Genomic DNA, 72,089 nt, shown 5'->3' with positions numbered 1-72,089 from the left:
ACAGAAATTAAGATTACTGACTGTGGGGTGTGTACTTATGAGTTTTAAGTAACATTGGTCAAGGAGAAAGAAAGACAAAACAACATTGGTCGAGGTGAAAGAAAGACAAAAAACATTGGTCGAGGAGAAAGAAAGAACAACATTGGTCGAGGAAAAAGAAAGACAAAAAACATTGGTCGAGGAGAAAGAAAGACAAAACAACATTGGTCGAGGAGAAAGAAAGTCACCTACATGAATGAAAACATAGTTACAAAGGAAGATCATGTGAGCAATTTCAGGAGGCAAAAAAGATTTACTCCGGATGGTAAATCAATGTATAAACGACGCACATGAAGCAAAAATTTACATTTCAGGATAGGCAAGGCAAAACAAGATGTGTGTTTCCAACAGTTAAATTTCCATCTTGCTCTATTAAATCAGTGAAATTCTATAAAAAAAAAAAAGGAAAAGAAACCCAACACTGTATCTGCAATGTGTTTTGGAAAAAAACACCCAAAAAACTCATTGTAGAGAGCATAAATGGAAGCTGAAATATTTCAGAAAAAAGTCAGTGTCTAAATAAGTATCTGCTGTCTATACATGAATTTGTACATAATGTGTATATCATATATTTTTTGTAAATATCATTTGATAATAAAAAAAAACCATTTATACAAAACTATTAAATGTAGCGTCTTTTATTAATGTCTAAGCTTTTAGAAGCATTTTTGAAGATTTTATAGATGACTTTGTGGGATTGTTACCTTAAGAGACTTCATCAGTGTATTGAGCAGTTATTCATTTGAGATATAACACAGCATTTAATTAGCCAAAAATAAATAATGTGTGGGTTTAATCGTAATATACTGGCACAAATCTCAAATACAGTAGGGTTACCCCCTAATTAAGCTGTAAATATTGACAGCACTAATTAAAACACGTTTCATTTCGAATCTATATATTTTATTTTGCTGATAAAATTACAGTGCAGTCAGTCACACCATATACAAAAACATGAACTTACAGTAACGATTGTAATTTACCACAATCGAAGTTTAAGTAAGTTATTTAAACTTCGATTGTTCAAAGTAAATTACAATTAAGACTATATGATGTTGACTTTGTTTTACTAAAAGTAACTGATGTTTCAGTATACATGTAAATAAGATCCAAAGGTACCATTTCCCTACACATTGATAACTGCACGCAGTAATAAGGAAATTTTGTTCAGATTATATAAACTCATTATCGTTTTATTTTACAGCACAATACTATCAACAAATCAGTTTTCCATTCGTATCCGAGCATAAATACTATTTAATTATTTCCTGATTGAAATTTGAATGTTCAACAAATGCTACCGAAAAGTGTAATGGTGTATATGCCTAATGCACTGATGAATAAAGCATAAAAAAATCATTTGAGACATTTGCAAATATTTTAAAACAATAATCCACGTAAAGCACCACTTGTATCAGCCTGACTATGGTTAAAGGTAATTTTGATATTGGCCTTGATATGTCTGTTTTATATGAAAAAGTTCCAATTACATACAGTTATAACTACATGTATACTGCTAGCTTGAAAATATATGGGTGTCTGTGTGTAATACATGTGTAAAAACGTCAAGTACCACTCTAGCGTTAACTCCACGTCAAGGCTAATGCCCTTTTATTTTCTGTCTATAGATAACCATACTAAACCTTTTTAAATAAAATCTCAGTCAAGGTTACTATGTAACGTCAGCGCTGTACTGTACATGGCCAGTCAGACACACTAGCCTTGGCCTTGGCTACCACTACCCCAACATGTACATTTAAAATATGCCTTTATCTAAATGTAATATGATTCAGGTCCACATGTACCGGCTATAGGGACCTAGCTAGAGGATGGAATGATCGTGGGGGTTAGAGATCCTAACAACCTATTGTGGGAGCTCGGGAATTTATACATTGTTTGAATACTCTAATGTAACTCTGTTACATTTGCTCACGACTTTAATTGTTAATCATGGCATAAATATTTATTGTAACTGAAATGTCATATAGAAACAATGTCTACGGATGTTAGTGCCGCACACTCAGGACGGTCTGGTTTACAGTGCTATCTTACTGAAATGTCATATAGAAACAATGTCAACGGATCATAGTGCCGCACACTCAGGACGGTCTACTTTACAGTGCTATCTTACTGAAATGTCATAAGTAGGACGTGGTAGCATGCCACTCGGCTCGGGCCGGTCAAATTGCCTTTATTCTGACGAGGGGTAAGCGTGAGATACCTATGATCAAAAGACACAGAAAAACGCCAACCCACCCTCTTTATAATTAACATCGCAGAATCCATTTAATATATACATGTATGCCAATACCAAAGTTATCTACACAATCAAGACCAGATAAACGTCAACACTCGGTATGCTGCCTCTAATCGAAGTGACTAACATTTTGATCATACGGACTATTTGCCCAAATATCATTATTTTTATTTCTCTCCAAATATGTATATTATATAAATATTTTATAACATTTGGGTAAAAATACTGTTTCAAAAATGCGCTTGCTTTTCTTTATGCTAGTTAATCTTCTAAAACAAGGCAATGTTGCTTTTAACTTGTAGGGAAATGGCTTACCGATAAGGCATCTTGTATGCATCATGCTATTCTGTTTCTCCGTAAATAGACATCCGCTGATCTTTCTACATTCCTAAATGTAATAAAAGCACACAAGGATACTTATCTGATCTTGACCTACACATCTATCTCCATCAGCCAATGAGACCTTGCACTGATTGTACTATGTATTGCTCTCTATGAATTAATATAATTGAACCAACACATGATCGTGACCTTGATCTTTTGGCTGTCTAGACCGTTCTCGGCCACATGTATGATTTGCGTCAAAGTACATGCATAACTTTTTTATGTGTTTTTTTGCTGAGATCTGAGTAGGCTGCAAACAATGCTGAATACGGAAAACATTTTGTCCCACAAATTCTTCCACTTATTACACAATGTTGGTTAAATCGTTATTTTTCTTGCAGGCAATAATGAATGAGACAGAAGTGAAGGTCATTGTTATAAGATATAAGTAATGACGTCACAATTTCATTCCGTGATCTATAATTAATACAACACTCCCATAAAGCACATATACTATATCCTCGGTTACAACTTAGTTATTCCACGAGGTCATCGTTACCAGATAAAGCCAGCTCGACGTCTGCACTACACGCGTTAGGCCTAATTCTCTGTGACACGTATATTTCACCCCATTGCCTAACCAAAGGCACAGTAAAAAACCTAGATGCAATTTGTAATATAACCATATCTGCTAAATTCTCAACGTAGCGCATACCGACTATGCCAGGGACATACATTGGCTGCCCCTGGTCATCTTTAACGTTTTATTCCAGCTTTAAGTCAATTCATTATTCTTTTATAATGACAATTAGGATTTCCATCTTTTGGGCCCCTAGCATCACCGAAGGGACCTGGAAGGAGGAAACAGATGTATTCCGTCTTTGCGTATTGCAGAGTTAACTTCTCTTGGGAGCGGGTATTGATTGTTACGTCATTGGTTTGTGCGAGAAAATTATGTCGTTTTCTCAAAAATTGATGACGTTACTCTCACAAACAAGTGACGTAACAATCAATACCTGCTCCCAAGAGAAGATACCTCTGCAATACGCAAAGACGGAATAAGGCAGTGTAATTCATTTTTGGCATATTGTATCTTTTATCAAATTCTAAAGGTGAAATCACCTGTGCGTGTGTTAAGTTCATCGTTCAACATGAAAGGTGGTGGACTCTGATTAGTTCCCGAGGTTTGCTAAAACCTTGAGGGCCACAGTTACATTTTGAGTAATGGCGTGGTTCATGAATAAACACACTCTACGGAGGCAGGAACTATACAAATACGTTTTTATTTATAAAAAGTCAGAGTAGCATCTGTTTGAAAGTGTCAATTGACATATATCAAAACCAGTTTTATTGAACATTACTTTTGACACTAAAAGTTATCTTATAAAACTATGAGTACAGCCTTTGATCAAGATATATGCTTCCACTGCTTTCCTTATATAATGTATTGCATGAGTATTCTACCATGAACACAGTCTGCTGCCTTGGGATTCTTTTTAAAGCGTACAATATGAAACATGAGTAATTTCTACTTGACTTTAAAGTATCAGTTCACATATATGTGAAAATGTCAAGGGTCGTTAATCTATACACCATCCGGCTATCCAGATATGAAGCGAGTGCTTTTGGAGACAGGTTTCACCTTTTCTTTTTAAAGGAAAAGTAGAACCACACTAATCCGGCCGATTCAGTATCCAGTCCGTTTTAGATAGTCATAAATATGACTAGACAAACTCGGATACACTGTTTATCAGTTTTGACGAGTTACTCGTGTCTGTTAGGTTAGGCCTATTATACAATTAAATCATACAAAAGACATGACGTATAAAATAATGGTCCAGCACTGGGTGTTTGCATAGCAGTGTATTTAACTTCTTACTTTACGATTAACATGTGAAATTAAAAAGCAATTTATGATCTGTATTCATGAAACTGTTCTCGTGCTCAAACTCAGATTCTGTGCTTGTTCCGGTGATTAACGAATAACACTTCATATTTGGTCTATGATTTGTATGAATTTTTAAGAGACGTCGAGCCCGATATCACGGCAAATATCTACATATATTTTATTACTCCGTCACATCATTTGAACCATTTACAAGGAAATTGGTGGTACACAGAATCCATGCTTGAGCATGAAAACGGTTTCATGAATACTTGCCCATGCAGGACAATATGTGGTGCCACCCATGCCACCCATTAACATGGGCGGTGGTCATCATATATCAAGGTTTTTTTCTTAATCGCAATATTCCAACTAGAAGCTATTATTGACACGCATTTCATGTCGTTAGCAAAAATGAGTGAAATGATTTTCAGGAAACGTCCTTAACGTAACACTATTCAAGGAAACACTTGAACGCCATGAGAAATTAGATAAAACTGAGGCTGATGACGATAAAGCGGCGGATGGAGACGTCTCAATGCCACGCTGTTATCTATCATAAGTACATGTAATACATACCCTGGTACAGCGATATTACCAGATATGACTCGATTATTAAAAGCCTGTATTATTAGCTTAATAACAAAATGATACTATTGTTAGAAATTGGTTTACAGTTCTCATAGGTAAGGAGGTTGAATTACATTATCATAAATTCTACTTAGTTATAAGTTATAATACTTTAAAAAGAATACTACACGTACACGATGATGACCCTTTAAGCCAATCAGACTTTAGCTGATATTGTCTTTACATTTAAGTAAAAACACTTCTAGTCTTGGTACAGACACACTGCTTTTGGGTATTCGAATTATACATATTAGAATAGGTCAACAAAAATATAGCATGTAACACCAAGACAAAAATCTCATTCAAGATTGAAATATTTGCGTTTCCCCCTTATTAACTGACTGTGAATGATATTTTATTAATAATACCAACGTAACATACAGATAGATAGGTAAACGCTTCTGTTTTCCCCTCTAGTCCAGTTGTCCGACAATGTAGCCAACACTTACCCGTTTGTTCCACTGTCAAGTTACTGCCATTCAGATTGCCAAATTATATCCACCACTATCTCTGTTGTCTCTATGTCGCCTCCACAAATTGTTTTTTTATTTTGCGCTGAAATCCAAATACAAATCTGTTTCAAAAAGAACGTTTGTTCTATGATATATGATGCATTGTCTTTGTTATAGATATGATAGTGTACACCGGGATTTTTTTACTGCAGCTTAATTTTCGCCTTTTTCGCCCTCTGAATGGGGTTGAAATTATCATTATAGCCAACCTTTGTCAACAATATAATTTATATAGTATTTAAATATGAAAGGCGAAAATAACATAGGCGAACTTATATGTCACAGGCGAAGAGTGAGCGAAAATTCCGTATACAAAATGTCATAAAATAATATTTTGATGGTATCCAAAAGTACTGACCTTCGAAAGATTTGATTACTATTTTGAAATTACATCATATTTTCCAAAATGTATCAGTGTTATTATTAAACAACTTGATAATCAAACAGTTTTCCTGGCAACTGCTCAATAACCTGTTGGTGAGTATTTTGTTTTCTTATTAGCATTGTTACTGTCATTCCTGTTTTATTTCCTATGAAAAAAGGTAAGTTGTTAAAAAAACTACCTACAAATTTCATTATTCACATTTTAATTCCTTAAACATTATTCATAAATCATTGATTCTGGTCGTTCCTTTCAAAATCCTTTAATCAAACGTAACTCTTACGACTAATTAATATGGATTTGATTATCTTAAATCATAGTTATGAAGCTATTAAACTCTGACGTTTTGTAACAATGCTTTTTACATTTTTTCAGGGTAACATATTTCTATTATTTTTCCATGGAAAAACGAATCTTAAAAACCAACATTATAGTAATTTTCTTTAAATTATAATTCAAGATAGCAGGGATTTCTATGTTTCATGTGGATACGGATATAAAACTGTAATAAAGGTTGCATATACTATTCACATTACTATTCACAACTTATATTCATTTCATATGGTCATGCTTAATCGTAAGTTACTATACTTAGCTATGGAAAACCGAAAATAGTAGGCGTGGTATGCGACCGGTTACAACTAGTCATGGCACCGATCGCTCGAACATTCAATTATGCCAATCCCGATACCATAAGGTCCTATCATATCGTATACTGATTATGAGTGCAATAAAATCTGTACCATACAATTACACACCAGACGCGATATAACAGGTCAACCTATATCTAGATAGCAAATATTGAACGTATGTGTGTAGCGATGATAACACAATGGGAGCTCTCCCGACGCTAGCCCCTCACAGATGCAGATAGATGAATCGTTATCAGTCAGTATTTGCAGCAAATTGCGCTGACAGTTATCTGGAGCAGTGTAATCGTAATTTTGACCGACTAGGTGATGACCAGTGTACCCGCCGCGTGACTATGACTGCTCGATGACCGCGGGTACATTTCACAACCTCATTTTGTCTTTGTCGACGTCGTCTATTTAAACTCCGCTGAACAGACGGATTGCGCAGTGAGGGTCAATCTCTTGTGAGCAAAAGTATTAAGAGCTTAGTTAAGTCGACTTCTTTACTAAAGTACAAGGCAACATGAATAGTTACAAGTCTCTCGGAGTATTTCTATTAGTAGCCGTCCTGTCAGGACATGCCCTGGGGGCGGTTATTACTTCAAGTGGTAAGTTGATATATTTTACTATTAATTCTTCCAATTAGCAGTTAATGATGAAGTATTACATGTTAGTAAATTTGAAAATAACTGATACATAAATGTTCCCACTATTTAGCAAAGTTCAATAAATATCTTTTGATATTATTATTATATAACGTTACGATTTTCCTACCGGAGTAAGAACATATTAATCTAAAGCTTTTTGTTAAACATGAAATGTGTGTATCTTTATTAGGTATAGCGTGATATACGTTAATATATAACTGTGAAAATGTTGTGCTATCTCTAATAAAACAGGTAAATCAATCATGCAGGTGCGTATAATTTGTCTTTCCTTTTGGCAGTTGGTGTAGAAGAATATGCCGCTGATGCAACAACCGCGAGCTCAACTGTAATGTCCACAGCTGGTATGTATGGTGCTTGATATACTGCATGTTATCTGCTAAATATGTTACTACAAAGATTAATGTCTCGGAGTAATGTATATATATGTATATATGAAATATTATTTTACACCAGATGCATAAGGTCTAGAAATATACAGTACTGTACATCTATTTTTTATGGTCAAATTGTCTATAAGGTTCTAACGCCAAATATGATACCCTTTTCTGATTATCAATAATTGACAGTAAGCAAAATCTTTATAATTTATAATAAATTGCAATATCAAACAAATATGTCCATATGTATTCCACCAATGGATCGGATTTATATAGGCTATAAGTCTGTTGTACAATCCTTTTGATAGTGTACCATTCTTCTTTGTCAATCAAATTGGTTGAAATTGAAATTAATATCTCGGAAGCATGTGTTTCTATTTTAAAAAATGTATATAATAAACAAAATACACGTCCAATAAGTTAATGATACTATGTTAATCTAATTTGCCCGGTGCTTAGTTTTACGTATGACATTGCAAACGAGAAAACAAATGGATTATATGCTGCTTTAACGCCTTACAAAGTTGATGTACTATCCAAGGACCTATTTGAAGTATCATGTTTTTCTGCACAGATGCGGTGATCTTTGACCAATAGAGTAATGAAAAGATATTCATTCTACGTTAAAACATTTTACGATACGATGGTAATCATGGGCTGATTTCCAGCTATAATATTTCATTGTTTACAAAGATTAAAGAATACTTCACCGTAACTTAGATAATTGTTTGCCTAATACTTTTTTCGATTTGAAGGACGTAAAAAGTGTAGAAAATGTCACTTTGATTCAAATACTACTTCCATAACATCAACAGTTTTATATAATTCCGTGCTTAAAATATAATGCTATAGTGTTTTATTTTACTACCATTATTCGTTTAACACTTCCATATTTGGGTATGCTACCACACATTACTGCTTTTAAGTTTTATTTGATAGTTAATGTTATGAAAAATTATACTAACATAATTACACGTATAATAATATTACATATACCAATCATGCCAGCCACCTTCCTGACAATTTGGTGTAGACATATAATTTATTTATATATGTAATACTTAAAGCACTTCTGAACATTAGATTACTTCTCATTGAAACTATTTTATAGATATGAGAAGCCGTGTGAGTGTAATTCAGATGCCTCTTAGTCTTCAAAATATCCTCATCTAACAGCATATCCTCGAGTTTTTGTTTTGCTTTGATGAGCTTTATATATTCAGTGTAAGGCGGTTTACGTTACTCTGTATTAGATGTGCCTATGTAAGATAGAAAAGAAAACAACTGCACCAACTTACTTGGTACTTATTCAGATCGACAAAAAGGCTTATGTATAATATTGTAACCTGTGATATTTTTGACCGGCAAACTTTTATCCTCTGACCCTTTAAAATGAAGTTAACCTCTGCTTGTTTTAAAGCTATATAGCTGAATTGTACCAATGATTGGTCCGTGTTAAAATAAGTGGAAAACGTGAAATACAGCGATAACCAAAATATCGTGTTCATTATGGAAAAATATCAACGTATTGTAGTAGTACATTAGTCCTTTCAAGAGGTCCACCGATGCAACACTTCTCTCGCATTAGTCTGTCAATCAAAATAGAATCCAAAAAGCATATTGTATTTGTTCTTCACATTTAGGAACAACAGCGACTGTAATGCCCACTACAGCAACAGCAGGTATGACAACGGCAACAAAAGATATGACGACAGCAACAAAAGATATGACGACAGCAACAAGAGATATGACGACAGCAACGAAAGATATGACGACAGCAACAAGAGATATGACGACAGCAACGAAAGATATGACGACCGCAACCGAAAGTATGACGACAGCAAACGGAAGCATGACAACATCAATGGCCAATGACACCACATCAAGTCACAATGGTACATCTGAAATGACCCCAGTAACAATGATACCAGACTTCAATGGAACAACAGTCACTATCACCCCCAGCGACATTAACGGGACTACGATGCCAAGCCATATGACGTCCCCAGCCCATCATACCTCAAAGGCACCAACACCGGCACCAACACCGGCTGCTTCGAAGGGTGGCTTTAGCGGCGCGTCTTTTGGTGGTGGAATCGCACTCGGAGCCGGCTTATTTCTTCTGTCTGGCCTTGCATATTGTTGCATAAAGAAAAGAGCAGATGGGAGAAGACCGTACTCCGCAGTACAATGACAATCATAGGAACAGTGCTAAAACAAAAAACATAATCAGTGAACATAACGTAGTCTTCAGCCATCACATTTCCCACAAGAAAATTTTCCCTCAGAATATGATAGATTTTCCAAATCATTCGGGTGTTTTATATCATAGGTGTATGTGGTGACCTTATTCAGCTCAAGGACTAGCAGTACTCACACTGGAGAATTTATCATCGATCCACAAAGACTTTACTTTCTTAATAATCCTGTCGAGTGTTATAGATCAGAAGCGTAGAACGGCTTTAGCTGTGGGATAAATTTAGTAATGTTAGGGTATACATATGTAAAACACACACATTTACTCAAATCGTGTTTGAACAATGCTCGGATTTCTTTTGTACACAATTATTTACATCTATATTTTATTTTATTTATTTTGACATACTCATAATGCATCATACATACTTTTCCTGGTTATTTATTACTTGTCGTCGAATAGGTCAATATTACTCATGTTTTGATAGAGAAGAAGGAAGCAGAAAAAGTTGAGGGAAAGCAAAATCACATATTGAGAGAGACAGAGACAGAGAGAGACAGAGAGAAAGATACAGAGAGTAAGCGAGTGTGATGTAAGTAAGTTGTCAAAAAGAATATTTCAAAGCGAGTCGTTGCAACAAAGACAATTTTCTTAAATGAATAAATGTACATTTTATTACATTATATTTCATGTTGTTGTTGTTAAAATATTTTCCTGCTAACAGAAACAATAGATGACCAATAAATTGCATTGTCAGTTAATCTAATCATTAGTAGCCTGTACACAACATATTAAGCAGAGGATAAAATCGGATGATATTTATTAACCATCTGTTTGATACACTTTACATTCTAATGGTAAAGATAAGAGTCATCAAGGAGGTTTCTTCCAAATCCCTGAGACAACTGCCTGTATCCTCGCTGTGATTTGTTTTCATTACAGTGACAAATTCGTATCGGTACCCTATTTTTGGATATCGAAGCTAGGTTTCGTTGTGTTCACTTCGTATTCCTCAAAAACGAATAAGTATGCCGACATATATCCGTGAGTAAAATCCAAACATGCAAGTATTTAAGGTACTTGCTATAATTGTACATGGTGTCAATATATTCAACTGTGAGTCGACAGATTGCAATTGATAGTTTAGAAAATAACAGGCAATGCCATATAAAACAATATTTTCATATGCCTGATTCGTGATAATTAAAGACTTTGTATTTCAATTATGTTAACATTATATTTTTATACTACCCGATATAGAATCTAAACACCTTGACATAAACGTAACTCTATCTAGGATCCACTGACACTACCAGGGTCTAATATCACATGTTGGACGCTGTTATCACTATTTAATAGACCTGCATGTGCATCAATCAATACGTGAAGAATTACGAATAATAACATATTACTGTATGACCAGGAAGAAAGGAGAGCATTAAGAGATATTTTTGAATGTATCTCCAGATACTCGTCCACATCCAATAAGTAACCAAAATCCTATCTACAAAGCTTATGTATACAATCTATGTTGTTATTAATAATAATAATATACAACATTTATATAGCGCCCTATATAATTTGTAAAATTACTCTAAAGCGCTTTACAACATATGGATAATAATAATGGTTATAATTGTGAAAACAAAAAACAAAGGCTTACAATCACTTTTATACATTTAAGCAAGCAATGTGCACATAATTGAACAAATAAAAGGGTGGTATTTACATGACGTCTTTGCAAAGATTCTAAAATGCAGACGTGAAGAGGTGAGTTTTGATGTCCCTCTTGAACTTGGCCAGGGTATTTGACTTTCTAATAGCAAGTTAAGCTATTGCACAACGTAGCCGAAACCCTCCCAAAGCAAATGTTTCCGTAGGTCACAGTACGAGATTTTGGGACACACAACAAAGATTCTGACTCCGACCGCAGTGATGGTGACGGCTGATACAGGGTAACAAGCTCCATTGTTCATTATCTTTAATTGACAGGTCTTTCATTGTTTCTTCATAGATTGTTTATGTTGTGCGACTATGTAGGTAATTTCCCAAGGACAACTATTTGTGGATGAATTTCCAGATTTTACATGAATGAGGTTCGATCGTTCTGATAATGTTAAACATTACAAAAGTATACTTTTGACACATAATATTTCTCTGCTTAAATAACGATTTATGGGAATGTTTCAGCTTGCTATAACGTCGTAGATTGTTACCCATACTATTTAAACAGGATGCAAATTGTAGAAAATCCAAACAATGTTAATCCCCCCATTCGTTCCACAATTTGATAATATACACACTTCTTTGGCCGATGAAGTGCAAAGGTAATCTATCGACTGTATCACGAATAACATTCCAGGTGCTAAAATTAATACGATTGATGTTATGCAATTGTAACTGATTCATTATATACTCAGACAGCTCTTAATGTGTGTAAGTTCTCTATAATGTTTAAAGAGTTTCTTAATACGTCGATATTTACGAGGTAAAAGGAAGAAAAAAGTAGCCATATGTATCGGTCTCAAGACAGAAATATAACATTTTATCAGTCCAAGTATCGCAACATTGTCCCAGTAAATAAAATAACCCTATACACTTTCTCCAATGGTATCTTAGTACTTGCAATGAAAGATACATACCACAAGCTTCTATTCTTCAGCCTCATATTCTGACATTTCTCTATAGGATAGAAATAATAGTCATCTCATTTCCAGATTCTCTTACATACATGATGACTTTCATATCAAAACTGTTAACTATCCTTTCCTCAGTCGTGATATTACAGCCACTCCTCGGCATATTCTTATTACCTGAATATTATGGTTATATCGGTTCTGATTACCAATGAACACTGACGTCATCATCATTACCTTAGAACAAATTGTCATCATTATGTTTATTTAAAAATCACACTTCAGGATTTCCTCATATTTAAAATTATTGTAACAGACAGATCCCAGACTTGTGTGCTATTTTCTGGTTTTTACATATTCACAAAATCAATACGATCCCTTAAAAATTTTAAACAATTAAAAGGTAAACAATGAGGTATATAAACTAATCTACAGTCATACATGATCGGGGTTCAGTTATCTTAATGTATCGCATACTACTCGTAACTACTGATAAACGATAAAGAGGGATTGTCAAGCGAGATATTTGGTCATAGCTTGGTACAGATATTTGACACGATAAAATCTTTATCTAAGCTGAACCCTACCTTTACTGCGTCGTTTATATTTATGCTACAATTCATTGCGTTGAATATTCTGACTTAATTTAAGTAAAGTATGTGGCTGGCGAAAAATGTAATTTTGTACTAAATTGTATCTTATCTGAACCGAATATGGCAGAAACGATTATGTTGGCCGGTGTATAAAAAAATCGGTTTCAATGACGTTGGGTTTCATCATTTCATCTATCTTAGATAATGGCCTTGGTCATGTAGCAATGACGTAAGAACAGAAATAAGTATAATTTTATTGTTTTATTATTCACACTAAAATAACAATAAAAGTTAATTAATAACGTTTAAACGTGTCAGTCTTTTCAGCACATTTTATATGTACTTTACTATACTGCAATATAGAAACTTCATTATAACACATGTATACAACACTTAAATTATATGTGAAGATTTAAATATGGATTACAATTCAAACATCTTATTATGGCTTGCAGCAGTTGCATTAAAAAAGATACTTCAGAAGTGTGCACAAAACCGTGTATTGGACTCATAGTTACACAAACAAACAAAAAAAATCAACAAAAATACAGAAACAAAAACACCTTCTGTTTCACTTTTTAACCAGCTTATGGCATTGAAATAAAACTTCAGTGATTATGAAGATTTGCCATTATCAAGAAGAGGAAAAAAAGAAATGTTTTAAAATACATTTCAACCCTTATGTTTACTTTCAAAACAGCTTATCATTAGGCGTAGTTTATTTTTATTTTTGAAACATTTAGATGGAACTATGAAAAGGATTTTTTTTGTAATTCATACCTTTCCCGGAAGTCGACAAAGGCAAATTAGTCATCATTGTTCAAATTTAACGATGACTGGTTCCCGATTAATCTAACAGTTCATATGAAATACCAGGACAGTTCGATTGGAGGATTTTAAAATGTAAAACCTCTTTTTGATATGCTTTCAAAACATTTTGAGTTGGAATGTTTATCGAAATAAAGGCTTTACAACTTCCGCGTGATTACTGTAATACAAAACAATGAAGCAGCGAACTTCTTTCAGGTAATAGTCACTGACCTTTATTTAATGAGTAAGCATTCATATTGCCTTTGTCATCGTGGTTCACTGTTGTGACGCAAAATAATGTTTTTTTTTAATTAGATGTAGTTCATTTCATATTGACAGCAAAATTAAAATCTATTTTCATTTCTATGTGATTCATGTAGCTAACGTACCATTGTGACGTCAGAATGAAACTGAAATCACCAATATAGGTCCCTACCAATGTGTGTCTGTCATTGTTACATAGTTCATTTGTATATTGGTGGCAGTGTCATGCTTACACAAATATGCACCATGTTATAACATTCGATTAAAATATCTCATGAAGTATGATATATTTTGCAATCGCAAAAGGAAATATCTTTTTTATGTCGTATAATAAGCGGACAATTGTTTTTTTTTCAAATTTCAGTCATTTGTAAAATAGGTATTGAACGTTTGTTTGTTTCCGGAATAAATGAAAATCGGTTATATCTTTAATGAAGCCAGCTTAGGTAAGTTTAACATTATGAATGTGTTCGTGGTGGCTGCATATCAGCATGAAAAAGAATCCGTCTATTTCGTTTATGTTAGCATAACAAAGTTATGGGAATTGGTGATCTATGATATTTAAGATTTGGAAGTGTTTGTATCGCCAGTAAAATGGATATTTCCGAAGCTTCCTAACGTTACCTTATTGATTGGCCCTGTATACAATGGCCTCACGATTTCAGATGCTAAAGGAGAAACACTGATGGCATTGGTATAAGTTTGCTTATAACACTGTGATAGTAATATATTTTGGTTTATCTACATTTCCCTTGTTTTACTTCATCTCAAATACCCTCAACATAGATATGCCCTTTTTGTTTCTTTTTAAACAATCCTTTTAAATGTTTTCTCTATATACTGTATTGCCAATGCCATTTATATCTCCAAACTATAGCATTGCAAATGGTTTTAAATAACGAGGTTTAATTTGTATTTCTATTATATTTGTATCGCAATATATATTACTTTTTTACTCTCAATTTTCGAATCCACCATTAGAGTTTTTTGTAACTGTTTGACTAACAGTATGTTTTACATGTAAACACGCATGTATTGTATTATCCAAAATATACAGAAGTCGTTGTCATCAGTATGTTCCAAGATAGTACTTGTGGTCGATATTGTTTTTGTGATACAGAAGGTTGTAGTCTGTGGTACAACCAGATCCTTTTCACGGTAAACGACATGATATCTATCATCAGCTAGTGCCGTATCCAGCCAGTGCATCCAGGAGGCAAATTAATCCAGTATCACTGTAAAATGAAAATATTCGTATGATAATTCGAAAATGTTATCATTGAAATAAAACTTCATTTTTCGATATGCAGTCATGAATAGCTACAAAAAATTCTGTATAGTTTCAAATAAGTATATAGGGTCCCGAGAAATGTACAATAGTATTTCTTCTGTAACAGTAATCTCCCTTTATCTGTTAAAGTATGTATTAATCATGACAACATTATTGCATCGTGTATTCATAATTTCTTTGAATTCCACCTTCTATGCACATACATTTTTATAGTACAGGAATAGGGTTATTGGGGGGAAAACGCGATTGACGATATGCAATCTCATTATCATCAACCATCATTTACCAAATACTAGGACATCGGTTTTTTGATACTATACTATCAATAAAATATCGTAATAGCTTTTATATTACATTGAATGATAATACCGCCGTGATACCTGCTACATGTGTTAAACAGCGCGTATGTATTTCTCGGTAACTAAAAGAATAACTTACTTAGGTTTGCACTATCAATTAGTTATGTTAGTACATTTTACCGATAAAAACAGCAAAAACATGTTTTAATTAGGGAAAGAAAATGACGAATATTAACGAAAATAACGTTACTGGTATATGTACTAAACCACACATGTATCTATTAATCTAAATGACAATTGAATATCGACCCGTCCGTAAAAAGAGGAAGTTTGTGGGCTACTGATCACACAAGAATACTGATATCATAAATATTTGCGAGGTGTGTACTAGATGTATGCACCTAGTCAGAATGTGTTTGTTTTCGTTGAAAATTCATTTATGTTATTAACACAGCCAGGTTACAGAAGTAAATTTCTAGCTTGTCGAGTATTAACTAACTGCTGTCACGTCTGTTGTCGATTCATATACCGTTGCATACCGATGTTTGCTATCAGTATCAGAAGGCAGTCTTATACTGCGCTTGACACTACTGGGTATAAAAATTGGTGATCTGAAAGTGCATGTGCGTTATAGCTTGATTATGATATTTCGTATAATTTGTACCTAGCAACAGTGTATTAAAATAGCTACAAACTCTGGTTTTTCCCATGTACAAAATGTTTACATGTAAAGTCTAATAATATATAATTTCAAAGCAGACTTAGGCAAGCCTAATAATTTTATGTGAACTACAAGTTTAATAAAATAATATCACCGTACCTTCAAATGGGTTGATAATAGATGCAATGTCTTCTTCAGACCTGCCAACCATCTTTAGACACTCCCTTGCTATATGATATAAAGAAGTGTCCGATGTCTGTCGGATGATTTTGGATTTTTTTGTCATGAATGAGACCAAATCATCAGCTACCTGAGATGCCCTAGTGAGATTCCCAGATGCAACACAGCAATGCAAATGTATGACATGAGCATAGAACAAAGGATTGATGAACAAAACCGAATCAGTATTCTGCATCACGCTCCCAACAGCTTTTGGGTAAAACTTTTTCAAAATGGGAAGACATGCTATATCAAACGCTATGAAACGCTTTAACGTTTCATGAAAAGTACTTGATTTTGTGCGATACATGTCGGCATAGTCTTCGTCTTTCGGAGTCTTGTCTCTGTTATGGAACGTGTAATGAACCACTTTGTTGGTGTAGCCTCTGATGACATCTTCAACAATAGCTTGTGCTTCGCTATATGATTTTTGATATAAATGAAGCGTAGCTAGCATCATTCGACCACAACAGAAGGTCGTATCGGCTTGCTTTTGAAGTAAAGGTTGAAGATTATCTCTCGCCTTATCCGTGTCTTCTCCTGACAAGAAGAAGCTTTGAAGCTCATGAATTGTTCCTATTTCACTTTGTAAGTTCAAACAAGTATTCTGTGAAAAACGTAGGCCTATAGCTCGTTCCAAATGGTCATTTATGTTTTTTAATTTTGAACAAAATGTGTCTGGTTCCATAGTATCAAGGGTGGTCATAGTGATATGGCGAACAACACACAGGGAATTGATTTCTACGTGGTGCAAATATATGTCATTTTCATCCACTTCATCTACTCTTAACTTGATAATTTCTGTCCATTTGTCGGGTCCGAGTTGTTTGTACATCCTCAATTCTGAAAGAAGATTTTCCAAATCCAATGTGGATCTTGTGTCCATCATGTTATTCAACGGAATGAAATAATTTCTTACTTTCTTTTCCTCAATACAAGTAATTAGTCTGTTCAACAACTCTTCCAGACACTCCGATAGATTTTCCGGTCTCCACATTTCAGATGCTGTTTCCTCTATCATCCAAAACATAGTTGTTTTGATGAAGTATGATGGAAAAACATCTGGAAACTTTGGGCTGATTTTTGCGTGAAAAAAAATCTTCATAAAGTCAATACACGCGTATTGAGTACCATTGAAAGACCACACAAGCTCTCGCTCAGCCTTGTTAAAGGATATTCTCCATTCTAAGCCCTTTTCGGAGGAGGAGGCGTGTCCTATGGGAACCAAACTACAGCCCATTGACTCAATCGTCGCTAAAGTGTTCTGATCAGGCCATTTACACTTGCGGTGTTCTGTTAACCATTTTGTGGCTGTTTCCGGCCATTTGCATTTCAAGGAAAAGAGTGTGTCTATATCGTAGATCTGCATTATTCCACCGTACTTGAATGTTGTACACGGTCCATGAGGTTGATATTCTTTATACATACCATGAGATGGGAATATGACACCTTTTGCTATTTCCTTCTTCCAATATTGTGATACCTGTTCACTGGAGACGAATTTTGCATCATCGGGACAAAGGGACATAACATCTATCTGGGGTTGAGACAGGTTTTGATTGATATCAAACACCTTCACTTTTGTATAGCCAGCGTGTGTATTTGATGTTTCCATAACAACAATAGCGTCGTAGTCACGTTTGGTGCTAGGTAGTAGACTCCCGGCTTGTTCAGTGTTAGCTGTTGCCACGATAGTTTTCGATTCGTATATGATATCGGTATCAGAATCTAGTCCTTGAATGCACTCAACTCTGCTGCCGGATATAAACATTGGTATTTGGCCTATATTTTTTATCACATAATTTACCAATTTTTGGCGTAAGATCATTTTTGTCACTTTTTCCATAAATATTTTCACAGCTTTTGTGCATAGATCTTCCATTTCTGCACATAATCATAAGAAATAACAGTCCGAAAGTTCGATTGGAATATTGATTTTAACAGTGAATACTGTTATCTCTCAACAACTACGAATTTATGAGTGTTATCCACGCATACAATAACGTTTTGTTCACAGAAAAAAATGCTTGTTACGATGTATCGATTTTTTGACTACGTCTAAGCTCAAGTATGTCAACAGACAGTCTACCGTTAGAATTTATGCGCTTTTTAGTGGTGCACCAGACTAGCAGGCTTAGTAATCAACATAATGTATGTGTATTTAATATCATTATCAACGTATTCTTATGTTACCTCGCATTGCATGTATATGCATGTTATTATTAAATCGAATCATGATCGGGACAACAAATAACAACATGCACGTGTTTGCATACAGATAATGATAATATGTATATTTCTTGTTTATAAGCAGTAAAACTGACGGTACTTAAATAAAAGGAACAAAATTCTACTTGTCATACGAATAGATACACAAGTCCACCAAACTGGCACACAGGGCCAAGTTAGTCATAGGTAGCAGAGTACAGTAGAAATGGCCTGATCCTTAAAATAAAGGGCATGTCTCAGATAAACATGGATAGTGGATTCATCCTGCACAACACAACTACATATATATATATATGTATATAAACTACATTTTGAATACATTTGTTTTAGAAGAATGACATTTTTTCAAAAAGCGTTTCCCCAGATTTGGGACTTGTGTTTATTTAATGAAAATGTGATATATCCCCTTTCTTTCTATAGTAAGTTAGAGAGATCGATGTGGACGCTAGGATAATCGTGCACTACCGAAACACCTCTAAAGGACACTTGGCTTACATAAAATTCAGAAAATAAAACGTAACGTCACCTCTTAGTTTTATCTAATGATATTTAATTAGTCGAAACATGTTTTTCGGTGAATTATTGCTTATTTTTAATATATTTGAGGTGTCAGTATCAGTGCCAATTTATGTATTATTCGGTGTTATTTACTAGGTTCGTACCAATTGTGCAGAGAATACATGTTAAAGCGATGGCCGATAGCAAGTGCGTGGTTGGGTGGCGCAGTAGATAGCGCACTCGCCTTACACGAATACGGCCGGTGTTCGTCTCCCCGATTGAACGTGAGCAGGTATGGGCTCATCTGCCAGACTACGTAGGTTTTCCCCGGGTACTCCTGTTTCTGGTCACATTAAGACCGAGAATTATAAGATTTGGAAAGAAATCGAAATGAAGTTATGTACCTTACTGTACAGTTCTCAAAAACGTGTATTAGTCGCGAACTTTTGTATTTCAGTAGTTTTGGTTTTACGTATATCATAATTCTGTTTAAGGACATATTTATTATTCTTTCAAAGATAGCTCTATAACTAAATTATACAAGACATCTTTAACTCGTTTAGATATCTCTATTTGAGCCCTAATATGTTTGGGACCCCTCTTTGTGTAAACGTGTAGGTGTAAGTTACCATGACAAGCTGCTATCCGCCGGGAACATTGCAGATAGTTAAACACCGTCGCACGAATCCCTACCTACAGAGATACCAGACAGGGCTCACACGAAATAACGACTAGTTTTATTCTAATTCAGTTGTATTTGCTAAAATTATATATAAGCGTCATACTTAAATGTAATGTATCCATTACAACAATAGCGTCGTAGTCACGTTTGGTGCAGTTTTTGCATAGTGGAATTTCCTGATGTTCACCGTCAGGTAGTAGACTCCTGGCTTGTTCAGTGTTAGCTGTTGCCACGATAGTTGTCGATTCATATATGATATCGGTATCAGAATTTAGACCTTGAATGCACTCGACTCTACTGCCGGATATGAACATAGGTATTTTTGCTATGTTTTTCATCACATAATTTACCAATTTCTGGCGTAAGATCATTTTTGTCACTTTTTCCATAAATATTTTCACAGCTTTTGAGCATAGATCTTTCATTTCTGCACATAATCGTAAGAAATAACGGTCCGAGAATGCGATTGGAATATTGATTTTAACAGTGAATACTGTTATCTCTCAAGAACTACGAAATGATAAGTGGTTTCCCATTGAAGTGTAATGTAAAAATATATTTTCCTTTATCTAATAGTCTGACGAAACGTTTGTTAAACGGAGTACACAACAGAGCGATTTATATCATGTGCGCAGTGACCTATTCTTTGAAATAAAAAAAAATCAAACGGGTTATCCTCAAATGCAAAGAACCGTTTTGCTAAAACTACAGCTTTAATTATCAATAAAGGAGTGTTTATCCACGCAAACGATAACGTTTTGTTCACAGATTGTTGGACTACGTCTAAGCCCAAATATATCAACTGATTTCGCAATAGGCAGCAGTCTACCTATCGTTAGAATGTACGTGCTATGTAAAGTGCACCAGACTATCAGGCTTGGTAATCAACATAGTATTCGTGTATTTAATATCATTATCAACGTATTCTTATGTTACCCCGCATTGCACGTACATGTATGCTATTATTAAATCGAATCATGTTCTGGACAACAAATAATAGCATGCACGTGTTTGCATAGAAAGAATGATAGTATGTATATTTCTTGATTATAAGCAGTAAAACTGACAGTACTTAAATAAAAGGACCAAAATGCTACTTGTCATACGAATAGATACACAAGTCCACCAAACTGGCACACAGGGCCAAGTTAGTCATAGGTAGCAGAGTACAGTAGAAATGGCCTGATCCTTAAAATAAAGGGCATGTCTCTGATAAACATGGATAGTGGATTCATCCTGCACAACACACATACATATATATATATATATTCATACACTACATTTTGAATACATTTGTTTTAGAAGAATGATTTTTTTTCAAAAAGTGTTACCCTAGATTTGGGACTTGTGAAAACCATGGTTACCACATCAAAAAACACCACAAAATGCAAAACAACTCAAATTTAACCCAAAATTTGACCCACGCAAGTAGTAATTTGTTTCTTAAAACCTGTCTTGAATTAAATATCATCCACTCGGTAACAAAAATACGCACGTTTTCGCATAATTCGTTCAACTGGATTTTTCACAATATTTACACATGTGCTGAGTACAAAAATAGACTACATGAACAGCTGGCCAAAAATGTAGTCTCAAACCAGATTAGAATAAAAAAAATCTAAATATGAAGCCCACATAGTCCACTTCATCCTATATATGCCAATTTAGTGCTGATTTTTTATTTCATTTCGATACATGTAATATTACAGGAGTTTTTCATTGTACAAAAATATCACCATGACCACCGTACGCTACTGTACACTGCTACCATAAGAGAAATTATGATAATTTTATTATTAAAGAATTTTCAGTTGTTTGAATCGAAATTCTTACTCTGGTGTGGCCAATATCTAAATACCGTCATTTCAACACCAGGATTTTATTTTGCAAGGTTCTTGCTCAATCAACTTAATTTGTTGAAAATTCATATCCTTTGTTACTTCACTTTTTGTATTTTGTGAAAATTCAACCAATTATAAGCAACAATCGATTGATATAATTTGGACATACTACATGTTTTCAATCTGTTTGTCTTGATCTATTTTATGTATTAAAAACAAAAGAGTAACTACCATTTTTTAAGGGAACCTAGTTGGGTATATTTCTTTCAAATAAAAATTAATTTGTCAAACTCTAAAGAATGAAGGACACAGAAAAAAGTATTCTACGCCAAAGTTTATTTAATGAAAACGGGATATCCCCCCTTTCTATTCCGTCTTTTCGTATTGCAGAGTTATCTGCTCTTGTGAGCAGGTATTGATTGTTACGCTATTAGTTTGTGTGAAACAAAATACGTCGTTTTCTCAAAAATCTATGACGATACTCTCACAAACAAATGACGTAACAATCAATACCTGCTCACAAGAGCAGATAACTCTGCAATACGAAAAGACGGAATAGTAAGTTAGAGAGATTGATGTGGACGTTAGGATAATCGTGCACTACCGAAACACCTCTAAAGGATACTTGGCTTACATGCAATGCAGAAAATAAAACGTAACGTCACCTCAAAGTTTTATGATATTTAATTAGTCGAAACATGTTTTTCGGTGCATTATTGCTTATTTTTGATATATTTGAGGTGTCAGTTCCTTGCAGAACAATAAGGACCAATTTATGTATTAGTAGGTGTTATTTACTAGGTTCGTAGCAATTGTGTTGCACCAACTGCTGAGACATACATGTTAAAGCGATGGCCGATAGCAAGTGGGTGGTTGGGTGGCGTAGTAGATAGCGCACTCGCCTTTCACAAATACGGTCGGTGTTTTTGTCCCCGATCGAACATGAAAAGGTATTGGCTCACCTGCCAGACCACGTAGGTTTTCTCCGGGTACTCCGGTTTCTGGTGACATTAAGACCCGAAAATTATAAGAATTGGAAAGAAATTGAAATGAAATTATGTACCTTACTGTACAGTTCTCAAAAACGTGTATTAGTCACGAATTTATGTATTTTAGAGGTTTTGGTTTTACGTACACGTCATTATTCAGATTAAAGACATCTTTAATTCTTTAAGATATCTCTAACTGAGTTCCAATACTTAAGCGACCCCTCTTTGGGTATTAAAAGCTAAAAAAAATGCAAGTTGGTTTGCCATGACAAGCTGCTATCGACCAGATACATTAATTGCAGATATTATTAAACATCGTCATACGAATCCCTTTCTTCAGGGATATCACAAAGGGATGTCGTTAAATAACGACTTGTTTTATTTTAATTCATTGTAATTCGGGAAAACCTTTTTTTTTCAATTTATACATTGCTTAGAAACAACGTTGAGCATCATAAGCAAATATCATTTATACACATATCAAAGACGTACACGTTAGCATAACCTACTTAGTAGGTGTTTACAGCATTGAAACCACGGCGATTTACAAACTAAAAATGCATATGTCAGTGTCTCGACTCTGTTGACATTTTCATTGCAAACTTTATTCAAGTAGCCCACTATTATGCTGTTACAATGCTCTCCCAAGTAAACCTATTTCACTACTCTCTTTTATACCATTGCATTACACGCGAGAGCCAGTTTTAGGATAGTTTCATTTTGGTCATCTTTGGCAGACGCCATGAGTTGACTTGCGATCTCAGCGGCAGCTTCTGTTGACCCTTCATCCTTGAAACTATGAAATTTTACTAAATTACTATAAAACATTGGACTGATAAACAAAACAGATCTAGTGTTCTCTATAACCGTTTGGATTGTTTTTGGATATACCGCCTTTAACACAGGCAAGAAAACTACGTCGAACATTATGTACTTTTGAAGAGTTTCTTCGAAACTTGGTCTTGGAAATTTGATATCATAATCTTCATCCTTCGGTTTTTTGTCACGGTTGTGGAATGTATAGTGAACAATTGTATTGTTGTAATTCGACAAAAGCTCATCCACTACCTGCCTTGCCTCAACATATCTTCCCTGATATAAATACCATGTTGCCAATTCTAATCGCCCAGATCTGAAACAACACTTCTTCTCTCCCTCTAACCAATTGGTGAGTTGGGCATAGGTTCCCGATTTGTTATATGGAGGTTGTTTGTCAGTTTGTTCCATATCGGTATCATCAAATGATTTGTCAGTCTGAAGGTATTCATGCAATCTTTGAATGGTTTCAATTTCCACTTGAAAAATTTCCCATATATCATTTGACAGCTTCTGTCCAATAGCTTGTTTGATGCTGTGGTTGATATGGGCAAGATACATGCCAAATTTCTCGTTGTTTGACGTTGAAAGCAGGTTAATTATGTAATGTCGAACGGTGGACAAGGCGTTGATTTTCACGTGATAAAAGTATATATCATTTTCATCCCTTTCATCTATTCTTGCTTTCATGATGGGTTTCCATTTTCCATGCCCCAACTTTTGAAATTGAATCAACTCTGTCAGCAATGCATCAAGTCCATCGGATGATTTTGTGTCAATAATGTTGTTTGACGGAATGAAAAAATGTCTGATTTCTTTTCTTCCAACACAAATGATGATGCGGCCAAGTAATTCCTCTAAACATCTGCAGAGGTTTTCTGGTTTCCAAAGATCTGGTTCCGAATCCTCTACCATCCAGAACATAACGGTTTTGATAAAATATGAAGAGAACAGATCGGGGAAGTTTGGACTGATCTTCACGTGAAAAAATATCTTCATGAAGTCAACACATGCAAATTGAGTACCATTGAAAGACCACACAAGTTCTCGCTCTGGCTTGTTAAATGAAATCCGCCATTCTATGTCTCTTTGGAGTGATAAAGTATGTCCTATAGGAACAAGATGACATCCTATGGTTTTGATCTTTTGTTTAAGTTCTTGGTTTGGCCAGTTACTGTTCCTCTGTCTTGTGAACCATTCTCTTGCCTGTTCAGGCCAATCACATTGTAAAGTAAAAACGGAATCAATATCCGTGTCTAGCCGATTCTCCATCCCACTATACTTGAATGTGATACAAGGGCCGTGTTGATGAAGGCTTGTCTGCATGCCATGTGAAGGAAACAGGTCCCGTCTTGCGAGTCTATCTTTCCAGAATTTTGACACCAGACCAATAGAAAGGAACCCGTCTATACATAGAGATGATACATTTATCTCCGCGAACGCTTTTTCACGTTGGATGTCGAATAGTTTTAACTTTGTGTACCCTTCATGTGTCCCAGTCGAGTCTTGTATCACCACAGCATCATAGCCATACGGTAAAGCATCTAGTCCCTGTTCGAGTTTGTGTACAACTTTCACTGTCTGACATTCGTACATTATATCTGTGTCCGAGTTTAGACCGTGAATACACTCGGCCTGGCTTCCCAAGTAGGTCATAGGTACACATCCAAAAGATTGCATAGTATAGTCCCTCAGTTTCACTCTAGGGATCATTTTCGTTACTTTTTCCATGAAAATCTCAACTGATTTAATGCAAAGCATTTCCATTTCCTTGTTGAGATCCTCCGCCATTTTGGATATGACTCACACCGGTGTTTAACGTACAAATGTTTACAAATGTATACACACATACCAGACATATGGTTGTCAGCGTATACAATGTATGTGGTCACTGAGTCGTATATACTCCTTATGAATAAACATATCTATCAAGAGCCGAACCTGGGGCCTGTCATTTATGCGTAGCAACCGGTTTGTCTGTTTTTAAATTTCACAATTTTCGAGTATATGCAGGCCTTGCAAGGTTTTGTCACGGGTCGCCTGAAAGCAGCATCAGATAACTATAGTTCCGACCTTATATATATCTCATAAACGAACCGGTCCAACCGTTTGGATAGCGACAAACAAAAACGGCCCAGGTCTTCACCCTATAAACTGCTTCATTAATACACAGCAAACAAAGTGAATAAAGTGTTAAAAATGTAAGTATTTCTCCTTGTTAACCTATATTGAAAGTTTAATAAATCATCGTAATTTAATCTTATTTACTAGCATTTAGTTTTGTCTGAACCATAAGAGGATAATATCTATATTTCGAATAACGATCACAACTTGGAGCTTGAAGCCGGTAGGAATAAAAAGATGACCACTAGCGACAGAAAAGCAAATATATGCAAATATATTGTAATGTTCTGGACGATGATAAATGTTTCTTTTTCCATTGTTTATCTAATTTAAATATGAGAAACAATTTACTATTAAATTGCTTTACAATATAGAAATCGTCTCCGTTATCTGAGGAAAACACCTAAACAATGTATTAAATTCTTGCAATTTCTGTCCTATGACGGATCGATAATAGGCTCTTTTTAAACAGTCATTTGAGCTGAGGAAGATGGGCTTACTTGCTTCATAATGATGCACCAGATATTGAAACTGTATAGTCACTCATATTGTAGATATATTCCGAATATTATCGCTTTGTGCTGCTTTGTATCCATATGTATTGCCTTCAATTTACTTTGAAGGTACTGAAGTGTAAATAAAGCCTCATAGTACATGTCGCATTTATATACAGGAAACAGTTATTTAGTGTGCACATGTGGTGATTATAGACAGGTGGTAGTTATATTTGTAAAACTGTCTATTTGAGCGCTGTACTGAATTTATTGAGAAATATTCTATATGTATGATATTTGTTTTTTCCAATTATTTTCCGTATTTCTGTTCTGTGCTGTAGATAATACATGCAAGCGTCTGTATAGTTACCCAAGAAGAAACAGGTTATGACAGCGAAAACTATTGTACTGGGGGTCAAAGGTTAAAGCATTGGTTTACGTAGTTAAAGATGTTTCAAATACAGATTTGTTCATGGATCTATAAATGTCCATATACATCCATGTATCATATGAAAATTCAATACCAGTATCATCAATATGAGAAAAAAATATCAAAGTTTTGGTCAAGACGTTACTCTTGGTAACTCCATATGTAATTCCGTCTTTGCGTATTGCAGAGTTATCTTCTCTTGGGAGCAGGTATTGATTGTTACGTCATTGGTTTGTGTGAGAAAATGACGTCGTTTTCTCAAATATTGATGACGTTACTCTCACAAACAAGTGACGTAACAATCAATACCTGCTCCCAAGAGAAGATAACTCTGCAATACGCAAAGACGGAATTGTAACAGGGATTAGATGTCAATTTTAAGGATCTACCAACAACGTTACGCATGATGTCATTTACTTTAATATTAGAAATATTAGAGATATGATTTTTTTTTTGAAAATAGCGTTTCTTCATAAATATGGTCTATACTATTTTCAATAGTCCAGAAATTGATAATCTAGAACAACTAACCAGTAATGCATAATAGCACACTACAGTACACGGTGGCAGAGAAAACATAACACATCTGTATTTACACAGTATCGACATTTTTCAATTCAATAATAAAACCTCCCCTGTCATGGGGTTATGACATAACAAAACAAAAAACATATGTCAGTATAGAGTTGAATGAAAAATTATTTCATTCCACAATTATTTGTTTTTCATTTCGGGATTTGCAAGGTGTTTGTCATCTTTTTTACAGCTCAAATTATGCTGTTGCCTGCTTCAGCATCTGGTTGAGAAATGCACAGGTCAGGAACCATGTATTCACCCATCTGTTAAGGATATCATATTGTGTTAGGAAGTGATACGTGAAATAGTATAATACTGTCTCAACATCTGATTGAGGAATGCCAAATATTGGAGTACCTATTAGATGTATATATTATCACTATTTAGACTAAATGATCGTCAGAGATATATTCCTTTACCCAAGGATGCTGATATCTGACATGTGACGATGTACATGTATTAATTGTAGATAAGATATACGTACGTCGGGGTCGGGTGTATACGTACCTACACGTCCAGATAGTGTAGGGGCGTGATTAACACATGATTACAGAATTAGAATTTGTCACTGTTTCATGACGCTGACGCCGAGCTACTAACACTGGAATAATATATAACTGTCTAAAAAGAGGAACTGAAGTATACAACTTCGGGAACGTAAGGATTTGCATCAAGACGACAAATTGAAAATGGATTACCGACTTTCGTTTGCAGTAGTGTTTCTAAGTGTCATTGTATCTCCTGTTCTGTCTGCATCTACTACATCAAATTACAGTAAGTCTATTCTGTCATTCTGTCAAATATGCATTAGTACATAATTGTATATTGATATACTAGTATAATGGCAGACAAATTGATTTCGCTTATCAATTGGTATGGGGGTGGAGGAGGCATGGACATTGGTCAAGGTATAGTCAGTCTATTGGTACTACATACACACCTAAATAACGATTCGGGACAGTCACAGTTGCTATGATATATGAAATTATCATTATATTTCCTCTGTAACGTATAAACGACCCGACAATTCCGGTAACCGCACAGGTGTAGCGAGATTGGACCGAATGAACACCGGTGAACAACTGGCAGCTAAGTTAGAGCGTCCGTTAGAAGAAAGTGTATAGGAACTCTCGGGTTCAAATCAAGGTTTGGTCATGTAGCGTTCTCTCCGTCCTGTTTCCTTGTTGCTTGTGACTAACCCTTGTTCCAACTAGTGTGTGCACTTGGCAAGTGGATACCCCAACCTTGGTTGCAAATAGTTTTCTCTTTCGGGGGCGAATACGAGGTGTGTGGCGGGGGTGGGCAGGGTGACTATACTGGAGAAAAGCAAGTTAATTTAGTTGGAGCACCCGTCTTAATTTTGGATATTCCTGGTTCGAATCCTAGTCTGACATAGGGGTGCGACAATTTAAATACAACGTGTCTCACAACAATTAGTTGGTCTGTGTGATGACGTAGAGTACCGAAAGTACTTTTGATGCCCAGAACGAGACAAATTTGGCATTGAGAATCGTATCCCGGATCCTGATTACACGACGTAAAATATGCACGAGTAAATAGGTTCGTCTGAGGGACGATTGAACCTTGGTCCTTTTAAGTATGAACTGACAGATATTGACAGATAACAGGGATAGCGCACCTCCAACTGACCCGATTTCAGAAGTGTCCATGCACAGTGCGGTAGATTTTAAGATTCCTGTTTGTTTGTTTGATAAATACTTCAGTTGATCATTTGTCTTCACTCTATATAATTACAATCTCGACACATTGAACCTACATAGGCGATATTTTAAACTGCAAATTGGTCAGATTTGACAATTGCATGTTCTCTACTCAAATCTGACTCACTACTCATTCATACGTAAAGAAGGGAAGAGAGATTACTTTTTGAAATGTTAGAATATGTTGTTTCGTACATTTTTATTTTAATAAATTGCATTGCATAATGAAAAGTATGTCCTCGAAAATAGGAGCTCACTCCGAAAATGTAAAGGAACTTTTGAAGGCAAGCTTGACGCTGTATTTTGGGTTTGTACCGTTTAAACGTATCGCACGTCTTTTCCATGGTTCGTGAATGTTGGCCAATCATAGAAGTAAACCTCCCTGACCAAAATATCTGAGCAGTTTTAATATAGATATATTTCATAGAAATACAGTGTACAAATGGCCAAGGATGACAATTTTTGACTGGTGCCCGATCCGGGCCTTTAACTATAATGACCTACGGCGCCCAATCGACAACAACCTAGAATATCCACAGCTCCTACTTACATCAATGACTATATATAAATACACTATCTATTTATTTCATATTCGCAGCAATTGTCACGGATATCACCATTCCGATAAGTAACGAAACCTCTACACTTCCGCCCAGTGAAAACGGCACAACTGTGACACTTCCGCCCAGTGAAAACGGCACAACTGTGACACTTCCGCCCAGTGAAAACGGCACAACTGTGACACTACCAGCAGACAACTCTACGATAACGATCGGACCTGCTGCCAACTATACAGGAACCACTGAAACACCCAGGGAAAAGACGTCATTGATTCCAATAACTATACCCACGACACTACGGCCTGCCAAGACTTCGTCAGGTTTTGACGGTGGATCATTCGCCGGTGGCATAGCCCTCGGTGTTGTTCTCGTATCGATAATGTTTGGAGTTTGCTACTTATGTCGTCGGCGCAAAGGGTACAGCAATTTGAACTCTATGACGTAGATATTAAGATTACGTAAAATTGCATTGGTCTTTGTTTCCTCTCTCTCTCTCTCACACACACACACACCAATTCTCCCTCAATACACATGTGCTTGAGTTAATGGCCTCCTCTTTTCTAAATTATCAATATTTGAGCAATGCTACATGAAATGTCTAAGTCTGGTGTCGGGGCCAAAGGAAACTCGGGTTTTGCTACTATAGACATGTACATTGTAATAAAATATATGATATATTATCAAGGGGACATTCAGTGGAACTCCGTGAATTCGGAATATGGTTATCAGGAAGCTGGATAATCTAGATAATTTGATTTCCAGTCACTTAAGTTCTGGTATTAACTTGTTGCTGAGATTAATTCTGGGACAGTTTACATTAAGAAATAGTTTAAAATACTAACGTAAAGTAAAACACCCGCTGTAGCCGAAAAATGTCAATACGTAATGTTATAAAGGATTTCAAAGATTCCCTTACCTCAGTACCTATTCATGTTTCAGAATACTTTAATACCTTATGTACCATTGATGAGTTTTAAACGGACGAAGTACCCGTATGATGCAAAAAAGGTTTAGTGTGTTTGACTTTCTGAGCACCGGATAGAAAAAGAACTGTTTCCTTAATTTTCACTTGTAGTGATCATGATTTATTTTCTATCATTGGAGTTGATTCCTTTTTATTTTTTACTCTGGGACATATTTTGTTCTGGATTGTTTTTTTAAACCGGAGTGTTAGGATTAACTTGCTTTCCGTGTTTACCTTTCAAGAACATCATTAAAACGCATAATTGATCGATTCTGTAGGTTATCATTGAATTACCACCAAATATTTTGTTTCGTAAAATTAATATCCTCAATAATACTATTTTTCACAAACGAACAGAGAGATGCTGTTTTAGTCCATTAATCAATAAACCAGTTCGATTTATGGTCTTATTTTAAACTTCCAACGGTAGGGTTGTAAAGATTTTTATATATATCCTTTTTTTCCTTTTATATTTTTTTCTACATTTTTTCCCTTACTTCTTCTTATTATCTTTTTAAGGCAGATCAAGGAGAAGATGATAATAAAAAAGTAAAAACGAATATTTATTTCAATCTTACCAGTTGATTAATTGTGATGCTTGCGATAAAATCGAGTATTATATTATGTGAAATGTACAAATTGTGTAAACTATAAGATTTGATGAGGATTTAGATGTAGAAATATAATTTTAAAGAATTGCATAATTTCCATACATGCTATCGGGATCGGTTCGCTGACTTAAGCTAATCAAGCTTCTGTTTATTAACACGAGAAGTCAAAAACTGTAACCGGTCCTTCCAGTGTTTTACTGTTTGCGTACATGATAAACATTTCAATTACAGATACAATGTTTAATATCACAAACATGTTTATAATGTATAACAGACCAAACTATCAAAGAAGTTGTTATAAACAACATAAACATAAATCACGCCTGATCACGAATAAAAAAGTAATAAGTTTAAAATTTAGAAAATAAAAGATAATTGAATTGTTGATACGTATGGTTCCTTATAGCTGTGATAAATCTTACAGCAGTTTCTAATAATACAGATTTACCCGAAAGTTATTAATTAACCGAAGTCAGATTAATATTCGTAAAATAAATTAAAGTGAATAAAAACGTATATAAAATCAAATATCTTTCACGAGTGCCTTACTGTAGAACTCTTCTGGAAAAGGAGACGCATTTAACACTAAGGTGACTTATATCCTTAAATCAATATCAGCTCAGTTTTGCTTACACATATCCCTTGTTTTACTCCGCAGGTCGGGCAACCTGCAAACACCGTCGGTGGAATATTGAGAGGGTTCGAGGTAATTTATTCGAACTTTTCAAAAAGCCTCCTTCTGATGTGCATTTAAGAAGACGTAGATGGCGCAAAGACGTGACTCTATATGAAGTCACAGATCTCATTCATAAGTGCATGTGCGTGTCTTGAAAATCCACAGCATACTAGATATCAATGGTGGCGAAAACAAATTTATTCGTGATCACTTGAGTAAATTATACTTAAAAATATAGATATAAATAGAATAATAAGAGTAGAGCATTATATATTCCGTCTTTGCGTATTGCAGAGTTATCTTCTCTTGTTGGCAGATATTGATTGTTACGTCATTGGTTTGTGTGAAAAAAAAAACGTCGTTTTCTCAAAAATTGATGACGTTACTCTCACAAACCAATGACGTAACAATCAATACCTAATCACAAGAGAAGATAACTCTGCAATACGCAAAGACGGAATAAGTATTCATTTCATTCATATTTTGTCCAGTTCACTGTATGTTTGGTCTGTTTCACATTATAATGTATTTTTTAAAAATCACTTTTACGTTTGTTGATTTTTGTTCATTTACAACAATATATGATGACGTCATATAAATAAATGACAACATGATTTAGTCAAAGTCATTAAACCTACATGTATATGTTATATTATGAGATATTTTCCTAATGTGTCAATTAAATTGTCCAATACTGCGACTGTTGTTATGGAAGTGAGATTAAGTAACGGTTAAACGTTGTGATATATTCTGTCACTATTGTAATACTCTTTTGATTAATGCAGTCTTATCAGTCTATACAAACTACTCCGTCTTAGCGTATTGCAGAGTTATCTTCTCTTGTGAGCTGGTATTGATTGTTACGTCATTGGTTTGTGTGAGAAAATTACGTCGTTTTCTCAAATGTTTTGATTATTAGCAAGGAAACGTTAATTTAGCATATTTACACATTGCTTATTTGGAAGAAGAATATAGATATGTCGTAAAATGTTTGTAAAAGACCGACATTATTTTTGGTTTCGTGAAACAACTGCTATATGCAAAGTATGTGAACAACTTTTAAGGTTTTTACTTATCACACGTTAATTCATCTCTTTTTATAGGAAAAATACAAATGTCAATAACAAAAAAGTGTAATTTTTAAGACATTTCTAATGTATATGTCACAGGGACCTGATAATTTGTTACAGATATATTTGGTCCTAAATTAAACTAAGGTGTTCAGAGTATTTTTTTACATGTTTAGGGGTTTAGATCGACTTTTGGTAAAAATGACACCCCCTATGATCATATATACCACGGTATACAAAATGTACAAATTCTCAGGTTCCTGTGATATATGTAATATAATTTATGTATATTTATAGATACAGTATCAGAATTTCAATAGCACACATACATATATTTGTATTTCTAGTAAATATTTTGATATGTGTATTTATAACTATAGATATGCAATATGTTTGAATCAATACTCTGCATTTTAAAGAGATGGGGAGCATATTTATCTCAATTTTAATGAGTAAAACCGATAGAAATACATCGTTATAAGAGTTTTATACATGTATGGTTCTGCAGTTCAAGTACACTGTATGTATTGCATAAGCTTTATTCTGTATTTTGATATATGTGACATTTTATCAGAAAACATTTCGTTTTGCAAGATATAAGTACTCTAATGGATAAATATGATATGTAGACTAGTAATTTTTTCATAAAAATGATAATGAAAATAACAAAAATAAATAAAATTGTCGAAAAAGGGCTATTGTTTTAGACTTTATTTATTTATTTTGGAAGCAGTAGGCGGGAGGAATAATAAATATGTTATCAAGTATTTGGTTAACCTAATACAGACAGTGAGTATAAGCACGGAATTAGATTACCTCGTTCCCCGCAAAAAAAGTGAAACTGGTCTAAACAAATTTGATTTGGTAAAATCAGCCAACTGGAGTACAACTGTATAATACATTCAGGATAAATATTGTTTTTTGAAATATCAATAAGCATTATAAAACGTCCATAGCTTTAATAAATCATTTCTGAGGAGGAACTCATATCTCACGGTTGACACACATTTACCGTCCATTCCATTTATCTGATGTGTGCAACTGGAGTTATCATCTCTTAACCTTATAAAAAATACTCTTTACATGTTCAATACAAAGAACAGTCTGAAATTTGCTTATATAATCAGCCTTAGTTGATTACCTTTGCCTCCTAAATAAAGAGGCCTATTGCTGTCTAAGTATGCCTAAAGTGTCCTTCTCAGTGCACCCTGTAAGCGAACGCACCTTATAAATACTTTCCAGATGTTATTGATAAATATAGATTGTGATAGATTTCTTTAGGATGGATGGTAATTAAACAAATTAATCATTTTCGATATCACAAAAATTGTAAAACCCGATACAAATATACTTTCATAAGGGTCCATGCTCTATAATCGAAGGGAGATAACCATTATTATATTTTAATCCTTTTTTAATAACAAGCAACTTCCTGTTAGTGCTATAGGCCTGCATACGTACTTCCTGTTTTGTAAGGAACAAATTAACTTGTGGTTATAAACGAAACTAGCTCGATTTGACAATGAATCAAATTGTTTTGGTACCCGCGGCCATTTTATCCATCATCCTGCTGCTGTCAGGTAAGTTTACATTGTGTAACAAGTAAGTGTCAGTTATATTTATCACTAAAATCTCTGGTACAAGAACTTGAAGAAGGACGTAATTTACATGCGTAACGTGTGATCATGTGGTTATGACATGATCGGGTGATTCGATTACAACGTGGAAGTTGTTTGTAGATTGTTGATCATATGTAAGTTTTAATGACAAGAGCTACATAGCATTAAACATTATAGAGATTGTTTAGCAGTGCAAGAAACCGTACTTCAACAGAAGGACTCCACTAGCTATAGCTTATAGTGACAAACCGAAACTACATCTAAGGGAAAAACTACACGACGCACATACATGTCCTTGACATTATCAATATAAGTACAATTATCCAAACATAAAATTACTTTAGTGAACTTAAGGAAAATATTTTGACACTTGTCATGCAGTATTGTATGTACAGCTTATTAGACCTTAAGAAACCTTCCTGCCAATTTAAATATTAGCATCATAATACAGGATTCATTTTCGTTCAGGAAATTTTCAGGAGTAAACTACAAATTTTGGTAATTAGCTAGGCTGCAATATGAAAAGTTTCAATTGGGAATGGGGTCCATTATCGTGTCAAAAAGTCACCAGAAAAAACCCACCGTAAATACAAAATATCAAACGAGTGACAAACTCCTAAGAAAACTTGGACAGTTATCAATTGATGCTAGACTTTAAGAGACAGATCGAGGCTAGCTGCCACTCGCATGTACAGTATAGAAATACATGTAGCATTTAAGGTCTCTGCTCTTTTTTTCTGTCTCGCATTTCAAATCCTTGCATTGCATAATGTTTAGTGCAAAATTTGTAGTTTACTCCTGAAAATTTCCTGAACGAAAATGAATCCTGTATTATGATGCTAATATTTAAATTGGCAGGAAGGTTTCTTAAGGTCTAATAAGCTGTAGATACATAATGTAATTATATATTTTAATGCAGTGCAGTTGAAGTGATAAGAAAGAAAAGATTTTTTGACCTCTGACTTCTATAAGAAATATTTTTGTTTAAACAAGAGGAATTTGTCAAAGTTAAAGGTTTTAGTGTATATGGTTTTTAGAGGAATTAAGTATGAACAGGTGGACGTTAGGTGGCTTCTCAAGATTTTAGAATTCAGTGTATTTTTTTAAATTGCTGAGGTTCTGGGCTATATATGTGAATTCATAACTGAAATATCCCAGAATGCTAAAAAAAGGAAAAATGATGTTTGATTATACTATAGGAATGAAAATCTTTTAGTTCAAACTATGTCTTTAAACCACTGCTTATTATATGTAACAAATTAAGCCTTTCAATTAGTAAATGCTACATTAGAAACTGATAAAAATAATCACAGACGTTTCTTTGTCCTTATTGTATTCAGATCCTGGATTTTATTGTCAGTTAAGCTTTTGTGACTCATTAAACAGCAGGGTATAATACTGAACATTTTCACTTCAATTTAACTTCGACTTTTTAACCCTCCATAATGAGGGAAGCTTTATCATTAGAATAAATAGAAGTAACCATCATACTGAGCGAAAGGGTGAAAGTTTGACTGGGCGATTATTTCCCTGTATACTGTAGTGCTAATCCACAGACAGTAGCTGTTCATGTACACAGTATGTCTATAACATTATGTGTCTGTAAGTAGAAAACAGAAAAGTCTCATTTAGCCAGGATCAGGTAATTATATTCCTATTCCGTCTTTGGGTATTGCAGGGTTATCTTCTCTTGGGAGCAGGTATTGATTGTTACGTCATTGGTTTGTGTGAGAAAATTGCGTCATTTTCTCAAAAATTGATGACGATACTCTCACAAACAAGTTACATAACAGTCAATTCCTGCTCCCAAGAGAAGATAACTCTGCAATACGCAAAGACGGAATAGCAAGACTGAGGCTAGCTTCCACGACATAGGAATATTACCTGGAGCGTTGAGATTTTACAGTCTTAGTCTTAACCCAAAAGGAGGAAATTTCTTTACCCCTGGATATGGACAGACACACTAATATGGCCTGGCTTAATAGTGGATGAGGTGTGCATCAATTCTTAAAATCAATTGTAACATGTGTTTGTGGTTCATTCATTCACGGAACAAGACCAGACCTATCACAGGAAATTACAAAGACATTTAATAATTTGCACCAGCTGTTAGGTTTTTTTTCGATTAAATGATTTTTAGCATTAGGAAACTTGGTATACTGCATACATTTCATGTCAATATTGTGATATATATGTGATTCTTTATCAAATTCTACATACTTTATTTGAAACGAGTGTGAACTTGACATATCCTGCTATTGATCAAGCGTTCATTTCATGATTTGTGTACACTTAATTATCTTATTAAAGAGATTTTTATTGCGTAGATATTTAAATTCTGGACTTTTGTAAATTCATGTAGGACCCACCCATGTTTTGAGAATCCAATCCACTGTGGTAATGGAAATCATCAATATTTTGAAAACAATGTTTAGGACTCGCCTGAGGAAGTTCAACAATCACTGTTATTCTGAAAGAAACAGGAAAAATTGAGTGAGATGGGTTATGACTGCAGGAGTGTTTAAAAAATTATGAGATGATCTTCAGGGAAAATAGTAGAATTTGAGACCAGTGAGCCATTTTCAGCATCTTTTAGTCCATATCAAAAGTAAGATGGGCCATTTTATGTAAAATAAATAGAAAATTGGAATTTGGAGGGGTCAATTTCACTTTTGAGGGGTCAATTTTTATGCATGGCCTTATTGCCCCCTCTAGGATAATCCCTGATAACACAACTATATTTTACAGGGTGTAGTATGTTTTTTTTTATTAATTTTGAAAAGCATTTGATATTTAGATATGTTTTGTTCAAATCCCATCATTTGATTAACTAATTCACACATAAAAACGGAAGTACAAAATATATTTGTGCATTCACAATCCGAGGACCACAGATATTTAATCTTCTATGAATAAATGGATAGCATATAGCTGTTTCTGTTAAAATATGTACATCTAAATTGTTACTGAGCGACATGTGGGCTTATATACATGTATATCCTTTTGCTTAAAATGTATTACAAGTACGCACTTGAAATGAATCACTGAGTCAGAACTGATCACACCGATAGAACTGCAGGCTGGGCTATAACATAAAGTCTAAGAAGTTTAAGACATATTCATGCATATCATGTTATGTTTTGCCAAATAAAAAGTTTGCATAATAGGACATGAAAACCCCAGGACAAAGTTAAAATAAATGGTATTCTGCTGATTTCAAAAAGAAGTAAATGATGTCGAAAAATAAAGTCTTCCTCAAGCCCTGAAATAGGAGACCGACAGGAAGAAAGTAAGCTATATATGGGTATTGTTGACTGCTGTAGTCATAGATAAACCCAGTCTGCTATTTATCATTAGGAAGTAAAGGTGTTTGTTTGATGAGTTTTTTTTATCTAGTAGTACATGTTGTTGATAGTCACAGGTAGATATATACACGTAGATGCTGTCTATATCGTGAACAATATGACTGAATGATAATCCCTTTAAGGAATTATCAACCCCACTAGGGTATTATTATAATGGGCCATGCGCTATGGCATCCAATATCTTTTTAGATCTCCTATCCAAAAAATAGGTCAATTAATTAAAGTGAGCATCATTCTGTGGTGCAGTGTCTGTTGTCATTTGTAATCCGCACGTCGTCAACCTCTCCTTCTCAACGTACCGCGGCGGTACGCGTTTAGCCCAGAACAACAAAAGGGATTTGACTCAGGTCTTGATCATTGTTATGGCAAGGGAATTTAACTGTGTACATATTATATAACTAAACTGAAGGTGTGCTTTCAAGGTCATTGGTCAAATGAGTTAAAAACTTAAAGCAACTTCTACTGAATAACAAAGAGTAGCATGCTAGTGTGAAAGGCTGTCAAGTTTGTCAAATGAATGACCTTGAACCACTTTTATGATTCAGGGGTCAAATATGTGAAAAAATTCACTTGATGGACAACTGTATGTGTGAAAACAACAAAAATGTCAAGACATGATGTTTGGTCTATAGCATTCTAATGTGAAGGGCATAAATGACCTTTGCCTACTTTCAATGTCATATAGATGAAATGAGACAAAATATTTCAACAGTTTCTTCTGAAAAACCAAAACCAAGAGGCATAGGGTCATGCTATTAAGCATATATATAGCATGCCAGATTGAAATACTATCATGTTAAAATGAATAGTCTTGAACTGAACTGAACTGAACATTAAATCTGATTGATTTAATAAAATATTTTGAAATTAATTATTTTTTTGTCTTTAACTACTTTTCAAAGGGGTCGAATGTATTAAATGCTAAAAAATACTTCTTTTTAATAAGCAATAGATCTAGAGTAATGATGCTGTCTGTTAAGCTTGCGGGTGAAATACTGAGCGGTTGTTAAGTTTGTCCCAAAAAATGACTTTCATGACCAACTCTTTAGTCATGAGTTAAACATGCCAACTATATTTTATAGATCTGGAGCAGTAACTTGTGGTCTAGCACTAACTGTATGGCATGACTCACCATCAAGTTCGCTCAATTATAACTACTGTGATATTGCATATATACAGTAACCTCCCCTTAATTTCATTTTAGATGTAACTAGTCTGTACATGTAGAACAGTTGAATCAGGACTGTAATCTGTGCACATCTGTTACATTTACTAGGTGGTTCAGTTAGTTCAAGTAATACTGTATAACAATCTGAAGTCCGGGCTTCCAATCCAGTCCATCCCGACTGAATTTTTACACTTGGAACACTATTGTTGAATAGTCAGTATGTATATATATTTCATTTTTTAATAGCTCACCTGGCCCGAAGGGCCTAGTGAGCTTATGGCATGGTGCGGCGTCCATCCGTCCATCGTCCGTCCGTCGTCAACTTTTTTAAAACAACTTCTTCTCAGTAACCAAAAGGGCTAGGGTAATGATATTTGGCCAGAAGCATGCTGGGATAAAGGGCTACCGAGTTTGTTCAAATAAATGACCTTCAACCATTTTCAAGGTCACAGGGGTCAAATATGTTAAAATCTTTAAACAACTTCTTCTGAATTACCGAGAGGCCTAGGGTGATGGTCTTTGACCAGTAACATGCTGGGATGAAGGCCTACTAAGTTTGTTCAAATAAATGACCTTGACCTATATTCAAGGTCACAGGGGTCAAATATGTTTAAAACCTTTAAACAACTTCTTTAAAATAACTGAGCGGCCTAGTATGATGATATTTGGCCAGTAACATGCTTGGATGAAGGGCTACCAAGTTTGTTCAAATAAATGACCTTGATTTATATTCAAGGTCACTGGAGTCAAATATCTTTAAAACCTTTAAACGACTTCTTCTGAATAACTAAGAGGCCTAGGGTGATGATATTTGGCCAGTAACATGCTGAGATGAATGGCTACCAAGTTTGTTCAAATAAATGACCTTGATTTATATTCAAGGTCACTGGGGTCAAATTTGTTTAAAACCTTTAAACGACTTCTTCTGAATTACCGAGAGGCCTAGGGCGATATTTGGCCAGTAACATGCTTGGATGAAGGGGTACCAAGTTTGTTCAAATAAATGACCTTGATTTATATTCAAGGTCACTGGGGTCAAATATGTTTAAAACCTTTAAACGACTTCTTCTGAATAACCGAGAGGCCTAGGGTGATGATATTTGGCCAGTAACATGCTGGGATGAAGGGCTACCAAGTTTGTTCAAATAAATGACCTTGATTTATATTCAAGGTCACTGGGGTCAAATATGTTTAAAACCTTTAAACGACTTCTTCTGAATAACCGAGAGGCCTAGGGTGATGATATTTGGCCAGTAACATGCTGGGATGAAGGGCTACCAAGTTTGTTCAAATAAATGACCTTGATTTATATTCAAGGTCACAGGGGTCAAATATGTTTAAAACCTTTAAACGACTTCTTCTGAATAACCGAGAGGCCTAGGGTGATATTTGGCCAGTAACATGCTTGGATGAAGGGGTACCAAGTTTGTTCAAATAAATGACCTTGATTTATATTCAAGGTCACTGGGGTCAAATATGTTTAAAACCTTTAAACGACTTCTTCTGAATAACTGAGAGGCCTAGGGTGATGATATTTGGCCAGTATCATGCTGGGATGAAGGGCTACCAAGTTTGTTCAAATGAATGAACTTTGCCAATTTTTTCTGAATTACTTAAAACTTTAAGTCAAGACGCTGATATTTTGCCTGTAGCTTTATTTTAGTCCTCTGTTAAGGTTACAATTGTGAGATTAATACCAGGTGAGCGATGCAGGCCCATTGGGCCTCTTGTTATTTTTCATAAAAGTCCCACAATATTTGGTTTTCAATTAAGAAATGATTTATTTAAAGAAAAAAAACAGTTTTCAATGTGTAGTTACATTTTTTGGCATTGATACAGCGACCCTTAATTAGCCTTAAAGTGTCGGCTTTCTTGCTGTTAATTTTTGTTTAAATATCTTTGACCACAACCTACTTTGAAGGTCACAGATATTTAAGATGCATTTTACAACACCATATAACTAATAACAGGTCTCTTGTATTTGTATGTATACCAAAAAATAAGTACTTATCAATGAAGTCAAATTGTTTATAAGATCTTCAGATGAAATATTAATTACAACAAATCTAATTATTACGGATTGATTTCTCTCTGTTTCAGCTCCAATTGCTGTTGAAACTGCAGGTGAGTTTTGTTTTGTTTGTGGCAGCCTTGCAACGCTCTTCTTACAGATACTGTGAGGAACAAAAAGCAACTGTGCATTCACCCTTAATGTATTGATGTTTTCTTTTTTTATGGAAGCAATTTATATGTACAATGTACATACCGAGTAGCCGAGATGTATCGCAACATTTTAGAGATTGAGACTTGTGGAATATCTTTCTCAAGCCAAGAAAATATGACTGATCGGTTTACAATTTACCTGTCAGGCAATGTGAAAAAAGTTTATAACTTGACTTTTGTTGCCTACAAGAAAATTTGCCGACCAATAGAGCAGGTACAGACATATCATATCAGTCTTTACTTACTTGGAGCATATTTTAAATCAACAAGATACATGTACATATGTAATGACCAGTGTGCGGGATTAGATATAGCCCCAGATCTAGATATGGTCATAGCTTTTCGACTACCTTTCTTAAATGTTAAAAAAATACAGAACTTGAATAATGGATATGTGGGTTTATAGAAAACAACTTTTTAAAACCCGTACAGAAAAAGATGGAAAAAATGTGTTCATAAGGTAAAAGTCAAGATAAGAAATGTAAATATTCATATAATATCCAACTTCCAGCATCTGTATGTGAGTCTGTTTTGAATTTAATTTCTTGTGGTAATTAAGATTGGGTGCAATTTCCTTGACTTGAAGTAAGGCAATGATAAATTCAGCTTTGACGTTTTTCATAAAATGATTGGATGAGTTTAACTGTATATTGGAGGCAAATACTGGGTAAAAAATAGCACAATTGGTTCGAGTATGCACTGCCTAGAATTCGGCAGTCCTGGGTTTGGATCCTGGTCAGACTGTTGCAGTTTTCTTTTTCTATCACAATTATGTGTGTATCTCTATCGGATCATACACACACATATATATATATATGACATGCTTATTTACAGTTGAAAGGAATTTATTTCATATATCTGAAATAGGCATAGTGCTATTGATTGTGATCTGAAATGCAAATTGCAATACTGAATTTAATCAAAGCTGGTTTATGTAATATGATAATTTGGAAATAACTGCCATATTTATATAATAGATAAATCTATATGTAATGGCTGGTATATAATTATGTAGTGTATGTTACCTTTGCCATAAATACAGATATAAAAATAATTCAATTAAAAGTGTTTACTTCTATATTATACACTACGGCTTTACCTGGTACATTGTAGCATTTGTGATTTATGTTACATTTAGATTTGTATTTTCGAAATTTCAAATATCTATATATATCTTAACACAATACATTTCTTACTGTAATATTCTATTCTACTGAAGAAGAGTTGAAACTAAGCGAAAGTAGATTGCACATATAGTTTGAATATACCCAGTACTTTATATATAAAATATTATTTAAGTTTTACATGTTTACGTTACAGATGCCTGTACGGCCAATACAAATGCAACATCATGCTGTGCTGTCTCTAGCTGTGGTTGGTTCGAGTGTCTAGGAAACAGTGCAAATGTCACAGGTAAATATATAGAATGTTTGTCATCACAGGCATATATATATATTAAGTTTGTCATCACAGGTGTATATATATAATACGTTTGTCATCACGTGTAAATATATGTAACGTTTGTCATCACAGGTAAATATGTATATCTATACCCATATATATAACGTTTGTCATCACAGGTAAATATATATACCCATATATATAATGTTTGTCATCACAGGTAAAAATATATAACGTTTGTCATCACAGGTAAATATGTATATATATAATATGTATATATATACCCATATATATAACGTTTGTCATCACAGGTAAATATATATACCCATATATATAATGTTTGTCATCACAGGTAAAAATATATAACGTTTGTCATCACAGGTAAATATATATAGCGTTTGTCAATCACTGAATACAGAGAACATATGATCATTATTGTTCTCAAAATAAGATATGAGTGAAGACGGACTGTGATAGGATTTCGCTTTGTCTGTCTACATGCCTATCTGTCAATCTATCCAATATGCTTGTTGAAGAAATTGATTTTTAATGACCAGATATTTAAAAAAAACACCACAAATTTGATCCTGCTTGAAGTCTATAGCTGTCTTGAGATAGCTATATATATATACATAACATACAAAATGTAATTACCTTTGGTTAAGGTTTTGGTTAAAGTTTTTTAATGGCTTACCATTCGCTTAATAATGACGTTAGGATGTTGATTCTTTGCATAAAGGTTCTATAGGGGTCTACCATTTCGCTGTGTATTGAAAATGGAAAATATGTCCTATTTTTTTGGATTTATTTTTACATGTTTTGGATTTAACTATCTTGGCCAAAATCTGCAGGTTAAAATTTGGGTTAACGTTTTGTAATGGCTCACCATTCACTTACATAATAGTGTTAGGATGCTGATTTTATGTACAGGGGTTCTTTAGGGGTCTAGCATTAATGTTGTATAGTGACCAGTGGAAAATGATTTTTCTATTTTTTATTTTTTGACATGTTTTCGACTTACCAACCTCTGCCAAAATCTGCAGGTTAAAGTTGGGGGGGGGGACATGTATTGAATCATCAATACCCACAGAATGCTTGTTTATTATAAAAGTTTTGAGGGGAGGGGGAGGAGGAATATTGATTGGGGTAAGGAAATAATGTTGAAAATTCTCTGGGAAAAAGGCTGTTATTCTGCTTTTGATGAAAAAAAAGTCACTGCTTGGATTTTTCATGTGTTTGTTGAAGACAATAAAGCTCTTTAGAGTAGATCTGATTTGATCACAATATTCAAATGTAAATAAGTTAATTACCTGTATTTATGTTTGTTTCTGTGTAGTGTGTCTGAACCAGACTGACACAACTGCCATTAACACAACCTGTTCAAACAGCACTGAAGTGGCAGACAGAAAAAGCAAATGTAAGTACATGTCTCGACTATAACATAAACAACCAACTTCGTTAAAATTATATAAGGAAAATTTCAAATACTATATTTTTTATTTTTATCACATAATGTACTGTGTTATCCAGTGGCTATACCCATGTCATATTTTTTGTGTATTAACCCATGTAATATGACCTATCAGCCCTGTGATCATGATTGGTTTTAAGTTTCAATTGTTTCCATTGTGACGTCACGCCTAGGACAAGTACATGACATCACAGACTGCACTGGAGTCAAAAGGGCGGCTTTTAACATTTCTAATTCAGGGTTGCATGAAAATTGTCGTTTTACAGGAATAAATGCCACAGATCTTGATTATGTGACAAAAAGGATCTTACACTTGTTTTCATTTCATATAAATTTATGAAATCGTCACAAAGTCTTCATTTTAGCTCGCCAGAGGCTTGCTAAACTCAAAAATTCTTATACACGTTTCAAAAATCTCATATGAAATGGAAACTCATGAAAGATCATTTATATATCCTAGTCTTTTTTGGGTCTGACAACAGTTTAAACTTTGCATTTAACAATTCTATTTTAAATAATGTATAACAGTTTATACAAAGTTGATACATGGTAAGGTCTTATTGTTTTGGTCAGTATATACGTAGTAAGGTCGGACTGTATTGGTCACTTTATACAAACTAAGGTGTGATTGTATTAGTCAGTTTATAAAAAGTAAGGTTTGATTGTATTGGTCATTTTTCACAAAGTAAGGTGTGATTGTTTTGGTCAGTTTATGTATTGGTCAGTTTATACAAAGTAAGGTGTGATTGTATTAGTCAGTTTATAAAAAGTAAGGTCTGATTGTATTGGCAGTTTATACAAAGTAAGATGTAATTGTATTAGTCAGTTTATAAAAAGTAAGGTTTGATTGTATTGATTAGTTTATACAAAGTAAGGTCTGATTGTATTGGTCACTTTATACAAACTAAGGTGTGATTGTATTGGTCTGTTTATAAAAAGTAAGGTTTGATTGTATTGGTCAGTTTAAACATAGTAAGGTTTGATTGTATTGGTCAGTTTATACAAAGTTAGGTGTGATTGTTTTGGTCAGTTTATGTATTGGTCAGTTTATACAAACTAAGGTGTGATTGTATTAGTCAGTTTATAAAAAGTAAGGTTTGATTGTATTGGTCAGTTTAAACATAGTAAGGTTTGATTGTATTGGTCATTTTTCACAAAGTTAGGTGTGATTGTATTAGTCAGTTTATAAAAAGTAAGGTTTGATTGTATTGGTCAGTTTATACATAGTAAGGTTTCATTGTATTGGTCATTTTTTACAAAGTAAGGTGTGATTGTATTGGTCAGTTTATACAAAGTAAGGTGTGATTGTATTGGTCAGTTTATACAAAGAAAGGTCTGATTGTATTGGTCTGTTTATACATAGTAAGGTGTGATTGTATTGGTCAGTTTATACAAAGTAAGGTTTGATTGTATTGGTCAGTTTATATGTAGTAAGGTATGATTGTATTGGTCAGTTTGTACAAAGTAAGGTATGATTGTATTGGTCAGTTTAAACAAAGTAAGGTGTACGTGATTGTATTGGTCAATTTATACAAAGTAAGATGTAATTGTATTGGTCAGTTTATACAAAGTAAGATGTAATTGTATTGGTCAGTTTATACAAAGTAAGGTGTGATTGTATTGGTCAGTTTATACAAAGTAAGGTCTGATTGTATTGGTCAGTTTATACATAGTAAGGTGTGATTGTATTGGTCAGTTTATATAAAGTAAGGTGTGATTGTATTGGTCAGTTTATACAAAGTAAGGTGTGAGTGTATTGGTCAGTTTATACAAAGTAAGGTGTACGTGATTGTATTGGTCAGTTTATGCAAAGTAAGATGTAATTGTATTGGTCAGTTTATACAAAATAAGGTGTGATTGTATTGGTCAGTTTATACAAAGTAAGATGTGAGTGTATCGGTCAGTTTATACAAAGTAAGGTGTGATTGTATTGGTCAGTTTATACAAAGTAAGTCTGATAGAATTGGTCATTTTATACAAAGTATTGGTCAGTTATGGTGCACATAAGATTTGATTGTTTTAGGTTTCACATGATTCTGATGGTTTGGGTTGGAATCGATTAAGTTTAGTTAAAATATGCAAATATATTAATATAGTTATAGAGGGAGTCCGTTCTCCTGGTTAAAAACAGCACGTACTCTATCTTGAATGTACCCATTGTATATTTTCTTAATATCACATGTATATTGTGGTTTAAAAGAATAAAATCTTGTCTTGTCTTGTCTTGTGGGTCTAAGCTCATGTACAATGTACATGTTGTTCATGCATTGGTTAAACATATATAGGTTTGGCTAAAATGGCAAATGGTAAATTTGGTCAAGTCTCGATCAAAGACTTGAACCTGTTGAATCATTGTTTGATGTTAGCAGTGTGCACAGGATACATTTAGTCGTATTGTTATGATTGTTATGGCCGGCCATGCTATAAGTTTTGTTGTACTACAAATGCCTCATGATTTGATTCTTTTTGAAATTTCTAAATTGTGTCTTTTTTTTTCCTGTCCCCACAGGTGAAGCACCCATAGGTAAGATACAATATACAATTGTAACACTTGTCAATAGTGACTAGTCGTATCAAAATATTTAAAATTCCATGGCAATGCCACTATATACAGCCCTTTCTTTATTTAATGTAAAACTATGGCATAATGTTACCAGTTAATATACAGTAAAATCTGGGTACATGTATACTCTTCCTGGATTCTACTCTAACACTTAAATATAATGCCCTTAGATTATATACAGTTAAATAATAATGTAATACTCCTCGTTTCTACGGTAACAGTTTAATTTAAAGCCCCTCGTTTACATACATTAAAACCTTATGTGAAGACTGTATTATCCAGCATGTTCAACTCTAGAGTGTCCTCGCTTTTCTTAAGTCTCTATAGATATACCAAATTGTCCCAAAATTTTAATGATAATGTCTCGGAAGATTATTATTGACACAATATCACTAGTATATGTGGGATAGAGTAATTTTCCCTGTTGTTTATGATTTTGTATTGACACCTATAACTGTATATTCCTATGATTAAATGCTCCCAGGAGAAATAGGTGACACAGGTTTGTATACAAAAAATAGGTTTTCATATCGACATCCGCAGACTGTTATTCATGTGTGTTCTTTGCTATGTCTTCAGTGGTTGCTTCAGTGGTGGTAGGCTTAACAAATTCTCCTGGGGTTACCCAAACTTCGTCATGTCAAAGATCTGAATGTTTCATTAATTCTGTATTTGTCCATTTTTACCTGATATTTTCCTCCATTAATTACCAGCCAAGCTGCACTTTTCACAAGTTAGAATAGATGGGTTTAATTCCTAATGTTTATTAACCATACCACTCTATTACCTTATGATACTTTCTGGTCTACATTTACCAGTAATTATAATATACCAGGTAGATCAATAATTCAAATTTCTGGTGGTTGTAAGTTACTACCATATTTGATCTACTTATTATAAACTAAACTTTCTTGACACTATTTTGAAATTTAAGAAAATTAGAATTGTTTCAGAACATTCCAAATATATATATATATATATATAAAAAAACAACAACCTATAAACAGTAAAATATCAAAGTTTTACTTTTTACACAAACAATGTATGTATTATAATGTGTCGCAACGTTTCAAGACCAACTGGTCCCTTTGTCAAGCTATGACTCAATCACTCAGTCATAGCCTGGCAAAGGGACCAGTCGGTCTTGAAATGTTGCGACACGGTTAATACCTACATTGTTTGTTTAAAAAGTAAAACTTTGATATCACATACTTCCAAACTGATGAATCTTATTGAATATAAACAGTAAACTATTTCAGCAATACTTGTATATTACTGTTAATTGATTGAATGATTATTTCAGTTATAAGGACATTTAGTGTATAAAAAGTTCACATATGTGTTCCTTCTCAGTACAGACAAGTGCTTTAAACATTACAAAGGATTCTGTCAAAAATTATTTGCTTCTAACATGGTGGTGTGTTTTGTTCATAAGGTGAAAGTTACAAATGAGGTATTTCTCCTATTCTTTATTGTGCAGATTACAGCTATGATAAATGGAGAATAATACATGCCATTTTTCATATCACACCAAGTATCAACCGAGACTGCAATATCAGCCCGAGGTCTGATATTGGTCGAGGGTTTATACTGGGTGTGATATGGAACAAGGTGTGTTTTATTCTGTTTATTACATACTTACTAATAAAAGCTACTACCTTATGATCTATTTTTCTTTTGAAATATTGAAAAACGTAAAATTTTCAAAAGGGGTGTGATACAGGTTTTGCGGGCTGATACGGAGAGGACTGATACAGGTTTTGGGTTGCGGTACGGCGGGGGTTGATACAGGTTTTGCGGGCTGATACGGAGAGGACTGATACAAGTTTTGGGGTGTGGTACGGCGGGGGTTGATACAGGTTTTGCGGGCTGATACGGTGAGGACTGATACAGGTTTTGGGGTGCGGTACGGAGGGGGTTGATACAGGTTTTGCGGGCTGATTCGGTGAGGACTGATACAGGTTTTGGGGTGTGGTACGGAGGGGGTTGATACAGGTTTTGCGGGCTGATTCGGTGAGGACTGATACAGGTTTTGGGGTGTGGTACGGCGGGGGGTGATACAGGGTTTGGGGGGTGATATGGCAAGGGCTGATATGGATTAGAGAAATTGTGTCGTATCACATATGCAAAAAAAACGTATTTGTTAGTAAGTATGTAATAAATGTTATTATACTTCTTCATATTTGATTTATTTACTTTTTTTTTTTTTTTTTAAATGAGTCTGGTACATGTANTATTAGTAAGTATGTAATAAATGTTATTATACTTCTTTATATTTGATTTATTTACTTTTTTTTTTTTTAAATGAGTCTGGTACCGTATAGCTATTATGTCTGAAATCTTCTTCTTCACTCGGCTTATAAAATGTATGATATGTTAAAGTTAACAAATTATAGCCAGAGTTTGATAACCCGCCATCACAAGTACGTTACAAGGAATCATTTTTTTCCCATTTTACATCAGAAAAGTTTTTTCTAGTCCTTTATTTTTCAGAGAGTAATGATAGCACAATGATTAGAGAACTATACTTTTGGAATTCTATTGCATTTTGACAGCCTACTATGTTAATGTTCACTTATAGTTTGTGACCTGTACAATGAATTGACCAACAAATATACTCCAGATGTGTTTGGAATATTTTGGCATGGCCATAATTTGGCGTTTTTAGCTCAAAACAGGGTAGCTTTTTTGGTGTGTCAAATTTTGGAATTGATGATTACGTGTGCTAAAATTTGGTGCTTTCGAATGCCTTTACTGTTTGTTAAACACTCGGCCACCCGCGGCCCCTTACTCCATCAGTCCATTCCATTACAATTAAGTTGTCAGGGATCAATCTAGGATTTAGGGGAAGTTACCCTTTTTCAGATTTGGGGGAAATTAAAGTGTTGATACAAGGCTCTAGCGTCATGAAGGTAAAAGATAAATGTTTTGTCAGACATACCTGTGTGCAATATATTTCAATTTTTAAAGAATTTTTAGCTTAAAATTGTAGAACTTTTGTTTAAATTATGTCGAGAAAATATATATATGCAGTGTTATGCATTTTAACTGTTGAACCTTAAAGAAAACATATAAAGGGGAAATATTTTGAAGAGAAAAGGGCTATTTTTTGGTTGAAATGGAATTTTGAAGCACACAGGGGAGATTACAAAGAACAGGGGAATTTTCTTTGGATCCCTGCATGGTTGTGTGGTTAAATGAATGTTGAATCATCCAATGGCATATAGTCTTTGTTTATACACACGTATTTACTGAAAACATGTCAGTATGGTTCAAGTTGTTTTCAGATTCCATCAATATACAACCTGTTGTATTACTTTTTACCTGGCTGTACAGGAGACCATGTTTGTAAGATCATTTACCCCCTTTACTTGCTGTATAGCGTTGCGACATACCTGTACACTTGTGTACGCTTGAACAACACTAGTACAACAGCTCATAGGAAAACAGTGAAAATTAATGAGACCTGCAGCTGAACACACACTTTTATTGACATGTTATTTATGAAGTGTGTTATTCCTGCTCAAAAATAAGCAAATCCAAGTTTCACTGTCATGAAAATAAAGTCGACAGAAGTTAGTAATTAATGCATAATAAACAAGTTGGAAGATGGTTTGCTGTTATCTGGATGTTGCGGCGATGTATTTTTGCGTCATAAAATTTTGATTTGTTTGATTTAGACTCTGTCACTGCAAGCACCAAATAAAGTTAAATTTTAACCACATTCAACATATATAGGTCATTTATGATATACTACAATGTACCTATCAGAATAAGATGTTTCATTTGATATATTTAGATTCAAACCCAGGACTCCAGACTGTTACACTATCACTCTAACCGACTGGGTTACCTAGTTAATGGAAATGTCTAGGCCCAACTGTACAGTAATATCCAAATGGAAGTAAAAGCTAAGGGAGGTTACTGTATATATGAAAAACTAGAGTGAATAATTTCGAAAAAAATCATCAAAAGTTGCAATTTGTATTCATAGATAGCTGCAGTCTATTGACAGACAACACGACTTGTTGTGGAAATGCTACCTGTGGCTGGTACCAGTGTAAAGTTGGAGATACACTGACTGGAGATGGTAAGTAATCACAGCTGGTGATACACTGACTGGGGAGGGTAAGTAATCACAGCTAGTGAGACACTGACTTGGGAGTGTAAGTAATCACAGCTGGTGATACACTGACTGGGGAGGTTAAGTAATCACAGCTGGAGATACACTGACTGAGGAGGGTAAGTAATCACAGCTGGAGATACACTGCCTGGGGAGGGTAAGTAATCACAGCTGGAGATACGCTGACTGGGGAGGGTAAGTAATCACAGCTGGGGATATACTGACTGGGGAGGGTAAGTAATCACAGCGGGTGATACACTGACTGAGGAGGGTAAGTAATCACAGCTGGAGATACACTGCCTGGGGAGGGTAAGTAATCACAGCTGGAGATACGCTGACTGGGGAGGGTAAGTAATCACAGCTGGAGATACACTGCCTGGGGAGGGTAAGTAATCACAGCTGGAGATACACTTACTGTGGAGGGTAAGTAATCACAGCTGGTAATACACTGACTGTGGAGGGTAAGTAATCACAGCTAGTGAGACACTGACTTGGGAGGGTAAGTAATCACAGCTGGTGATACACTGACTGAGGAGGGTAAGTAATCACAGCTGGAGATACACTGACTCGGGAGGGTAAGTAATCACAGCTGGAGATACACTGACTCGGGAGGGTAAGTAATCACAGCTGGAGATACACTGACTCGGGAGGGTAAGTAATCACAGCTGGAGATACACTTACTGTGGAGGGTAAGTAATCACAGCTGGTAATACACTGACTGTGGAGGGTAAGTAATCACAGCTGGGGATACACTGACTGAGGAGGGTAAGTAATCACAGCTGGTAATACACTGACTGTGGAGGTTAAGTAATCACAGCTAGTAATACACTGACTGGGGAGGGTAAGTAATCACATCTGGAGATACACTGACTGGGGAGGGTAAGTAATCACAGCTGGAGATACACTTACTGTGGAGGGTAAGTAATCACAGCTGGTAATACACTGACTGGGGAGGGGAAGTAATCACAGCTGGTGATACACTGACTGGGGAGGTTAAGTAATCACAGCTGGAGATACACTGACTGGGGAGGGGAAGTAATCACAGCTGGTGATACACTGACTGTGGAGGGTAAGTAATCACAGCTGGTGATACACTGACTGGGGAGGGTAAATAATTACAGTTGATGATACGCTGACTGTGGAGGGTAAGTAATCACAGCTGGTAATACACTGACTGTGGAGGGTAAGTAATCAGAGCTGGTGATACACTGACTGTGGAGGGTAAGTAATCACAGCTGGTGATACACTGACTGGGGAGGGCAAGTAATCACAGCTGGTGATACACTGACTGGGGAGGGCAAGTAATCACAGCTGGTGATACACTGACTGGGGAGGGAAAGTAATCACAGCTGGGGATACACTGACTGGGGAGGGTAAGTAATCACAGCTAGTGATACACTGACTGGGGAGGGTAAATAATTACAGTTGATGATCCGCTGACTGTGGAGGGTAAGTAATCACAGCTGGTAATACACTGACTGTGGAGGGTAAGTAATCACAGCTGGTGATACACTGACTGGGGAGGGTGAGTAATCACATCTGGAGATACTCTGACTGATAAAGGATATTTAGTAAATTATTTGTTTCCAATCAGAGAAACAAATGCTATGAAACATAACGTCACAATATGTCATAATTCAACAATTGACTAATGCAATGACTTGCGGGTTGCATGTGATACCCACCAGTTGGTTACCAAAGATATTTAACAACTAACTTGGTTTCTCCAATGACTCCTACAAGAGTGAGAAACCCTGCAGACTCAGTGGCTGTAGAAGATTATCAGTTTATACATCAGATTTCTTTGTTTTGCACACTGATGATAAGTTTTTAAATCGAAATTGATAATAGAAACATGTGGATGTCAATTTCATGTTCATTTTTAGCTCGCCTGTTTGAAGAACAGAGAGCTACAGCGTTACCCCCTGCGTTAGCGTGAAAATGTTAAAGTTTTACCTGCAAGTTATTTAGAAGCTTAACTTGTCATTCATTACATTTATGTACTAGAATGCTGATATTTGGCATGGAGGTTCCTGTGGGGTATGCTATTGATGTAGTGAAGTTCAATTCAAAAATAATTTCACAAATTTTTGAAATTTTCCACCTGTTTTGTACTTTACTTTTTTTAACCACATCAACGTTAAAGTTTTACCTGCAAGTTATTTAAAAGCTTGTCATACATTTCATTTATGTACTAGGATGCTGATATTTGGCATTGAGGTTCCTGAGGGGTATAATATTGATACAGTGAAGTGAAAATTAACAAATAATTTTGAAATTTTGAAATTTGTTTACCTGTTTTGGACTTAACTTTTTTAAGCACATCAACATTGAAGTTTTACCTGCAAGTTATTTAGAAGCTTGCCATTCATTAAATTTGTGTACTAGGGTGTTGATATTTTGCATAGAGGTTCCTGTGCGGTAAAATATTGATGAAGTGAAGTTAAAATTTGAAAATGACATAATTTTTTTTTTACAATTTTGACCTGTTTTGAACTTTACATTTTTACAAACAAATATTTTAATACGATACAAATTTTTAACAGGGAAGAATTTGGTGGCTTCGACACCATCTCTGGTTTTTCATAGTTTACTTATTGTTGTTGGTTCTGTGTATTGTTTAATGGATAAAATATTGAAGATATATTTATACATTAATTTGTATATTACAAATATGGCATCAATTTATGAGGTTGAAGATGTTGGTTGAAAATTACTGATTTCTATGTTGCAGGACAATGTGTCTCAAACACCACCTCCACCCTGACCAACTGTACAGCTCCCAACACACCACAGGATACATGTAAGTCTCAAAGAACAACAGCAGGGGGGAACGGACATAAAACTCCTTGATAAACAGATACAATAATGGTTCTTCTTCAACATATTTTAACAATCATTGAATTCATGGCAAGTGAAATAGCTTTTAATATGGTGTTTTATCAACAGATATATATATATAATATATGGGGCAAAGAAGTAATTCCAACAGTGTGGACAAGTTTAGGTTGTCAAATTTTCGGAGGGATCCGCTCCTTTTTCAAGACATAGTGAAACAGAACAGTTACATGTACAAATACATCATATTACAAGAAGATAGAATTGATATACTATAATTGAAAATATAGCTATTATATAAAACCAATATATAGTCCCCTCGGCTAAAGACAGCCGAAGGCAGCAATTAAGCTGAGAGCATCGCGGACAAGGAACGCTGATGTAGAGGACATGTATAATATATATATAACAAATGTAATTGAATTTCAAAATGGCCATTATGGATAATGATTTGCAAACTTAAAGATATTTTTCAAATTGTAATATCTTGTCTAGTTATTCAGTCGTGATTTTAAGAAAATTGGTTTAACATTTCTTTAATATATATCCTGCTTAAGAATTGTTAGGTTTTTTTTGTATAAATTCAGCTGTCACCATGTTACTAGACTAGTATACTATTTGTCTTGCACTGTAATTTTTCATGTAATGAAAATGAAACTAATGAAAGAAGTCTAGTCCAGGATCTTATAAAAGGTAGATAATTGTAATGGTTATAATTTGTTTCTGTAGGTGTACTCCCAGGGACCCCTACTCCAGCTCCCATCGGTAAGTACCTCATAATCACCTTCTGTTGTTACACAAGTATACACTATCATAGATTGAGAACTCGGGTTATGTTGGGCTACACAAATCCAAAACAATTTTCCTGTTACATGGGATTCCGGGGGTGTTTCATAAATATTAGCCGGACTAATAAGTGTATGACCTCTTTCATACAAAATTATTTCTCATTATTTCCCTCAAGGTGTGCCTTTTTTTTTTTTTTTTTTTTTACATAAAACCTGTTTTCAGTATTTTTGGGGCCCATTTTCAGGGTAACAATCTTGTTCAGTTTTCTATCAGTTTCTTTGTAACATGGTAAGATTAATCACTGTCTTTACAATGATCTATAAAGCATACTCCTTCTAAGGTTTTTTGTCAAGGGAGGCCAGGGCACGCATAGATATAGATGAACAAGGGCCATGCAAGGAAGCATTTGTCGTGCAGATCAATTTTTCTTCCTGTGCTCCAAATTTGTTCATAATGATGTCATAATAAGATACATTTGTTGTTGTCTGAATGTATGAGATAGTTGTATAAATGGTACTGCTTCTGTATGTGATAACAGTAGCTCTCGTTAATTATGGTCAATTATATTACCATATTTGTGATGCTGATAATGAGAATCAGTTTTGTGTTATATGTTCTGTTTAGAAAAATATAGCCAATCGCATTTGGAACACTTTTGTAAATAAAGTTACACGAGTACTGGTAATGTTGAAGTTATAAGTACCATTGGCACATCGAAAGAAAACAGATGTGAAATTCGTCAGCAAACCCTGAAGATACCAAATGATGATGTTTGTTTTCTATAGATACATGTACTAGTGAGAAGACCAACGACACATGCTGCAACATAACAGGTAACGCCTGTATGTGGATCAACTGTACTGGTACAGGTAAGTAAGGATTTTATATATTGTTTTTTGTATATGTTTATTTTCAAAGTATTTTTCACATTACAATAATATATACATTTCATTATGCATAATACATTCCCCTTTCACACATACTTTCACACTAATCCATATAATTACTCGTTTAGTAAATATAAGTGGCATTTCATTTATTGTAATGTTATATTAAAAAGAAAAGAAAATCAGATATAGAAAAACTGAAAAAAAATGAATAAAATAATTAATTTTCAACTCATTATAATGGTTTATTTTGTATTACTGAAATGTCCATATGGTACAACAAATGTATATTGTTATTTCGTTTGACTGCAGTATGTAAAAGTTTTTGATGTCTTATCAACCATGTCAAAATTTTACTCTAGTGTTTAGTGAGTTAAAATATGGTTTGCAGGGATGTTTTAGTTTTAAGACTATCTCATGGCTGATAGAGGAATAACTCCCTGGAAAACAAAATCAGGGATATAGTTAAGTTGTCAAGTTAATTTTATGTAGTGTAAATGAAGCAGAGGTTTACAGCTGTAATTTGTTAACATTAAGGTAGCAGAGTACAGTAGAAATGGCTTGATCCTAAAAATAAAGGCCATGTCTCGGATAAACATGGATAGCGGATTCATCCTGCACAACACACCTACATATATATATATATTTATAAACTACATTTTGAACAGGTTTTGTTTAGAAGAATGATTTCTATTTCAAAAAGTGATTTCCCCAGATTTGGGACTTGTGAAAACCATGGTTAGTTACCACATCAAAAAACGCCAAAAAAATGCAAAAAAAAACATGATTTGTGACCCAAAATTTGACCCACACAAGTAGTATTTTTTTTCTTAAAACCTTCAGGTCTTAAATCAAATATCACCTACTCGGTAACAGAAATACTCACGTTATAGCATAGGTCGTTCAACTGGATTTTTCACAATATTTACACATGTGCCGAGTACAAAAATAGACTACATGAAAAGCTAGGTTTTGTTGTGTAGACACAGATTTGTAAATGGCGAAAAATGGAGTCTCAAGCCAAATTCGATTTTTCTTTTCTTTAAATGTGAAGCCCACATAGTCCAATTCATCATGTAAATGCCAATTTTAGAGCTGATTTTTTTTTCAAAGTTTTGATAAATGTAATATTAATAAAAATATCACCCATATTGCCACCGTACGCTACTGTACACTGCTACCTAAATGATTATATATATACAATAATTAACAGTTTTAGGGTCACTTCGATGTGCTATCTAAAATGTTTTTATTTGCGCTCTTTCCTTGTCATTTCAAGGCACCGGTCATTTTGCACTCTTTGCTTGACAAAGGAAACAGATATTTTCGAAAGCATACAAAAGAAGATTTCAATTACCTTTTGTGTTCAAACAAACTCGGTATTTATCAACCATAATTATGTTCATATAACATTGCAGATTGCAAATGTTGGTTTCAGACGGCACATTTAGTTATTGGGGAACAAAGCTGATGTATACATCAGTGTTTGTACTGTGCTGAATAGCCCTCCACGGCTTGTCTATTCCACTTGTCTACTAAACTCAATCGTAGATAAACTCCCTGCCTGGCTTGTGGTGTTAGATCATGTCCTGTCTGCCTGTTTTTTAGACACACTCTTTGTCATCACTCTAGCCACCATATTTCATGACAAATTTTATGCATCCATAAAATTACATCAAGTGCTGTAGTTAAAACAGTGTATTATGGCCCAGTTTGGTTACACACAGGTATCATACAGACATTTTACATGTAACAACTCCACAAAGTCGTACCGTTATGAATAAACAAATTTGCATATCATCCTCCAAAAAAATCATTGGATTACATTTATACCAATTTCTTTCTGCAGAGGTGTGTATGGCAAGTACTGCTTCAAAAGAAACCTGTACCGTCAAAGACAATCTTTGTAAGTATGAAGTTTCACATGAACACCAGCCTTAGATAGCAGTGATTGAAATGGTTGAAAAATTTCAGAAACTATATGATATACAATCTGTATGTACAGTATACCAGGAAAAGTAATTTGTTTGTAAATCTCCTTCAAATTAGTAAACATCGTATCGTAAATCTGTGATAAATTGATACCATCACTTAAAAAAAATATAAGAATAAAGAATTCCCTACCTATTTGATATTGATAACGATTACATACAAAAAAATCTCATTTTGCTGATTTTTTTTTATGTACATGTGTTCTTCAATGCACTAAATATTTAGTGACCCTGCATAACTTTACTTTGGTGGAGTTATGCCCCTTTTATTGCTAAATACGGACATTGTGTAGTATTTTGTAACTAATTCCTTTCAAATTTTGTATAGTAATACTAGAAGCAATAATGTTAAACATATTTTATGGGTTTTTCTGTCGAGTTTTAACTTTCCGCGTTTTGGCATATCACACTCGACATAGCAACACTGTTCATCGTTTTTGATGTTAACTTTTGCTTGTTTACGCGATAATTCAAACAATTGCTCTTCAATTTTTGTCAAACTTGAAGGGATGTTTTATTACCTGAATGCATTGGATGAGTTCTTAAATCGTGACATTTAAACGCTATTCGGCAGAGTTATTTCCCTTTTTCATTGCCAATTAAGTGCATTCCATCGAAAATGCAAAATCTATTTAATTATTTGTTTAATTCCTTTCAAATTTTGTAATAGCAACATTGACCAGGAAAGTGTAATTCTGAAACACAAATTGAAATAGCTTGCGTCATAAACACCCTTCTGAGGGTATCATTGGCTATCATGCTTCCGCTCGGGGTGCTTAAATTTTGTTTAAGAGTTTGCTTAAATTAAACAATCAATGTATTTGCTTGCTATTCAATAAGTGTACATGTGATGTATAGAAAAGGTCTCTTTCTGTTTGGGCTCCAAGTGCATTGACTTTTTTTTGCTGACTATATAATCATGAACAGGTGAGGCACAGATGTGTCAGTTATATATGTTTGTGTCCGAATATACATATATTTATCAATCCTTGGAAAGAATTCCAATCCTAGATAAGTGAATTTTAGCCACATTACATGTGACATATTTCATGGCTAGGTTGTTTCTGCAAATGCAAGGGGCTTAAATACACTGGTCAGCAGACATGACGTGGTCAATTCAATGTCTGTAATTTGGGTTAAGAAGTCTTTAACGTTTTGTAAGAAGAAGAGGAAGAAAATTCATGGTTGATTTTCTGAAGATTAATAAATGTTTGATGGACTGGAACATTGCAAAACTCAAGTCACCAATGATATCACAGTCTTTTAAAATAGTGTCTTTTTTAAGGAACAATGATACGTTCTTTTTATAAATACCAGTATATATAGTGATATATTTCTTATGAAAGTATATCTTTTTCATTGTAGGTGGTGGTGCTTCTACACGTAAGTAAAAAATACTATTTATTATTTATATGTAAATATGTCTGTCACATACTTACAGATTTATCAAAAATAATTCAAGTGTTTGGGGTCAAATGTTGATTTCATTTCAATGAAAATTTGGATTTATTCTCCCTCAGATTACTTTATTTTCAATATTTGGGAAAAAAATGAAACAACCCTAATTTGACATATTTCATCAAACATCCGACTTTGAAAAGGAGGACATCCCCTTTTTAGGTCACCTGAGCTTTGCTCTAGTGACCTATTCTAATCGCTTTTCGTCCGTCGTAGTCCGTCGTGCGTAAACTTTTTACATTTTCAGCTTCTTCTCAAGAACCAGTGGATTGATTTTTTTCAAACTTGGTCAGAATCATCCTTGGTAGATGAGGCTACACAATTGTAAACTTGAGATTCCTACCCGAACCCCTGGGGCCAGGGCGGGGCCCCAAAGGGAAAATTAACCAATATTTCAAAAAAAATCTTCTCCAGACTTAGAGGTACTACAGTCATTTTCTCTGCATGGAAAGAAACATTATCAGGGGCTTTACTTAAATTGTTAATTTCAGGACCCCTGAGCTATCCGTTCACCCTTAGGGAGGGGGTAAAGTTTACTATAGTTTATATAGGGAAATGACACTTTTGGGTGTATTTTATCCATTTTCAGCAGAAAATTACTCAAACTTAGTCAGAATCATCTTTGGTGAATGAGAGTATTACTTTGTAAAATTGGGATTCCTGCCCCATCCCCAGGGGCTAGGGCGGGGCCCCTAAGGGAACATTTACCAATATTTTCAAATTCTTATCCTTTGATGACACGACAAGTATTGTATTTCACTTAGTTTACATGCTGATTTCCACATCACATCTAAACAATAAAATAAAGCTACCAGTACCTATGATATAACTCAGGTGACCGCTAAGGCCCTTGGGTCTTTTGTTTGAAAAGCAGGTTGTCCAAAGATTTTCAAAGATTTCTTAAATTTATTTAAGGGAACACATTGAACATATATATGTTAACAGGAAAGTATAGTGCGGAAATACATTTTTGAAGATTTTGTTGTTGTTTCGAGTCTTTTCTGTCTTACTTGTTACATCCACATGTAGATGGCACATATTGAAATTCTGTAAAAGGTCAACGTCATATTCACCTGTATTTTCCTCATTAATAGCGAGTACCATACTCAGTTGTAGGTAATACCTTAGCAGATGTCACTGTCATTAGGATGATGAAAAAAATGATGTTTGAAAATTTTGAGGAATTCGAGTAAAAAAGCTTTGGAAGAGAACAACACTAGTCCAAAGCACTTTTGTTTAAAGGAATGGTTTGAAGTTTAAAAAGTGTCAAAAATGTTCTGCATTCTTCATTATATTTAAGAACATTAGAAGTTCTATGTATTTCATTACAAAACTTTGGTAACTTTTCTCTATGTAGCATCACCAATAATAACAACTCCAGCTCCGACAACTCCAGCTCCGGCTCCGACAACTCCAGCTCCGACAACTCCAGCTCCAGCTCCAACTCCGGCCAGCAACACAGGCATGCAACATTTTGACGGGGCATCATTCGTCGGTGGAATCATCCTGGCCGTGGGGGTCATCGCTATAGCTTTCTTTGGCTGCAAGTTCTACAAGGCAAGGAAGGAACGCAACTACCACACACTGTAGACATGACGACGGGACGCTGGAGGAAAGAGAAAACATCGGAGAAAGCAACGCATGGAAGGCGTAAGATATTCCACAAGACAACTGTGATGCTAATTGTTTTAAGTTTTAAAAATAACTGTGTGTCAATCTACTTAAATGTGTCTTGGCTCTGTCAAATTCAGAGCTGGTTTATGATTTTTTGTCCAGAGTTGTACAAGAATATTTTTATACTCTTGTTTGAGTAAGAAGCTTAAGATTTTTTTTCATGAAAACAGCACATTTTGGTTACAAAGAAAAGCCAACATGTGTTTATTTCATCTGATCTTTGTGTTTTGTTAGGCCTTTGTGAAGTTAAATTCCACCTTTTTCTTCTTCTTTCAAAGCACCAACTTCTAATGTTTCAAAGTAGATGTTTCATATTGCGTACTGGCCTATATCTATAACACACTTAATGTAAATGTAATGCTAATAAATGCCTACTATCAATCCTTAAATATTCAAAGGCAAGATGCACTGAATATTGTTTTAGAACATTTTGTGTTGTCCTCATGTTGGTTCTATAGTTTAACTCTTTTGTATCTTTCTGTATCTGAATCTCGCTTTGTCCATGTTCATTTGGACATACTTGGACAAAACAGTTAATTTTAAATGGAATTTTCTGACTAGATGAGTGTTTTTTCCTCAAATTTTGCCCTAATCGCTGTGTTGGATTTTAAATCAGTTAATGTTGTGGTATTTAAAGGAACCCGACTTATTTTGTTACTTTTTTTATTGATTCTCAAACTAGTTATCCAGTTTCAAATATACCTTGGTATGTATAATGTGTAATTTTGAATTTATTTGTATATCTAATACATTCAGACTTTCCAGCTCCTTTTGATTTATTATTTCTTCACGTAGCATTATAATGTTTAGAAAAGAAAAAAAAACTTCCTTATTTCTGTTCTGTATACATAGATAGTATGCTTACATACATATAATCAAAGCTGATTTTAAAGGTTGCGATGATGTTGTATTTCATATAAGATTTTGATCTGCTTTACGTTTATAGGCACATTATGGAATGTGCCTTTTTAATTGTATCAATGGTGCCTATTCAGATAGATCTGTAACCCCAAAGAATGAGCATTCCAGAAGTATTCTTTGAAAGATTTTATTTTCATATGGAAAGATAAAACAGAATAAGACCTTTAACTTGTCATAGTATTGGGTGGTAGGGTTTGAAATGTGTGTTTTTTTTATTTAGCTTCACGTTCATTGTACAATACATGTATTTTTGTCATTAACTCATTCACCCCTGACATTTCACAATGAACTATTCCAACCTTTGAATTGGAAGAGTTCAAATGTGTCTTCAGGGATGAATGAGTTGAACAATACTAAGCAAAGGAAAACTTTGCAGGACTTATTACCAACATTGCATGTTGTTATCAAATATATACCTATACAGCAATCTCAAAGTACAATTGCAATCTTGTTTTCACTTCTAAAAATTATTTAAAGACACAATGCATTTTTTAAATAAAAAAAAATGGATAATTTTCAATTTACTGTAATTGACTTAATTTTTACGAGAGACTCATTCGAAAATCATTCGAAAATAGAACTCTTTTGGAAATGTCATCGGCAATTACAGTAAACATTGTAATATCATATTCTGTCAATTGAGAATTGTAGAATTAACAAATAAAGCCTATGTGTATAGTTCAAAACATGACTTACACATGAAAATGAAGTGATTTACAACACATAATGACAGCCATGTTAAAATTATTTACTTTTGAAAATCGATTAAAAATTACAACCAAATTTTGGTATATAAACGACCCTTTATTTTGTATTCATCACATTTGTTGTTCAAATTTGAAGTATATAGAGATGAAAAATTGTAATAATGAAGCAGGAAGTGTGATTTGTGACTGATAACAGTGTAGATTATATTTCCAGTAGTTGATGATTTATTTTTGATTCAAAGTGGATACCATTTTCTCTCTGTAATATTTCATATACATGTATCGTGTACTCGTAAATCTGAATGCTTTGATTTCTGAAAATCATATTTGTTGTGCATTGTCTTTCCTTTGATTACCAAAACATTGAGTGTTATCCTTTGAAAATATCTGACTTTTCTTAATACAGGATGAACAAGTTCGTAATTAATAGACGATATTAATCAAGTTCAGATAACCCTGCTTCTCACAATAAAAATGTAATTTGATTTTGTTCTTATTTTTCGAGGATGTTAGAAAAGCCTGTACATATATAAGGAGAAGTGTTTGATATCAAAAGTCATTCTTCATTCTGGCTTATTTTGTTTGCCATACACATTGTACTTTGTTATTAACCTGTGTATAAAATAAATAGTTTTCAGATATTCGGAGAACCTGCTTGCTCAAAAGTATTATATAAGATAATCATATAGCCTTTGTATTATTTTTTGAGAATTTTCAACTGAAACAAGGTAATTACAAATGTCTTCCATATGTCGATACATGTTGGTGAAAAAGCCTTTTAGGCAAATTGTGTCTGTCAGAACAGTGAGTATTTTCCTTCTTCAAAAACAATTCAACAGGTCTGTGAGAATGTTGTTTAACTGATAATTTTTTAATTTCATTTCCTCACTTTTTCTTTAAACAATAAATTATCCTGATGCGAGAGATGGGTAAATACCTATAGAATATACAGTTAATGTATAACATCAATTAATTTTAAGTATGTAAATATTTCTAAAATATAATTTTGCTAAAATCAGGATCAAATTTTTCTTTTGTTGTTTCTTTATTTTCAAATCAATTTTTAATTAGGTAGCATTGGCTGAGTTATGCAGAATTATTTTGTTAGTTTCTCCATATTATGTCAACTCAATTGATATGTTTTACGGTTTTTATATTACATGGCTATAGTTTTGGTTTCTCGATGAAGAAAATGATTGAACACAATTAAACACAAAAAACCGTTTTTAAATGATTAAAGTACCTTGTCTATGTTTGAATGTAAATAGGACCCTGAGATTTAGTTAAATGAGGTGCATATTAACTTGTTTTTTGAATGATTGACAGAATTAAACCTTGAGATTAGGTTTGCTTAGAATTGACTTTCACCCTTTCACCACTGTAGACCATAATGGACTTATCCAGATCAATGCATGGTAGAGTCTACTAAAGTGACATAGGGTTGAAAGGGTTGATAATACTAAGACCAAGGATGGTATATGTATTGTTGCTTGCTTTCATTATTCAGTTATGAGTTATAATGTCCCTGAAAGAAAACGTAATATGCAAATCTTGATATATCTTGTTTATACTGTGTGGCACTTACAGCATATATACATACACTTGGTCAGATGATAGGATCACTTTGGCACGAAAACATTTTAGGAAACGTACACGATGTAAATTTAAAAACAAGAATATATTCTTATCTGTTAAATTTCTTAATTTTAGAAAGTAACTGCACAAATAAATCCTAAAGAATTTCATGTTTTTTGTTTTGTAATACAAGGTATGGGAAGAATTTATTTTCACTTGGGAATACTTGTATTTGGAATGCTGAATTCAGGACCGCAATTTATTTATATGTTTTACAGTTTTAGGCAAAATTTCTGAAGAAGAAATTTCTGCAGCATATTATGAAAATAATTTTTGAAAATTACAGAAAAAAAAATACCGGACAATGGACTACATTTTAACTTTCAAATAGTTTTTTTTTTAAAGTTGTTTTTCCCTTGTAGAGTAAAATGTCAGTTTCTAGAGTAAAGACCATTTTCAAATCATATCTCTAAAGGTGGACTTTTTCATTTCTTATATAGCAAGTTTTGTTCAATAGTGATACTTGATTCAAATTAAGAAATTTAGTTTGAAAGGATATCTTTTCTTTTTAGTGTTTCTTTTTTATTGGGTAGAGCGGAGAAAAACGATACTTGGGTATTTATTTAAAAGAAACCTTTATCTTTTTAAAAAACGAAATCTTAACTTACAATATCAATGAAAACTTTTGCTTTTTACAAAAAAACATCGAGATAGTATAGTTATATATATATGTTGAGTGTTCATCTGGCAAAAGAGTACCGCATATATACTTCATTGGAAAGGATGGTGAAGATTGGTATTTAATGTTCCCTTTAAAAAGGTGCTGAATTATCAAATAGTTTGTGTCCTGATGTCATGTGTCACTTCAATATACAATGTGTTTGGACCTTTTCACATTTGGGTATATCAGTACCTGTAAAAAGAATGTTGTAAAACCAGCATGTGTTGCATTTTTCAAAGAAAGGTAATTTGTCAGATTGGAGAATCAAATTGAGTTGTAAATGTTTTGGTACCCGTAGCTTACATGAAATTTATTAAATTGGTGTAAACATGTTATCGTCTCAAGCCCCTTCATGTTTTTGAAGCATTTAGCTTCACATATTATTTTCAATCATTTTTTTTTCTAATTTTCTTGTCATAAAGACTAGTTTTCAAAGACAACAAGTGTACATTTACTGATAAAAACTTTAAAATTTGTTTTAATACCTAGCTGGTTACCTTGCTTACCACACTTTTGTTGTGTGTTACATAAAGGTTATTTTGATGGTTTCCTGTTGAATATTTTACATATTTTGTAAGTGTATTGCAGATTACTTTTTTTTTCAGCATGAGATTGTAGATTCTGTTATACAAATGAAATGTATAAGGTATCCAACAGGAACAGCATTTGACAGTTTCTGTATGAAGAATCCTCCACAGGTTGATGTACTGTACTTGTGTTGTTTGTATATAGTACTTTTATCAAAGTGGTCTCCATCAAATGGGTGTCCGGAATCAGAAAAGTAATTATCTATTTATGGTTTATTATAATCTTTGGGTACCAGTGCTTATCATTTGTTATTATTTGTTTTTTTTTTGTATGATTATAATAACATGATCATTTTATTTCTCATGAAAAAAAAATCCAAATGTTGTCACAAAATAATAAATGATTTGATATAAAAAAAACTTTTGCGAAAAAATCGACCTCCGATGTACACTTAATTTTTGCATATTGGTACAAGGAGGATTTAACAATATATTCTGTAATTAAAATATATGTGCTTAAGGTATCCAATCTAATATTACATAGAAAATCACGTAAAATAGAGCTTAGGATTTTGCTTTTTTTGTTGAAAACAATTGTTGAATACATGTAGTTCATTATTTCTGTTATTTACTTTATATGTTTGTGTAACAAATTCTTATTTTTGTGTTAATGCTAACAATGATAACATACCATATCTGCATTTACCGCAATGCGTTGTTTTTGCCCGCTAAATGTTTGTATTTGCATTTGATTTTGCCTTCCTTTTCAAAACTCTACTTCAGTGGAAATATCACTTTATGTAAGTATCTTCAAATTTTTCAAAATGTTTTTCGGATGAGGGAAATGCAATATAAAACATGGGAAAATATCCAGTTTCACAGTACAAAGAAATGAAATAGAATCTTCTTTTCTAGTTGTGACATTGCATTCTATAAAATGCTTGATCTAAAGGATATTTTGTTTAAAGCCCTTGACTGATATATGTCATACTGTAAATACATTATGGTTATTTTGAGTTTGCCAGTACCACACAAGGGCCGTCATGATTTAAGTTATCACAATCATGGCCATTATAAGTAGAGTGGTTTCACAGTGGGAGGCCTTGTATTATCTCCCCTTACCACTCTGATGCCTACAGGTTTTAACTGGTAAGTATGTGACTCATATAATTTTATCTAATGTTTTCATAGGTTGATAATTCTGCCAAAATCATGGTTGTTAAATATATAGTTTTGTTTGATCTACTCACTACAGTATATGGGTACATGTTCAGATTGTTTTGTTGTAAAATTTCAAAGTGTAAACAATAAATTGATTTTTCTATCTTTTTCCCTTTTGAACACCAACACCTGAGCAGTTTATGAATGTGATCATCATGGCATTTTCAAAATTATTCACAGGTTAGCTGAAATACCATGTTTTTTTATAATGGATATTGTACTTACAAATCACAAGTTAATAAAACACCCCCAGAAAACAAGCCTTAGGCAAACATAGATTCAGTCCGACGTATTGAAAATACAGTCATGTAGGATTCCAAGTGAGGGAGCTCAACATTTACGACAGTTAAGTCTCTCTTGGTTGGTGAATAGAGATGTTTTTTGTTTTAAAAAAGTGTGGTTCAAATGGGAAGTCTTTTCTCCTGATATTAGATGTTTGGAGGTTGTCTCTGAGGGATGGTTTGTACAGAGTGTTTGTAAGGCAGATTTTTTCTGGTCCTATACAGGTAGTGGGTGGACAAACTTTAGGTATTAGGACTTTTGTAATAATTAAAGCTCAATTATAGGTTTCAAAATTATAACAATCAGACTGATAAACATTTCTTTTAGAACTTTTGGGGAAAAAACTGCTGTCATATAAAAATGTTTTTTTCTTCTTTTACTTACAGTGGTGTGCAGGAATTCCAATGTTGGAAATTAAAAATCAAAAAAATCTTATTTTTGAATGGTATGATAAACAGAACTTGCATTTGTAAAATTAGTTACATTGGTTATGTGCAGGTATAATCAATATTATATACAAGGAGCTATAAAGAGAAATAACCCTTTAATTCATTCACCCCTGAAAATTTATGTTGAACTATTCCAACCTTTGAATTGGAAGAGTTCAAATGTGTCTTCAAGGGTGAATGAGTTAACCTGAAGTGGTTTAAGGTGTAAGGTAGCATCTGTCCACAAGTTGACGAAGCAAGCTATAGTTATAGCTTATGATGGAGTGTTGGTGTCTTAGTGTGTTGATTGACTCAAAGGTGCTAAAACACAGACAAATTATTTAGGGTATATAAATAATTATTACATCCATATAGGTTCTGATGTGTCCAATCAAGGTGATGAGAGGTTCTGAAGTCATGTACACCTTACTGTTGATTTGTTATTTTGTTCGTTTTCTTGTGAAGACTTCACGGTGATACAGTTATATTGTGGTTTAAGTTTTAAAAAAAGTCAATGTGATAATCTTGGCATTCCTTTATAGCGAGTTCTAAAAATGTTAAAAGAGGGTTATTATGGTTTAGTGGTAGAGGGCAGGGATAATTAGCTGGTAGGGTTATTAGTAACTCATAATCATTAATACTAACTGTTAGGTAGTATCGTAATTAAACTCTTTCCCATATGGACTTTCACAATGTGGAAAACATTCGTGATTATCGAGAAGTTTTGTCAGGACACTGTTTCTCTTTTACAGATTTTTTTTTTTTTTTGAGAACTGCAATATAGATTGATTTATATAACCTGTTATATATATATGTTTAACCTGTTTCTCATTCAATTTTTTTTTTCAATAGATGCCTAAATTTGGTATTGGAAGTTACTTTACGTTTTACATACATGGATGCATTGTAACAAAAATAAAGAAAAAATGTTCCTTGATATTTGACTCTCTTCTGGAGTGTATTGATTTTATCTCGAGAGTTTTTCAGCGTCTTACTTTTCTATTAAGTTTACTACTAGGATGCAGATATCCGCACAGAGTTTTCTAAGGAGTCTGATGTTGATACAGTGAAGCCATAGTAGGAAAAAGTGGGATTATTGATCTATTTTGGACTGCCACTGCCACTGCCAAAAATTAACTACTACAAAGAGTGTTTGTGAGGCAGATTTTACATGGAATTCTGGTCATGACCTGAGATGTCAACGACTGGAGTACATATGTTTATAGACAATTAACTACTACACATTGGAAACTATTTTCCAGCATGAGTTAAGGTTTGATAAATCATTTCTGGAAAGAAAACCAGATCTTTAGGGTTTTCATGAGAGAAAAAACATTAAAAGATGAAATTAACATGATATGATCAACAGAAACGGAATGTGAAGATGGTGATTTTAACCTAAATCAATTTAGAATTCAGTGGTAAATGTAGTGTACCAGTATTGCCAAACATTGAATACTTTTAAAGTTGAGTTTAAATTATTGTAAGATGCCATAATTTTCGCTAACACACCAGTGCACATTTTCCATTACAATCACACATTTTTTGACCGACACACTTGTTTCTTTTTCAATATCTTGGATTTTTTTTTTTTGTACATTTCACTTAAGCAAATAGTGGAGCTAGCCAGCCTGGCAAAGTATGAATTATGACAGTTGGTAATGAGGAATCACTGTAGAGTCAAGGCCATGTTGTTACAATAATTCATTATAACCCATGTATAATATTTCTAAAAGAAATAAAGAAAAGGTTGTGGGGTCTTTAATGCATTTCTTTTCTAGCAGCTACTATTCATATAGAAATATCTCTGTTTTTGCTTATAAGTTACATGTATGTTTCCAAGCAAAATAATTATATCAAGATTGTTGTATGAGTGAATTTTCATTTAAAACTGTTGACTAAAATATATCACGGAGTTTACTTTTCTCATTTTTCACAAATTGGTATAATTAATCATTAAATAAATTTCTGAACAGAACACTGCATCCAAAATAAGGAACCTTATTTAGTGTATGGGTGCACTTACTGTTAACGATTCATATGTTATATTTGTTATACTTCAGTTGATGTGAAGATAATCTTCATATAAGTAACACATTCATACTTGTGAGATTTTTCGTGCAAGGTGATGGATAAGTTGTTGTGACACGACATACATGATGATATCTACAAGAGTGACATGCTATGTTTGGTGATGCATTAAAGTTTCAAGGTATTACATACATGGCTATATAAACTAGAGTGTCATAATATGTCATGTGCAGTGATACATTAAGAGTGTCATGGTATGACATACATGGTCATATATACAAGAGTGACATGCTATGTTTGGTGATGCATTAAAGTGTCAAGGTATTACATACATGGCTATATAACTAGAGTGTCATAATATGTCATGTGCAGTTATACATTAAAGTGTCAAGGTATGACATACATGGTTAAATATACAAGAATGTCATGTCATATGTTGTGATATGTTGACGTGTAATGGTATGACATACCTGGCTAAACATGTATATATACAAATGTACAAAATTATCATGATATTTAATTTGCAGTGATACACTTATTGTCAAGGTATGACATACATGGTCATATATACAGGAGTGTAATGTCATGTGTAGTGATATGTTGACGTGTAATGGTATGACATACATGGTTAAATTACAGTGTCAAATGTCATATGCAGTGATACATTACAGTGTCATGGTATGACATACTTGGTGGTAATACAGGTGTTGTGACGCCATACAAGTTGATATGCTTGTGTCCATATATGCCATTTTCTGCATTTATTTGTCCTGATATGACATACATCTTGATTATACAAATGCCGTGATATGTTTTATATATATTGACATTGTTTTCTTGCTCTCCCAGTTGAATTTATTTTAATATCATTATAAGATCTCGTTACTCATTCCTGCAGTTGTTTCATCCATCATTGTATATTTAATTACGTGTGTTGCTCATCTTATATTTTGTGATTCAATATTTGATATACCACAAAAAATGCAATCTGAAAGAATGTACTGGATAAGTGTGAACATGATAAGGAAACAAAACATATGGCAGGTTCCAGTGACAAGAAACTACCCTGGCCACTATTCGAAATAAAGTTCATCAGATTGGTATGAATAATAAAGGCTTGGTTTGTTTTGAACACAAACAGGAATTGAAAACTTTCTTTACGAGCTTTAGAAAACGTCTGTTTCCTTTTTCAAGCACCCTTTTCAAGCAAAGAGAGCAACTGACTGGTGCGACAGTGTGCCGAATCAGTAAAGTCAGCTATCAAAAATCTTTTGAGACATTTCGCCCAATTGCACTCTTATACTGTAGGCAGTCAGAGGGACGGGAAACATGTTAATTCCGCCCCTTTTTTCGAAAGCTCGCAAAAAAGGTTTTCAATTCCTGTTTGTGTTAAAAACAAGCTTAGTCGTCATTACCCTGCCTACTATTTGATACGAAACGCATTTATTTACTAGCATTGCATAGAAAAATGTATCTTGGTTGATTTTATTAAAATATATTAAGATATGCAAGTAACAGCATAAATATATACGAATATGTGTTTGTTAAAACGAAAACAAATGGTAAAACATTTCCTTTATTATTTACTGATATTTGTTATTTCATACATGTGATACTGGGATGAAAGTGCTCCTGCTTTGTACACTGCTCTGCACGACAAAATATGATCTCTATATAAATAAATCGAATGGTATATCAATACATTGTTTTTTTCATTTTATTCTTGTTATATCTCGTTACGTCAAAGTCCTCTGGACAAATGTTCGCTCTAATAATTGCATCACGTTATACTCCTACAGTGATGTGATATACATTGTATTATGATATTTGGATTATGGCATGTATATCGTTGGAATACAAGTAAACTCACAAATACACTTGTCGTCATTATGTAGTTGCTTTAAATGTCTTTGGGGTGCATTCTCCTTTGAAGGCCGTCTATCAACACTTAAAAGACCAATTCAGGGTAACTGTTTTAGAGAAGTCGGTGGTGAATATTTTATGACCAGTAACATATAACATTCTGTAAGGTAAAATGTAATAAATAAAAAAAATGATTTTGATCAAATTTATAGATCATATAATGTCACTAAAAGGAGTTATTATTCCTGCTATCAAATACTTTTTTGAATAGTGACCGACTCCTTAGATAGATATTAATTGTCTGACAAGATACACCCCAGTTGAGTCTCTTTAAATGATCTCTTTATACGGTCGCGTATTAATGCATTATATAGTCGCGTATACTGTCGCGTTTCTATTAAACTAGTTCTCTGTAAATTACCATATAAAATGCAAAATCAGCACAGGCTTTAATTTCTTGCTTGGCTTAACACGCAATATCGGTGATATCTGCAATGAGCCGATATGTGTTAAATGCGTTCTCATTAATTGTACCCACAAACTATCCCAAAATTACGTGTTATATGCCGAAAACGTTTAAACTTTTAAAACAATGTGTCCATCTTTGAAAGCTATATCGATGTCTCAACGATTTTTTTCGTCATCATAAGGACGTGTTACATGAAACAACTCAAAGGACATTTTATGGACATCAATATAGTGATAAGACATCGTTGATACTTTATACACCTTTGTCTTTCCGTCAACGCTATTTTCGATGCGAAAATCGACGTTTAAACCTTGGAAATGCACGTCTCAAATTGAAAGTCGCAATGTCTCGCAGGTATATACCGCAAGTGTAAAGGATATCTACTTTACACATGTAATTTAATACCGTGTTACAAACGTAGCTGACCTCCCATTTTTTGAAGCAGATACCTATGATCGATTTTACACCAGGAATAATCAGACGGAGCCGAAAAAGGTGTGTGAAGTTAGCATAAATCTGCGATAATAATCCTGATCATTTCTTAAAATTGAATTAAAAAATAGACCGAGAACACATTTTAGTTTTAGTGAATGTTTATTCATTTCTAATAAAATCAAAACAACTTTGTACAGAATACAACACTGTGTTGTAATTTCATCGTAGAGTAATGCCGACCAATCGATAGATAGAGTTACAAATACTGCGGTACAAGACCTCATCACTATTTTTGTGTTGTGTAATATTTCTTCAATATACCATATAACCCAAACAAGTTTATAACTGGGGGCATGGGCAAGATTAAATTATTATTAAATAA

At 34.0% G+C, this 72,089-nt stretch overlaps 6 protein-coding genes across 6 annotated transcripts in view; 4 read left to right on the top strand and 2 right to left on the bottom strand.

The window, feature by feature from the left end:
* Positions 1 to 661, top strand: part of LOC110446762 (peptidyl-prolyl cis-trans isomerase-like) — a 9,943-nt gene extending 9,282 nt beyond the window's left edge. The window contains exon 8 of the mRNA XM_021492059.1: positions 1 to 661. This exon is cut by the window's left edge and continues 70 nt beyond it. Coding sequence (XP_021347734.1) covers positions 1 to 48 — 48 coding nt within the window. The 3' untranslated portion in view covers positions 49 to 661.
* A 6,254-nt stretch (positions 662 to 6,915) lies between these two features.
* On the top strand, positions 6,916 to 10,588 carry LOC110446785 (protein P54-like). Its single transcript, XM_021492103.1, has 3 exons — positions 6,916 to 7,269; positions 7,608 to 7,670; positions 9,350 to 10,588. The coding sequence occupies exons 1-3, from the start codon at positions 7,185 to 7,187 to the stop codon at positions 9,898 to 9,900; spliced, it is 699 nt and encodes a 232-aa protein (XP_021347778.1). The 5' UTR covers positions 6,916 to 7,184; the 3' UTR covers positions 9,901 to 10,588.
* A 3,353-nt stretch (positions 10,589 to 13,941) lies between these two features.
* Positions 13,942 to 18,625, bottom strand: LOC110446761. The gene is made up of 2 exons (XM_021492058.1): positions 16,617 to 18,625; positions 13,942 to 15,441 (listed from the first exon to the last, which is right to left on the bottom strand). Exons 1-2 carry the CDS (start codon positions 18,556 to 18,558, stop codon positions 15,428 to 15,430), a joined length of 1,956 nt encoding a protein of 651 aa, XP_021347733.1. The 5' UTR covers positions 18,559 to 18,625; the 3' UTR covers positions 13,942 to 15,427.
* A 4,962-nt stretch (positions 18,626 to 23,587) lies between these two features.
* LOC110446791 lies at positions 23,588 to 25,522 on the bottom strand. Its single transcript, XM_021492110.1, has one exon. It carries the CDS (start codon positions 25,520 to 25,522, stop codon positions 23,588 to 23,590), a length of 1,935 nt encoding a protein of 644 aa, XP_021347785.1.
* A 2,309-nt stretch (positions 25,523 to 27,831) lies between these two features.
* On the top strand, positions 27,832 to 32,184 carry LOC110446784. Its single transcript, XM_021492102.1, has 3 exons — positions 27,832 to 28,129; positions 29,675 to 30,053; positions 31,870 to 32,184. The coding sequence occupies exons 1-3, from the start codon at positions 28,045 to 28,047 to the stop codon at positions 31,904 to 31,906; spliced, it is 501 nt and encodes a 166-aa protein (XP_021347777.1). The 5' UTR covers positions 27,832 to 28,044; the 3' UTR covers positions 31,907 to 32,184.
* A 2,225-nt stretch (positions 32,185 to 34,409) lies between these two features.
* LOC110446783 (sialomucin core protein 24-like) lies at positions 34,410 to 61,716 on the top strand. The gene is made up of 12 exons (XM_021492101.1): positions 34,410 to 34,537; positions 41,210 to 41,233; positions 42,653 to 42,745; positions 44,070 to 44,150; positions 46,714 to 46,728; positions 50,762 to 50,857; positions 53,625 to 53,693; positions 54,458 to 54,493; positions 55,303 to 55,386; positions 57,254 to 57,310; positions 58,761 to 58,778; positions 60,211 to 61,716. The coding sequence occupies exons 1-12, from the start codon at positions 34,480 to 34,482 to the stop codon at positions 60,441 to 60,443; spliced, it is 864 nt and encodes a 287-aa protein (XP_021347776.1). The 5' UTR covers positions 34,410 to 34,479; the 3' UTR covers positions 60,444 to 61,716.
* Positions 61,717 to 72,089: the final 10,373 nt, after the last annotated feature.

Source organism: Mizuhopecten yessoensis, unplaced genomic scaffold (assembly GCF_002113885.1).
Source record: "Mizuhopecten yessoensis strain PY_sf001 unplaced genomic scaffold, ASM211388v2 scaffold2995, whole genome shotgun sequence".
NCBI classification, from domain to species: domain Eukaryota; kingdom Metazoa; phylum Mollusca; class Bivalvia; order Pectinida; family Pectinidae; genus Mizuhopecten; species Mizuhopecten yessoensis.
This window is presented reverse-complemented; position numbering and strand designations above follow the sequence as displayed.

Coding starts and splice junctions, on each gene's coding strand:
- LOC110446785 (XM_021492103.1), top strand. CDS start 7,185: ATGAATAGTTACAAGTCTCTCGGAGTATTTCTATTAGTAGCCGTCCTG. Junction 7,270..7,607: donor GGCGGTTATTACTTCAAGTG/GTAAGTTGATAT, acceptor TCCTTTTGGCAG/TTGGTGTAGAAGAATATGCC. Junction 7,671..9,349: donor AACTGTAATGTCCACAGCTG/GTATGTATGGTG, acceptor CTTCACATTTAG/GAACAACAGCGACTGTAATG.
- LOC110446761 (XM_021492058.1), bottom strand. CDS start 18,558: ATGGAAGATCTATGCACAAAAGCTGTGAAAATATTTATGGAAAAAGTG.
- LOC110446791 (XM_021492110.1), bottom strand. CDS start 25,522: ATGGCGGAGGATCTCAACAAGGAAATGGAAATGCTTTGCATTAAATCA.
- LOC110446784 (XM_021492102.1), top strand. CDS start 28,045: ATGGATTACCGACTTTCGTTTGCAGTAGTGTTTCTAAGTGTCATTGTA. Junction 28,130..29,674: donor ATCTACTACATCAAATTACA/GTAAGTCTATTC, acceptor TCATATTCGCAG/CAATTGTCACGGATATCACC. Junction 30,054..31,869: donor TTATGTCGTCGGCGCAAAGG/GTACAGCAATTT, acceptor TTTACTCCGCAG/GTCGGGCAACCTGCAAACAC.
- LOC110446783 (XM_021492101.1), top strand. CDS start 34,480: ATGAATCAAATTGTTTTGGTACCCGCGGCCATTTTATCCATCATCCTG. Junction 41,234..42,652: donor AATTGCTGTTGAAACTGCAG/GTGAGTTTTGTT, acceptor TTTACGTTACAG/ATGCCTGTACGGCCAATACA. Junction 50,858..53,624: donor AGATACACTGACTGGAGATG/GTAAGTAATCAC, acceptor TCTATGTTGCAG/GACAATGTGTCTCAAACACC.